The sequence below is a fragment of the Patella vulgata genome, chromosome 4 (genome assembly GCF_932274485.2).
Source record: "Patella vulgata chromosome 4, xgPatVulg1.2, whole genome shotgun sequence".
Classification (NCBI taxonomy): Eukaryota; Metazoa; Mollusca; class Gastropoda; family Patellidae; genus Patella; species Patella vulgata.
This window is the reverse complement of record NC_065882.2, coordinates 74,023,006-74,095,094: the sequence shown is the minus strand read 5'-3', so window position 1 is coordinate 74,095,094 and position 72,089 is coordinate 74,023,006. Positions and strand designations below refer to the sequence as shown.

Sequence of the window (72,089 nt, the reverse complement as noted above, 5' to 3'; positions counted from 1 at the left end):
ACGCAGACGCACTCATAATGTTAATGTTTTGGGAAAGAAACGATGTCGAAATATGTGAAATTTCCAAGAGGAGAGTGGATCTTATCGAACTTTTAGGCTTTAGGGCTCGACGAAGTGAGCTACGGGATGACAATTTCAGGTATGTCACCAATTTTTGGCCGTTTAAAACTGAAGAAATGGCAAGGAATTTGAGAGTCAGAGTATCTCTTGGAACAGACAGTAGATGTGTTAGTGTCCTACCTGTTGTTTAAATTATCCATTACATCCTATTTTACTTGTCCAGAGGGTTCAAAATATTTTAAAATCCAAGTCACATTTGAAAAGGTTTACGTTAGGCTTTTCAAATCATTTAGTTGAATTTTTCCATTTTTTTAAATTAGGTGTGTAAAGATGAAATTATAGAATCAATTAATTGGAATATTGTAAAATAGTACAATTTGTTGACCAGAATAAAGATTGGGACATATTATTCAGTTACAACAAGAGTGGTATTGAGCCTTTAACATAGATATTTTGTGTTAGAATATTTTTATTCCTTCAGTGGGTTAACGAGACGTTGTTTTGTTTCTGAAAAAAAAAAAACAAATCAAAACCATGATAAAACATTGAGCAGAGAGAGAGCGCGAGCGACAGAGAAGGAGGGGGATAAAATGGGTTTAACGTCCACACGTCACAAACTAGGTCATTTCGAGACTAACATAGTTCATTTTTATTTCAATAATTCGCTTGCAAGTAACCAAATACATACCAGAGAGATTTTGAGCTTCACATGTTGGCAACAAGATGGTTGCAGCAATGACTAAAAAAGGAATAGCTACGGTAAAACGCATGGCTGTGTTGTGTTATTCTATCCGTTATTCAATATGGCACTAATTGTTTGTATTTAAAATCGTGGATTTCGGAACCAATAAATCTGCTTAATTTCCGAAGTATAAATTTGAAGCGAGAAATAATCACTGATCAAATTGTTGTTACTTTATCATTGTTTAAATCAAATTGTCCTATGTTATAAAAAGTTATAAAAATGCCAGTTTTATTTCTTTAATAATAGATAACTTATTAATATGACATTTATTAATTCAGGAATTACATTTTTTTTAATGAAATTAGAACTCGTTAAATGTACAACCGACACATTTATTTATTTATTATTACAGGAACAATTTTATCGGTGATTATTTATCACTTCAAATTTATCTTTCGGACATTAACCAGATTTATTGTTTCCGAAATTAACAGATTCGCCATTTTTAACATTTGGGGATATGTGTATAAATACAAACTAGTGTCGTATCCAGTAGAAATATTTTGTTGGTCAGACGGACGGAATAATAAAATACAACCATGCGTTTTACCGTAGCTTTAGTCGCTTTGGTCATTGCTGTAACCATCTTATTGACAACATGTGAAGCTAGAAGTCCTGAAGCTAGAAGTCCTGCCGGTATGTATTTAATTACGGTATTACTAGACGGTATAATTGTATTCCTTGACTCTGAAAATGTATTTTTAGACTAAGTGGCGAATAGGCTGAAATACACATACGTGTATTTGTATGGCTCAAATCTTGAAGATCCAAGATGGCTGTCATACTACATTTTAGAGGAACATGTGCCCTTCTTCGTTAGCCTGATAGGTGCAGAGAACTGGAACGTTAATCACAATTTCGTTTCATTTATGTGGCTGGCGACAAGTTCCCAAATTACACTGGATAGTCATGTCTACGTACTTACCAAACTTATAGTAGTAAGCCATCGTCACGATTATCACGCCAGTCAGAAATTTGATAAGAAATGAAATGAAATGCAGTGAAATGGGGTTTAACGTCCTACTGTTCTCCTATGCTGGGCTAATGAATTCGGGCATACGCCATACAGTGTGTTATGAGATAAATTTTGCCCGGGCAGCGGCACTATCGCCTACTCTTATATCTAATTCCAACTGCCAAGGGATCTTTTACGTGCATTCCAATGTATACACGGAACCTCGGTTTTTCGTCTCATCCGAAGGACTATACAGCTGTCCTTGCCTGGCCCTCTGCCCTGCATCACTAACAAGGGGGAACCACGCCGGAAAATCTGAATGAACTTTCTCGGCCAATGCAGGGATCGAACACCCTACCTCCAAGCTAGCGAGCCAGCGTCTTACCCACTTAGCCACGTGAACAACACAACAACATTAAACTTATCTAGCGATCATTCCAATGTTTGAGCTGAAACTTTTATGTAAGAATCTGAAATGTTTCTGTGGCACTTAAAGGACAATATTGGTGTCAGTCAAAATCTTGCGTCACATATGTGATAAAACTGGTTAAACACGTTCGAAATATAATTTTAACAAAGAGATAAGTGCTACGATAAATGTGTTATGAAGATTTCAAGAAAGGGAAGCGGCGAAAGCAAAAGAAAAACAGAACTTATCCTCCTATATAACTGACTGAAGTTACGAGGGAAAACAGATATACGGGCGAATTTCTACTCACTAATAATTCCTTCGAAAGTTGTTATGTGAGGCTGTGAGAGAATGTCTGATAATTCAAAAAAGTAATTGAATGTCACTAGATAAGTGAAAAATAGAAATAGTCCGTACATTCCCTTGTTTTTATTCATTCTATACTTAATAGAAACATGGTAATGCACGGACTTTTTCTATTTTTCTCATTTTTTCTTATCTAGTGAGAGTCAATTATTTATTTTATTTATTTTTTAATTGTCAGATATCATCCCACAGTCACATATAATAATTCGCCCGTGTATCTGTTATCCCTCGTCACTTCAGTCAGTTATATAGAAGGATAAGTCTTGTTTCCTTTTGCGTTCGTCACTTCCCTTTTTGAAATCTTTATAACGCATCTATCGTAGCAATGATCTCTGTGTTAAAATTATATCTGGAACGTGTTACACCAGTTCTATCACATAATGACTGACACCAATATTATCCTTTAATGCGTATATTGTTTTAGCTCCAGTTCCAAAATTTTGTCAGTTGCCAAAAGTGACTGGTTACTGCAGGGCTTTCATGCCTAGCTATTATTATAACCCAACAACTAACAGTTGTATTTGGTTTGTCTACGGTGGTTGTGGTGGAAATGAGAACAGATTTGAGACCGAAGATGAATGCCGACAGGCTTGTCAAAGGTCAGTTATAATTGGTTATGTTTCTGGTGTATTATTATGAAATATAGTTTTTAGCTATTATAGCAGGACCGCACACCTCTTTATCTAAATCATACATAATGTATCTTTCAACACATTCCATACACAGATCTTTTGCTACGGTTGATCCGAAAAAAAAATATTTTAGGATTCACACCACTCATAACAATCTGATTAAAATACAGATCTATATTTCGTTTCGTTATTTTATACTTTCGATGACCTGGACTACATAAAGATCTGACCGGTTGTAGTCGAAGGTCGTGTCCGAGATCATACGGGTGGGCTTTTGACACTATGACATTTAATTAACCAATCACCCGTAACAAAACGTTTCATTGGCTAATCCCACACATCATCCAGAACGCGGGTTATATAACAACTCTTCCAGATCCCAGTGTAAAAAGAAAAACAAGTAAAACGAAATTTTGAACTATAAAAAACGAAACGAAATAGGATCTGTGTTTTCATCAGATTGATAACCATACACTTTCTATTCACAATATGTTTTTATTGTTTTGTTTGTTTCAGATAAAAACGACGGCATCCAGTGAACCCACTAACAGAATAAAAGTGTTAAACAGGTTTTAAATCTACATGACTATCTTTACTGTGTTTTATTTTTATCTCTCAAGAAGTGGTCTTGAAATGGGCCTTGACGTCCACTCAACACAAAGTAGGTCATTTCGGGACTAGCATAATATGGTTCAACTTTATTTCAAAAGTCCGCTAGCGCTTAGGGTTTTTAGTAGTGGGAGGAAACTGGAGGACCTTGGGAAATTCGACCCTACCTTTGTCACGTACAGGCATGGAATCGACACCAGGCTACTTGGCTCAATGACATATCTTGTGATTTAAAGCACACGCGTTGAACCATTCGTCCCGCCCCCAAATTACAAAAGCGGTACTGAAATGGGCCCCGTCCTTATTGTTTTATCTGAATGTGCCTTTTGCTGATTAGAAATTCCTCTGTTTACGCACTTCTGTGTTTCCATAGCTGTCTGGGGCCATGATGGCTCAGTGTGTAGAACGTTGGCTCGCTAACCCTACCCTACGGTCCCGTGTTCGTTTACGGTGTTAGCCGAGAAAGTTCATCGGATTTGTCCGCCGTGGTTCTACCTTGTCAGTGGTGCAGGACGGGCCTGGCAAGGGACGTAATAGCAGTCTGGCGAGGACCTCAGTACGCGCACGTTATTCAGTATCATATCTTTCCTGGATCTTATAACCTTCGGGGATTTTTCCAGTTTCGTGCTGTAACCATATTCTTTGCTGGAACGTGGTGGGTGGTATATACATATTTTTGTAACGTGGTGGGTGGGGTCTATATATTCTTGTAACGTGGTGGGTAGTCAACTGGGCGTTACTATACATTCATCTAGAATATCAGGGGTTCAGATCTCTGGATACGGATATCATACATGGTTCCATGGAAGGAAATTGTTTTTGTCCTACACACAGAGGAAACATCATTTGTTGGTCTCAAACAATATGCCTAGAATGGCTGCCTTGGCAAGTTCGTCTCTAAATGACATATTCGTCTTAATAATTTTACTTCATATAACTCTTCACCCGATGGGTTTTATCCAACGTTGTCCGGGCTTGCAAATGAGTGAATGCGATCATAGATTTAAAAAAAAAAACAAGCAGCCGCAGCAGATGGTTCCGCCCAGTTTTTCGAGAGCACACATGGCATGTGACACGAGGTCTTTCCCATTCGTACATTAGTCGATTGGAATAGACCTTGGAGGGAACAGCAAATGAGAATGGTCGTTGCCTTTACATTTCTACGGTTAGATCTAAATATTAAGGCCACCTGCATATTTCGTCATGGCCAAGAGATGTAAATTGTAACCCTAAGTCTATCCCTAACCCACAATCCTCGGCAACAATAACGTACCCTAGCCCTGTTTACAACTCGTGATCTAGATGAAGTCTGCAGATGGCCTTAATATTTAGATCTGACCACATTTCTACTTCCATCCGTCGCAATTTTGACACAGTCACGTGATATATCAGGTGACGTATAACGAATCCTGTACATAAAATAAATCACTTGAAACATGCAAAATCAGTAGCAGGAAGTGGTAACAGAACCTGTCGGTTTCCGTTTGCCCATGTTCTACAGTCGTGTCCCGTTACTTCGGGCTCGTAAAACATGGCGACGGGGAATAGGTGGACAGGCACAGTTGCTGCCAAAGAATGTTTGGTAGAAATGTGAAGGGAAATACCATCAGTAGCACGATGGGACGGTCGCAGCAAGTGATGCAAGATTTTGTAACAGCACACCTCTGGAGTTTAGTAGATAACCCTAACCAAACGACCATAGTTGTGAACATTGCGACAAAGCTGTTCTAGAGACTAACATGGTTTTATTTTGTAAAATTAAATGAATTGAAATGAGGTTTAACGGTTTTACTTGTATGCACCGACTGGTAGACATGGCAACGTTTGGGGGCGTTTGGAAAAGTGGACAATTAAATATTTATGAAACATTTTATTTTTATTTCGCTGGAACAATAATAGTTTATCCTATCATCTTGTAAGTTGTTGGGAAAATATATTCTACAAAATATTATACTGTGGTGTTTTTCACCACAAGAGTTCCACAAAATATTGAACTTAGAAAAATATCTTCTTTTTTTTTCAAAAAATTTCTTCTCAGACCTCCCTATATGCCTGTGTGGTACCACATTCCACAAGATTTTCGACTTAGATAAAAAAAATTATTTTTTTCAAAAATTTCTTTTCAGACCTCCCTTTATGGCTGTGTGGTACCACATTCCACAACATATCTCGTGGAACTCTTGTGGTGAAAAACACCACAGACCCAAAACACCCTATCAAAATTATTCCAAGTCAAAAATCTTGTGGAATGTGGTACCACACAGGGATATAGGGACGTCTGAGAAGAAATTTTTGAAACAATTGATAGTTTTACTATGTCCAATATCTTGTGGTGAAAAACACCACACACTAAAAACATTGTATCAAAAATGTAATTTTGTTTATCTAAGTCCAATATCTTGTGGAACTCCGGAAAATGGTATAAGGGACCAGTTAACGCCACTGGGTATATTTTCACATGAACTAATTTTCCAAAAAAGATTAATTTAGAAACCAAAATTGTCATTTTATCATAAAATAGTGCAGGGTTATAAAACCTTCATAAATTTGGGTTCAGGGCCGAATCTTTTTAGGGTAATAATAGCCCTGAACGTGGTACAAGAGAGCATGCGACATCTATTAAAAACATTTTATATGAAAGATTGGCCCTGACAACATGTCAAAAGGCGTCTGCAGTTTCATTTGTTTCTCTTAAATATTGACGATTCTGTGCCTTGTGAAAGCGATATGGCTTTTAATGAATATATTTGTTAAATAACTGAAGATATTTAAAGTTTATACAGAATTTACATTGATGCGGTGTATACACCTCCTTATGCACAGCAACACCCCACCCCACACCCATCCCGATCCAACTCCATCCAACCATCACACATGCATATTCTATATCTACACCTGGCCTCTCGTAATATGACATTTATTAATTCACGAATTACATTTTTTAAAATGAAATTAGAACTCGTGAAATGTACAACCGACTCATTTATTTATTTATTATTACAGAAACAATTTTATCGGTGATTATTTATCACTTCAAATTTATCTTTAGGGCATTAACCAGATTTAATGTTTCCGAAATTAACAGATTCGCCATTTAACATTTGGGGATATGTGTATAATTACAAACTAGTGTCGTATCCAGCAGAAATATTTTGTTGGTCAGACGGACGGAATAATACAACAGAACCATGCGTTTTCCCGTAGCTGTAGTCGCTTTGGCCATTGCTGTAACCATCTTATTGACAACATGTGAAGCTAGAAATCCCCCCGGTATGTATTTGATTACAGTATTTCTAGATGGTATTGTATTCCTTGACTCTGAAAATGTATTTAAAGACTAAGTGGCGATGAGGCTGAGATAAATGTCTTTGTATAGCTGATATCTTGAAGAACCAAGATGGTCGCCATACAACATTTAGAGGAGTGGCTAAGTGGGTGAGAAGCTTACTCGCTAGTCTGGAAGTCGCGTGTTCGAACCCTGCTTTGGCCGAGAAAATTCATCGGAATTTTTTCCGAGGTGGATTCTCCTTGTCAGTGGTGCAGGATGGAGGGCCTGTGTACACAATGGCGTGCACGTGGAAGATCCCTTGGCAGTTGGTATTCGATTCGATATAAGAGTAGGCCAAAGAAGACATGAGTAGGTTGTATAGGCTTGTATTGTTAGGATTAAAGTCTCTGGGGGTCTAGAGTTCGATCCCTGCATTTTTTGACGTGGTTTCTCCTATTATATATAGTCAGTGATGTAGGACGCGGAGGACTTGGCAAGGGACTACGTGTAGAAAAACCAAGGCCGCGTGTACATATTGGCGTGCACGTATAAAAGCCCTTGACAGATGGAATTCGAAATAAGAATAGGCTGTAGCGGCGCTGCCCGGGCTAAATTTCCAATCCTAACGCACTGCATGGCGTATGCCTGTCTTCATTAGCCCAGTTCGGAGCAGAACAGTAGGACGTTAAACCCAATTTCATTTCATTTCTGATATAACATTGTTGTTTAATTGCTATTACTTGAAACTTTCAACATTTTCGCTAAGTGTAAAATCCAAACAATCTGAGAAGAAGTAACTGAAATAACATGAGGTCGGGTGTTCGATCCCTGCATTGGCCAAGAAAGTTCATTCAGATTTTCCTGGCGTGGTTCCCCCTTGTCAGTGATGCAGGACGGAGGGCCAGACAAGGAAAGCTGTCTAGTCGTTCGTATGTGACGAAAAACCGAGGTCCCGTGTACTCATTGGCGTGCACGTAAAAGATCCCTTGACAGTTGGAATTCAATACAAGAGTAGGCCGTAGTGCCGCTGTCCGGGCAAAAATTTCCCTCATAGCACACAGTATGACGTATGCCCGTCTTCATTAGCCCAATGGGGCAGAACAGTGGGACGTTAAACCCTATTTTATTTCATTTAAGCAGCTATTATCCTACACCGATCTATACGAAGTTGTGTAATTTGAAGAAATGCATCTCTTGAAAAACAAATTATAGCTTACAGCAAGGCCGGTGCAGCGAACTGGAACGTTAATCACAATTTCATTTCATGTAAGTGGTTGGCGATAAGTTCCCAAATTCCACACTGTTCCCTTCTGTCTGAAAATTTTAGATAATGGCGTTTAATTTGTATATTGTTTTAGCTCCGGTTCCAGCATTTTGTCAGTTAGATAACGACCCAGGTAACTGTAATGCTTACATGCCTAGCTATTATTTTAACACAACTACTAACAGTTGTATTGGGTTTATCTACGGTGGTTGTGGTGGAAACGAGAACAGATTTTGGACCGAAAAGGAATGTCGACAGACTTGTCAAAGGTAAGTTATATAGAGAATCACCTACGAGTCTTTTTTGATATCGATAATGTAAAAAAAACGAGGCTCTACCGAGTTTGTTTTGGGGTTTTTTATTTTTGTTTTGTTTTTTTTTTACTTTATCGACGAGTGTTGATATTTTTTTATATCAAAAAAGACGAGTATGCGATTTTTTTTTATCACCCAATCCTTTCTTACATGCACAAATAAATAAATATAATTCATTGCTTTAGAGTTCACTTTTACTGAAGCTGATTACATTACGGCGTAGTGATACATCATTTTTTGACAGCAATTCAACCATTGCAAAGTCCTTTATATTGACCAAGTGTTTCCATCAAGGTCAATTAAATAAAAATAGAATAGTTCATTTTTAATAAAAAAAAAAACAACAAAAGAAGTTGCTTTTAATACAAAATCAATTGTTCTTTGAAAATAAAAAAAAAGTAGTTCCTTTTTAACTGACCAATCAAAGTCATGTAAAGCGATATCTCCTAAGGAGATATAGCTCAGTAGAATATGAAATTTATTACTCAAGCGATATCTACTGTAGAAGGTATTATTGGGTGATAAAATTGGTTATGTTTCTGGTGTATTATCATAAAATATAGTTTTGAGCTATTATAGCAAGACCATACACCTCTTTAACTAAATTATACATAATGCATCTTTCAACACATTCCAAACACAGATCTTTTGCTACGCTTGATCCGAAAAAATATATTTTAGGATTCACACCACTCATAACAATCTGATTAAAATACAGATCTATATTTCGTTTCGTTATTTTATACTTTCGATGGCCTGGACTACATAAAGATCTGACCGGTTGTAGTCGAAGGTCGCGTCCGAGGTCATACGGGCGGTTTTTGACCATATGACATTTGATTAACCAATCAGCGTTGATGTTTCACGTGGATTACCCGCAGTTCCGTGCACCTCACGCCAAAAACTCGCCGTAACAAACCATTTCATTGACAAAGCTTTCACAAATCCAGAACGCGGGTTATATAACAACTCTTCCAGATCCCAGTGTAGAAAACACAAGTAAAACGAAATTTTGAACTATGAAAAACGTAACGAAATAGGGTCTGTGTTTTAATCAGATTGAAAACTATACATTTTTTATTCATTATATGTTTTTATTGTTTTGTTTGTTTCAGATAAAACCAACGGCATCCAGTGAACCTACTGACAGAATAAAACTGTTAAAATTGTTTTAAAGCAATATACCTATTTATTTTGTTTTATTTTTTCTCTCGCCGAGTTAAGGGGTGAGAAAAATGGAGTTTGACATCCACTCGACACAAACTAGGTCATTTCGGGATTAACATATCGTTCAGTTTTATTTCAATAATTCTCTAGCGCGTAGAAGAGTGGGAGGAAACTGAAGAACCCGGCAAAGGCCAGCTTAGGCAAGGGTCAAATAAGCCTAGGCCCAGGGACCCGCGGTTTAGGGGGTCTTCCAGTTAATGGCAAAATACTATTAAATTTTAGATGAAAGTTCCACTCATCGGCTTATCTGTGCGATAGGCGAAGTCTGGGTGAGTCAGCGATCCCTTAACCTTCTCTCTTATTGGTCGAAATCCGTGACGTAGGCGATCGCTCGTATGCGAATTATGGAATGCATTTCATAGGGCCTCGCCCATCACGTACAATACACGACAGTATGAATAATCCCAAGAAACGAGATTTGGGACATCTGGTCCACCCTCACCCAAGAGAACCTCTAATATGTATAGCCCTACTAGCCATTGAAAATGAACATTGGATGATTAGATGATAAACCAAGACGCAAATCGTCCTGAACCCTATAGTGAGTGAGACAGAGAGAAATGGGGTTTAACATCCACACGACACAAACTAGGTCATTTCGGGACTAACATATGGTTTAATTTTATTTCAATAATTCGCTTGCGCGTAGGGGTCTTTAGCAGTGGGAGGAAACCGGAGGACCCAGATAAACCCCACGAGGTTAGACAGGCGACGCTACCCCTTGTCACGTACAATCGGGGATTCGAAACCACGCAAGTTGACTCAATGAAGGTCTTATGATACAGCGCGCACGTGCCAAACATTCGGCCATCCAACCACTCAACAATAGGGTGATTTCACTTGTTATAATAGTTTCGCGCCATATTTCCGCGCCTATATGCCATTCGGAACTGAATAGATTTCCTGATTTGATCAGATGTAATTTATTCTTGTATTGCAGATCGTTTAATTGTGTGTCATTCGTAAGGATATAAATAACCCTTTTGTATAGCGGTAGCCCCCCCCCCCCCCCCGATTATAGCCTGGTCAAGGGCACGGCGATTTTAGTCTGGACCAGGGCCCCGCTCCGTTTAAGTAGGGCTTTGGAAGCCGGATAAATTCTATTTATTTTGACCCTACACCTTGTCAAGCGGAGATTCGACACCCCCAGTAGCGGCTCTAGAAGCTGTGAATACGGGCGGGGGCGGTTCCAAATCTAGGGCGCCATCCACAATCCCACTCCACAATGCATATGAATGTCAACAAAATACTGGCTATAACACTGTCTGAGCGCCCCGGTAGAACATAGATCGTAGTGCCTATATAGTTGTTCGGATGTTCGCCGACACAGACTAGGTAATTTTGGGACTTAACATATGGTTCAATTTTATTTCAATAATGTGCTTGCGCATAGGTGTCTTTAGCAGTGGGAGTAAAACAGAGGACCCGGAGAAAACCTACGAGGTTCGACAGGCGACCCTACTCCTTGTCATGTACAACCGGGGAATCGCAACCATGCCAGTTGACTCAACGACAGACCTTTTGATACATTCGGCCATCCAACCCATCTTCGCCGAAAAGCAGTTTTATTCAAGTTGACATAAAGTTCCTATCATATTATGATTGTTATTGATTTTTGTCAACCTTAGAAAAGTGACCATACCACTGAGCAACCTGAAGGTGAGGGATGGGGTCGGGGGGGGGGGGGGGGGGGGGTCTTTCTCACTATCCGGGCGTTTGAGGTCATTGCTGGAAGCAAATTTATGTGAACGAGGGGATCAGAAATGGGAGTCAATGGGACAGAATCTTGAGATAGTGATAAGGGAGATTTTTGTAAAATAAACCCCTTTGATCTTGTTGTTGCCCTGTATGGTTTCATGAATTGTTGTTATAGTTTTCTGTATATATTGATCTCATAATTCTTGCAATACTGTATTAGCTTGATAACGTTGAGAGACTACTCTTCGAAACGTCGCCCAAATAAATAAGTAGCTGTTTTTCACTAAGTATGTTATTTTGTGTATTGCTCTACCCAGTTACTAAATGCCTCTTAAAGATTATATAAAAACAGTGCACATTCATATTGAAACGGTGCCCCAGCCTATTACTCCTTCCCACCTTCTATCATATCGGAACGGTGCCCTGCCAATTTCTCCCGCCAACCTTCTATCATATCAATGTCCATCGTGATGTTTATCTAAACCTTCCCTTCAATCCCTCGGCCGATTTATCTCACCCGTCATTATGTCGGCGTGCTATTCTCAGTCAGTGACGCTGGACGGGATCACGGTGGCTAAATGAGTAAGACGCTGGCCCGCTAGCCTGGAGGTCGGGTGTTCGATCCCTGCATTGGCCGAGAAAGTTCATCCCGATTTTCAGGCGTGGTTCCCCTTGTCAGTGATGCAGGACGAAGGACCTGACAAGGACAGCTGTCTAGTCGTTCAGATGGGACAAAAAACCGAGGCGCCTGTGTACACATTGGCGTGCACGTAAAAGATCCCTTTACAGTTGGAATTCGATATAAGAGTAGGCCATGGTGCCGCTGTCTGGGCAAAATTTCCCTCATAGCACACTGTATGGCGTATACCCCTCATCGTTAGCCCAGTTCGGAGCAGAACAGTAGGACGTTAAACCCCATTTCATTTCATTTCGTTTAATGAACTTTATATGGTTATGTAGTGATGGTGAATGGGTGAAACCTGGGTAAGAGCATGTTCCTGAAGCAACGACCGCGAGTTGTACAACATCTAGTTGTTGCTAGATTAGTCAGAAATTCCCGAACTTATAGGCCTTTACCGAAGACAAGCGAACTGCAGCGTCCAATCAGAGGTTGTTACACAAACACACTCAAATCAAACATAGCGCCCTCCGCGGAAACCTTGACAATGAACGAACCTTGAACTTTGCAACTCGATTATCACAGGTAGACATTTAGCTGGAAAAGGGAGGCGTGGTATTCGCGATGATTGGGGAATCTGATAGGCTCTCAAATAACTGAAATGGAATGAAATGGGGTTTAACATCCTACTGTTCTGCTATGAGGGAAATTTTGCCCGGAGAGCGGCTTTACGGCCTACTCTTATATCAAATTCCAACTGTCAAGGGATCTTTTACGTGCACGCCAATATGTACACGGGACCTCGGTTTTCCGTCCCATCCGAACGACTAGACAGCTGTCCTTGTCAGGCCCTCTGTCCTGCATCACTGGCCACGCCGGAAATTCTGAACGAACTTTGTCGGCCAATGCAGTGATCGAACACCCGATCTCAAGGCTAGCGAGCCAGCATTTTACCTACTTAGCCACCGTGACTCCCCCCCCCCCCCAGATTCACAAATAACAAGTTACTGTATACATATTTGCATAGTAACTCTGTGGTTTTAATGTTCTATAGTTACAATTGTCTATGGTTGCATAGTATATAGGTATATAACAGAGAACATATTATAAACACGGATGTAATCCTGACAGAAAGGTTCGTATATAAGTGGAACAGTATCAGTGTCCATTGGCAATGGTGGCTGATTGGTATAATGTCGTGACGTTGTAGTGTCGCCCTTCATAAGGTGACAACCCGACATCACGACATTTTAACTCGATACCACGACAACCCGGCATCACGTTTTTTTTAACCCGACAATACGACATTTTAACCCGACACCACGACATTAAAAATGTCGTAATGTTGCGCAAAAAAAGTCGTCGGGTTAAAATGTCGTGATGTCTGGTTATCGGCCATATTCCTCTCAATACTATATGATAATGTACACTGATCCTGGTGTTGGTCAAGGAAGTTTCCCGGGATTTTGCTGCGTGGTTTTTCCCCTGTCGTTAGTTGTGTAGATGGGACAAAAAAAACAACAAAAATCCAAACTCCTGTGTACACATTGGTGTGCACATAAAATAATCCTTCACAGTTGAAATTCTGTAAAGAAATGTCACTGTTCTTTGCCAGGCTCTATGTCATGCATTGCCGACAGGGAGAAACCACGCCTTATGAAGGGCTACACCACGACATCACGACATGCATGTTCCTGAAGCAACGACTGCGAGTTTTACAACATTTGGCCATTGCTTGTTTTCTTCACAATTCCCGAACTTATAGATATAGAACTCAGAGGTGTGACATCGTGACCTCCACTGAAACCTTGACATTGAATGAACCTTGAACTTTGCAACTCGATTATCACAGGTAGACATTTTAGCTTGAAAGCGCGAGACTTGGTATTCGCGACGATCGGGGAATCTAATAGGCTCACAAGTTGGGCTTGTACCCAATCGAAATTAATGCCGAAATATGCAGGGTATTACGTGAAGGCCTTGATAAGATGTACGTAGTTAAAGCGAGATTAAGCCTTCTATTGAAGACGACGACATGATACCAAACAGCCACCATAATAGGCTGGGAGAAAACTTGTTTACAGTTACAGAACAAAAAGTTTCCTTTTTTTTCGAAAATTCCAATAAACGATTTATTGTTAGTTCACCCGCAGATGTTTTCATTCAACCTCGAAATTCTAATAAACAAATTATTGTTAGCGAGAAGCGATATGATGTTAATACGTGTTACACATTTCCGCATTACTTGAAAGATAAACGGAAAATATAAATTAGACTTTATATATATATATATAAATTAGACTTTATATATATATATATATATATATATTTGATGCTTAAAATGGCCTGACGATTCGTTTGATAACGATGAAAGTACTAGCCAAAGATTTAATTTTTAGTGTTTTTTCTCTAATATTTGAATTCTACTTATATGTTTAACTGAGAGTTAGATCGTTTTCTTATATATATATACTGAGCGCCATGGAAAACGCATCACTTAGTTTTTCGTATAACAAAATGATCCTGTAAACATATCTTATTTATTTTGCTTCTTATTGTGAACAATATTCAAATGGGAACACATCAATAACAACACATTTGTACACTTATGGGTGTTTAATCTGTAATCAACGGTACAAAGTCAGAGGGGTCAAAACCAAAGTACGACACAGATGTCAGTAGCGCGTGTGTCCTCCACGGGCTCTTACGCACGCTGTGCAGCGACGTCGCATGGAATTTACCAATGTTTGAAAGAAGGCCTGGGGCAAATTGTTCCATTCTTGGACAAGAGCAGCTTCTAAAGCAGCAATGGTGTGCATCTGTGGTCTCCGATACAGACGGCGTCCAATCTCATCCCAGACATCTTTTATCGGTGCCATGTCCAGAGATATGGCTGGCCAGTCCAAGACATTGATGTTGTTAGCAGCCAGGTAGCCCATACTAAAACGGGCGGTATGCGGACGTGCATTATCCTGTTGGAAGTGCTGAAGTTGTGGGTGCGCTCGAAACATCGGAACAACAATTGGTTGCAAGACATCATCACGGTAGGCTACAGCATTAACGCGACCCCTGCAAATGTGTAGGGCGGTCCGGTGATGAAATGTGAAGCCTCCCCACATCATTACACTTCCCCAACCCCATCGATTCATTTCGAAGACGCAGCAGTCTGCAAGACGTTCCCCAAGACGTCTCCACACACGTTGACGGCCATCAGCGTGATAAAGATGAAAGCGACTCTCATCACTGAAGAGCACACTTTGCCAGTCTACTCTTCTCCATGTCTGGTGTCCATGAGCCCATATCAAACGCCGCTGACGGTGATGATCCCTGAGGATAGCTCCAACATAAGGTCGTCGTGCACGGAGTCCTACTTCTCTTAGACGACGTCTTACAGTGTTGGCACTTACTGGTCCTTGTCTTCCGACGACTGCTGCACCTGTTCGAGTCGCTGGGCGGAATCTGTCACACAGATGAGTGACCCGGGTGTAGCGGTCTTGAGCCTGGGTTGTAACGCGTTGTGGACCAGGACGTTGACGGTCACGTGTTGATCCAGTAACTCGAACACGTTCCACCAACCTTACAATAGTGGACTGATGACAATTGAAGTGTCTGGCAATAACGCGCGTAGACATGCCAGCCCTGGACATTCCCATGGCTTCATTCCGTTGATTTTCAGTAAGTCTCGGCATCTCTAGCTCGATTCCTTCACACGTCCAACAACAAATTACGACAGATTGACGTTTCACAGTTCATGTACTACACATTAAGTTGAAAACATGCTTTTAAAGGGCTCACACGGCATATATCAGTGAGGAAATCTTGGATGTCGGGGGCGGATCCAGGAATTTTTGCAGGAGGGGGTTCCTGAGACAATGTATCTCCCCCCCCCCTCCCACATGGTCTCTATCGTCATTTTGGCGTATCTACATACACATTGAGCTTTTTAAACAGAGACATTCAACACCTCGTTTGACGTCAATTTTTATTATGAATTAATACAATGACATTGTGATTCAATTTGATGGATGCAAAGCATTAATTGTGATATCACATAATGTCTATATCATTATATCATTATATCGTGCTTTGAGTGCCCATCCTGTCCCACATCTGACGATAAAGGATAAAGCATACGACCGAGAAACATTTCTCATCAAAAGTGTTGATTTACGAATTTATTTTATGTAGCTGAGCAGGGGGAGGGGGGGGGCTGGATCCGCCCCTGGATGTTGAGCAAATTTGATGACTCCAGAACGGAAAGTGTGCCTGAAGAAGCTTAATAAAGCGGAAAGTACTAGCAAAAACTTAGTTTTCTTTCCTAAAACAACTTTATTTCTAATATATATATTAGCTTACCACCAAATTTTAAAGAAATCCGTTATTATAGTGAGAATTGCTACCTCTTTATCTAATCTCCCATAATGTATCTTTAAGTATAGAATAAGAATTATTGGGTTCAAAAGTCTCGACATAATCAACTTGATTTTAACACAAAATTCTCATCATCAAAACAACTGGAACGTTAAACCCCATTCCATTTTGTGTCGTTTGCTAATTCTCATTTGAATAAATTTTATGTTTCTTCTGAACGCGGTTGTCAATCTCTGTGTCAAGACGTATTCCAACATCTTTAAACCTAGCGGGTGGCGCAGCGTGGAAGGCGTTGGTTCGCTAATTTGGAGGTCCAGTTTTCGATCCCTGTGTTGGGCGAGAATGTTCATCGATATTTTCCGACGAGGTTCTCGCGTGTAAGTGATACTAGTGATACAGAACAGAGGGCCTGGCAAGGGACAAGGTATAGTCGTTCAGATAGGAAGAAAAACCAACGTCCCATATACACATTGGCAGTTGGAATACGATAGAAGAGTAGGCCTTAGCGCCGCCGTCCGGACAAAATTTCCCTCATTACCAGAACAGTATATAGGAAGTTAAACTTCATTAATTCATTTTATTTCTTAAAAGGGACAATAACACTCTTGCTGGCTTGAAAGCTCCAGAAAATAAATAATATCTCTATCTAAGTACTAGATGTTTAAAGTAGCTAAGTCTCTAACTCAATATCATCCAAAATCTTCAACATTGAAAACACAAATTATTTGTCAAATTAAATCAACATTCATGTTGTGATCATACCGGTAAAAGATGGGCTTTTGATATCCAATATTTAAGACAAAATAAACATTTTACCATTGGTACACGAATCGTGTACCATAAGGCGCATTAGCCCCAGTTACTTGTCCAGAGGGTTCGAAAATATTTTTAAATCGAAGTTTCATTTGAAAAGGTTTACGTTAGACGTTTCAAACCATTATGTTGAATTTTTCAAATTTTTTAAATAAGGTGTGTTAAGTTGAAATTTGTATCAACAATTAATTGAAATATTCTACAATAGTACAATTTGTTGACCAGAATAAAGATTGGGACATATTATTCGGTTACAACAAGAGTGGTATTGAGCATTTAAGCTTAGGCCTTAGCGTATACCAGCTAATCTGATATATATTATATAGCTAATATTAAATACATGTAGTGCGTATGTTTAAATTCGAGTTAATACAGAATTTTAAATAAATATGTCAAGCTGTCGTATAGATTTAAAAGATTTGATTTTTAATTGACAAATAAATTGATGATAACAACCTAATAGCATGGTTATCAATATTGTTACGCTGATGGGTATTCCACGAGCTGCACACACCTGCAGTCTTCCGGTGCGGTTACATCCTGTCCTCGCCTCTCGTAATATGAGCATTATGACATTTAGTATCCATAGGCGAACAAGCCACGGGGCGGGGGCAGGCGGCAGCGCCCCCCCCCTCCCCCTAGCTTTCGGGCAATCTGACTTTTCGGGAAGACGGGTAAAGTTAAAACAAAATTTATTATTTAATCTAGTTGGCAAATTAATGTGCCAAAATCTAATAACATACTAATTTTACTTTACTTTTAATTGAATACCACGAATTTGTACTGAATTGACTATTGATAGAAACATTTTGTTTGAGGCCACTCTACTTTGGGCGACATTTTTCGGGGATCAATTAATTATGAATGCAGCTCCAACAGTCTGGTTGGATGGTTGGAATTCAAGACAGCATAGAGTGGGATTTCGGTTACAAAATCATCGGACAACTTTCTAGTTGCTTAACTCACGAGCTAGTATAGCAGAAAAATGCATTTGCTGCGGTTAGACTTTCACAAATTTACTCCGGGAGGACGAGGCCCCCATACCCCACGACGATTGATTGGTTGTTTGGGATTCAGGTTAGCCACTGATAAGGTAGGTATATTGGACAACACTGAAATTGCTGGAATAGCAGAAAAATACGTTTGCGGCAGCTAAATTTTCAAAATTTTCTCTCCGTGGACTGTAAACGAATGATAGGTTGATTGGAATTCAAATCCGCCATCTTAATTAGGCTATATTAGACTACTTTGAAGTTGCTGTATTTACGGGCTAGGATAACAGGAAATGCGCTTGCGGTCGTCAAATTTTCTAAAATTTCTTTGTGGAGGAGGGGGGGGGGATCTCTACACGGTAAGCTCCGCTCTCACAGAAGAGCGGCACCGCCGCCTGTAACCCGAATTTTTTCGGGCATTTCCTGTTCTGCCCCCATCCCACCCCTATATAATTACTACACGAATAAACTTCACAATTAAATTTATCATTTGTTTAAATAAATTTGGAACTGGTGATTAAAATACAACCGGTAATTTACTGCAGGAATAAAACTGACATTTATATAACTTTATAACAGCGTCTGTGATTATTTGTCGCTACAAATTTATCTTTCGGAAATAAACCAATTTTAACATTTCTGACATTAAGAAATAATTATTTTTAATTTTCGGTTAGGTGGTATAAATACAAACGACAAGTGCCTTATGCATATTAGACGGACGGAATAACACAACACAGCCATGCGGTTTGCCGTCGTCCTGGTCGTTTTGCTCATTGCAGCAACCATCTTGTTGACAACATGTGAAGCTGGCAGAGTAGCTAGAAGACGAACACTTGCTAGAAGAAGATCAATATTTAGAAGACGCAACCGTTACGGTATTTACAGCGAACGCGAGTTTACGATTTGAAAATGGCGACCATAATTAGTTCATATTTTCTGCTTACTAACACCAGTGTAAAAATAACTGTTGAGTTTGTTATAGTAGAAAATATGATTTGTAGCGTCTTTATAGTTTCATTTTCAAGCCGGAAACGCTGCGCCGCCTATCTTTTTTTTTTTTTTTTATCTTTTTTCCAAATAATATTTAATCAGATTATAGTTCATATTACGGTAAAGCCTAGGATATATTTTTTTTTCATTGAATTGTTTTGCCTAATTCCTTCTTTCGTGATGATCTACTAAGAGGATGGCAATCTGTTGCAAGTTTGTGATGCTGCGATTTTTCCTCGCCAGTGATGGCGTATGATACAAACTTTTGAACAATTCATAGGATTGTAGAAAACTACGCCGTTAAACCCAATTTCTTTTCATTTATGTGGTTTGCGACAAGTGCCACAATTCCACACTGTTCCCGTGTGTCTGGATATATATATATATATATATATATATATATATATATATATATATATATATATATATATATATATCTAAATACTTTCCAAATCATATGTAAATACTGTTCTGCTCCAATTGGGCTAATGGAGACGAGAATACGCCATAGGCCTACATTGTGCTATGAGGGAAATTTTGCCAGGTCAGTGGCCTACTCTTATATCGAATTACAAATGTCAAGGGATCTTTTACGTGCACGCCAATGTGTACACGAGGTAAAGCAGTCATCTTTTACAGAGTTATTAGTCTTCGCAATATCTCTGTAATACCACTGTGAAACAGATTGAGTAACTGCAGGGTACGTGATCGTCACGATTATCACGTCAGTCATATAATTTTAAAGAATAACGTAGCCCCGTTAAGCAAATCTTGCGGTGGTATCATAAATGCCGCTTCAATATTCTGAGTTGGAACTTTCCGATAATCTATATTTAGTCACATAATTTTAGAGAAAAGCATAGACCCGTTAAAGGGACAATAACACTCTTGCTGACTTGACAGCTCCAAAAAATAAAAAATAGCCTTATTCTAAGTACTAGATGTGTTGGTGTCCTACCTGTTGTGTAATTTATCCATTAAATCCTATTTTACTTGTCCAGAGGGTTCAAAAATATTTTTAAATCCAAGTCACATTTGAAAAGCTTTTCAAATCATTTAGCTGAATTTTTCCATTTTTTTAAATTAGGTGTGTTAAGATGAAATTTGTATCATCAATTAATTGGAATATTGTAAAATAGTGCAATTTGTTGACCAGAATAAAGATTGGGACATATTATTCAGTTGCAACATATGTGGTATTGAGCCTTTAAGAAAATCTTGAGGTGATTTCCGAATGCCGCATGAATATTCTAAGTTGGAACCTCTAGATAATCCATTTCTTTGGCTTTATATTTGTATATTTCTTCTTTTTTTTAGTTCCAGCTATGTGTCGGTTGCCAAAAGTAAAGGGTACGTGTGAAGCCAAATTGAAACGCTACTATTATAACAAAGTAACTAAGTTGTGTACTAGATTTGTCTACAGTGGTTGTGGTGGAAACGAGAATAACTTTCTGACCATCCCTGAATGTCATAGGAAATGTTGATGGTAGGTTTGGTTTTGCTTAGTTATGTTGTTTTATCGTAAAATATATCATAGGTTTAACTGCTTAAAATGTATCGTGTAAGATTTAGATAAAGCGCCGGCAGTTCTCGGTAGTTGTTAAAATAGATAATGAAAAATGAATATATCTGTTTCAAGATGTGGCGGAGATTGTTAATTATCGTAGCAACTGTCCTTGACAACCGAGACTAAATAATAATTTATTTAAAATTTGAAACCAGGAAATAGAGCTGAAGCTACCTTTTACATAATGTTTCTTTGATTTTGTTGTTTTATCGTGACTATCATAAATTTTATCCATGTTATTTTAGACTTAAAGGAGCTAAATCGATTATATTTGGGACCTAGAAATTGACACAAATGGGTCGCAACGCATATAATAATGTAATGTGAATGTATATATACTGATTTACAATCAACCGTTTCTGTTTTTACTGTAATTTCTAATCAGTTATGTACGGCGAAATACACCAGAAGTCTCAAACGAAAGGCAATCTCTAGCGCCTGGTTATTCCAGTCTACAATGATAGTATTTATTACGCATGCTCTATCTCCAGATAAGAATATGACGTCACGATTTGACATGACTTGTGGAATATATCTAGCCGCGTTCTTTGAGTCCCTTGTTCCAAATTGCACTGAAACGCATTATGGTACACGAATCGTGTACCAATGGTAAAATGTTTATTTGGTCTTGAATATTGGATATCAGAAGCCCATCTTTTCCCTGTAAGATTACAAGACCAATGTTGATTTGAATTGACAAATAATTCGTGTTTTCAATGTCGAAGATTTTTGATGATATTGAGTTAGAGACTTAGCTACTTTAAATATATGTATTTCAGTTAACCCAGTACCCACACAGCTTTTCATTTAATTTATGATATAACGTATTCCGGATACAAGTCATTGTTCGGGATGCTTGTTAGACTTTTTAAGTATTTAAGGTGACTCGCTCTCCGCACTTTCTTCTGCTTGTTTTTAACATTTCGTGTGCTTTATGAAATGCGAAAGGATATTTTACATGTACGTACTGCCCATGTACGTCTTCTAAAAAACGAATTTAGCGAATTTTACACACCAACGACCAGAGACTATTTTAACGTGCATTTGATGAGCGAAACTGCGCGCCAGGTATCACTGAAGAGAGGCCCATCATTGTACAAAATTCGTTACGTCGCGTCGAGCGTGTGACCAATCTCCCCAAGTATTCCATAAAAGTCGAACTTGCTAGAAGTTGCCTTTTCTGTGTCGCGTAATCAAGATCATCAAGGAGATCGAATCAGAATCACGTTTATTTCTAATTCTTCTTGATTCAACGGATTTTATTGTTTCTGGATATACGCTAGAGATTCTACTCTTGAGGGGGTATTAGATTTCAAAAAAATTCTAATTTCTGCCGGATCATACTTAGGCCTACACTTCGAGCTTATTATTCTTCAGATTTGCATCAGTCGTTGATATGAATTAATATATAGGTATGGACCATAGGTTCCCGCATAGGCTAGTTTGTTAGTTTATGTTTCATTATCGAGCTTCCACAGATATACATGTATGCCAACTTGACTCTAGGGACCATGTATTGTTCAATAATTTCAAAGGCCGGCACCCCCCCCCCCCCCCCTAGAATTCGCGTTGCCAGAGGGGCGTACTCCGAGAAAATAACCTTAAAATGGGCCCTGTCAACAACTGTAACCAGACAATCCTGTTTACAGTTGTAATACGACAGACTTCTTTTAACTCTGTGCACGATGACTGAACTTATAAACTTATAAGTTCACGTGCAGTATAGGTCTACGTCATGTTCCTGAAGCAAGACTGCGAGTTTCACCGTTGCTTGTTTATTTCACAATTCCCGAACTTATAGCTATGTTATCTACAGACACGTGGGCAGTAGCATCCAATCAGAGTTTGTGACATCGCGACCTCCACGGAAACCTTGACATTGAATGAACCTTGAACTTTGCAACTCGATTATCACAGGTAAAATTTAGCTTGAAAGCGCCAGACTTGGTATTTGCGACGATCGAGGAATCTGATAGGCTCACAAGTTGGGCTTGTACCCATTCGAAATTAGTGCCGCAATATGCAGGGTATTACGTGAAGGCCTTGATAAGATGTACGTAGTTAAAGCGAGATTAAGCCTTCTATTGAAGATGCGTCTACGTGTGATGTCACACCATACGAGTCGATAACACATGCATTGTTTACATGGGACTAGTAACACAAACTGGTCCGTGAAGAATTGGTGCCTAAGTGTACAATTTGATGTTCCCATTTACACTAAATGGGAAATATTTTTTTATCCAATACCTTTATTTTTTCTTCACTTCAGAAAATGTCCTGGAATTTAATTTGCAAAAGTAAAAGAAAAAAGTAACTATCGAGAGCTAGTTAACTGATGTCATCCCTCTCAGTGATTGTAGTGCCAAGCAAATATTTACTGCTGATTAGTTTGACACTTTCTATTCACAACATTTTGGGCAAAGTCTAAAAGTTAAAGCCAACTGCAGATTCGTCATGGTCGTGAGATGTAAATAGGGTTAGGCCACGCAATTGTTGACAAGATTAGGGGTTAGTGTTAGGGTTAGCGCTAGTCCTGTTTACCAAATCTGCAGAGGGCCTTAAATTTTAGAATTAACCAACATTTTGTCATTGTTTTGTTTTGATTTTTTTTTCAGAAAATAACATAGCACCCAGTTAACACATTGGCAGAATAAAAGTATTAAAAATGTTTTTAACAGTGTTTACTTGTGGAATTGAAATGTGTTCCGTGGGTCAGTCCAAATCTATACTAATATTTGTGACTGTCGTTTGTCTGTCTGTTTGGGGTTGGCGGCTACACTAGGTCTGCCCCGAGTCTGAAATTTGGGGTATAGGGGTAGCTCGCACCAGGGAGTAACATAGGCCAGGTGGCGTTAGTCTACCACTTCCGGTTTCGGGGTTATGACCCCCGAGCGAAGCCAGGCATTCTTCTAGTAAAATATAAATGATAAAATGTTTTATATAAGCACCCCTTTGTATTGAAACAGGGATGCCATTCACAAATTATCTCGTCAGCAAATTAATCAGTTTTATTAACATGGATCTTTGGGCTCAAAATAGTAGGCGACATCGTCCCCAAAACCATCGATGAATTATCCTCACCAAAGCCCAGGTCGATATTTGATGTCACCATCACATGGCTGTTCACTTATGCAGGTGCAAAGTTATCCTCAGCTGAGTGGAATAGCCAGCCATTTCTAGGTGAAGAAACACATGCCAGGCTGGAAGAGGGAAGGAGAGAGAGAGAGACATGGGGTTTAAGGTCCACTCCAGACAAACTAGGTCATTTCGGGATAAACACATGGTTCAATTTTATTTCAATAATTCACTTGCTCGTAGGGGTCTTTAGCAGTTGGAGGACCCGGAGAAAACCCATGAGGTTGGACAGGCGACCCTACTCCTTGTCATGCACAACCAGTGAATCTAAACCACGCGAGCTGACTCAATGACAGGCCTAACATTGCAACACGCACGCGGTAACCATTCGGCCACACAACTCCCCCTTTTTCTAAACAAGTTTATCACTTAGCATAGAGGAAATGGCTGCCATTTCTATTTGTTTTTGTACATTATTTTTTTAAATCAAATAACTCCTGATCAGGCCACATCAATTTATAAACTATAGTTCTCCAGGATCAATTATCAAAGTTTTACTTCGTATTTATTATGACAAAGACAGCTGTCTAGTCATTCGGATGGGACAAAAACCGAGGTCGCATGTACACATTGCAGGGTATGTGATTTTAATAAAGTCACCCCCTGTAAGCTGTCAGTCAGGAAAATCCCTTGAGTAGCTGTTTAATACAGATTCTACTGTATATAAGTTTTATTTCCTATTTATTGGGTGGCCGAATGGTCTAACGTATGCTTTAGATCATAAGGTCTACCATTGAGTCAATTTTCGTAGTTTTGATTCCTAGCTTGCACGTGAAAAGGACTAGTGTCACCTGTTCAACCTTAATGGTTTTCTCTGGGTCCCCCGGTTTCCTCCCACTGCTTAAGACACCAACACGCTCAATGAAACATACACACACAGCAGCTAAATCGTCTGAGCAGTCGACAAGGGTTGTCATATATTTATTCTTTTGAACGTAATGGGACCATTTACAAGACATGCTTATCAATTTAATACAGATCAGATGATATCTTTTGTCACAGAGTGTTCACAAGGTTCTACAAAATGAAACAAGGGCCATAACTTTAAAAGTAATTAACGGAAACTGTTGAAATGTGGACATCAAACAAACAGGGGCGACGACAATATTCAAACACATTTCCATGTGGGTGCATAAAAAAACAAATGTCACTAACAGCCCATCACAAGGATAGTTATTAATTTCTTGAAAAAACATTAATCAATTTGGCTTGGACTTACCCTTTTCTTTTTTTTTTTTAAAACAAAAACTCCTTCAGACTTTTTAAAATTTTGGGGGTACTAAAAACTGATCAACACAGGGATTATTGAAATTTAGCATCAAAGCAGGTATTTTCACCCTTTTCTTTATCCAAAACGCATACAACACAATTACACACAATACATGTTATTTCTGATAAAATGGATTTAATTCTAGTCCTGATATAATTCAGAACCATTTACATTCCAATAATGTCATTTGAAGTTTATACTTTCCAATAATGTCATTAGTTTTACTGCTGTGGCATTTTTCTACATACTATCACTTGTTATATTAGCTTCGGACGATATTTCATTTTTAATGTCCATTACAGTTTCTGCGTTATTAGAGCTGTTGGGAACTTCTTCAATCTTAAGCTTTTTATTTGCTTGGAGTTCGTCCGTTTTCGATGTGTCCAAATCTTCAGCGGAACGTTTTGTATTGTATACAGTCGGTTCTTTATCCGGGTTTAAAATAATTATAATGCAAGTCATATTATCACAACCGGTTCCATCACCAAATGTATTCGGCGCCAAACAATAATCAAACATCTGAAATATAATAATGATAAAATACTAATAAAGTAACCTGGGATTTGGGTGGCCGACTGGCCTACCCTTTAGATCATATGGTCTGTCATTTAGTCAAGTGTCGTGACAAGGAGTAAGGTCACCTGTCCAACCTTGTGGGTTTTTCCCGAATCCCACATATGACTGTATTTGTGTCAAGTGGATGTTAAAACCCCAAAGCTCTTTAGTCTGGTTTCCACAAGAGGGGAAAGGTGCTTGGGCAGACAGGGGTACGGAGTATTTACAAGACACTAAGAACTGATCAAGAGGAACATTCCATAATTATCGGCATTTAAAATTTGGTAATTTAACCTATGATCAGAAAAAAGTTGAAAATCAAAAAGATTAAACAATATGTAAAAATTTAAAATCACTCGGTCAATAACTTTTAAGTCTTTCAAGCTCCCATAAGATTTTTCAAATTGATTAAGGTTAATGACACTAACAGCATTAACCAAAAATCTAGAAAAAAAAAATTAGACCTTATAATGTCTCATAAACATGTATATAAATTTCAAGTCTATTAAATGATAACTTAAGCCCCTAGTAGGGTATCGACAACGTATGGGCGGAATGTTTAAACATCCATCAGGGCCAGTAACTATTACATCACAAATGTTTTCTACTTTTTTTTCCCTCTAACTTTAGAATTTGATACAGCTGTGAGAATTAGTAACACAATGTATAGAATTTGATATATCTGCGAGAATTAATAAAACTATTTTTACCTCTTCACATATAATTGAGGGTTTCTTTCTCTTCTCTTCTGATTGGATTCTCTCGTGAACAAATTCAACGACCTCCTGACTAGACAAATAATTCCTAGAAAAATAATAAATACAACTGAAATTAAGCCAATTTTTAACTTCAACAACAGGGCCCTTGTTTCTCGAAATCTTAACTAAAGATAAAATCCAAATTTTAGTAGATACTTCAATTTTGATTGGCTAAAACCTAAAATCAATCTAATATTATCCAATCAAATTACTAAAATTTGGATTGTATCTTAGTTAAAATTTTGTGAAACAGGCCTCTGATCGATCAACTACATCAAACACTGACTGTATGGTGGCTATTCTGAATTACCCTGTGACACGCCAACCGAGTGGTCACTGCTGTTCAGGCTCTGTGTTGGTCAAGAGAGTTCCTTAGTGGTGCAATATGCAGAGCCTCGTAAATTAAAGTGTGATTCAGATGGAGTGTACTATCGGGGTTATGTGTATATGTACTCAATGACATGCCTCTAACCCTTGACACAGGCATGTATTGACTATATATTGTCTGCAATGGATGCTGAATGTTGTCCTACTCTACTGCATAGACTTGGCTAATAGAGACGGACATATGTTATACAGTGTGCTATGAGGAAAAATATTCCTGGACAGCATTAAATTCCAACTGTCAAGGATTCTTTTACATGCATGCAGCAGTGTTCACAGCAATGCATTGGGTTTTTCATCCCATCCGAACAACTAGACACTTTTCCTTGCTATAAAGATTGGTAATGGTTGATAAAATGATAGAATATAAATGAGCTTACCATATGCCATCACAAGCTATAACAATAAAATCATCATCATCTCCTAACAATACAGATTGTATATCTGGTGATGCTGATATCATCTGTTCTTCTGCTGGTAAATCTGTATTACGTTTATACCAATGATCACCTACAAATAAACACATTATAAATATACACAACATATAATCAATTCAACAATCATTAATAGCCAATGAAATGCAATGAAATGAGTGAAGAAAAATGATTACAGATTAAAATATTGTGTGATCGCAATTGACAGGAGTACAGAGCTAATCTATGGGAATTAAATAAGACGTAAACATAAATAACACCTGCCGAGGATGAGCGATTACATTTACATTAGGCAATTTCTGATGTTTCGCTATAGAAATAAAATATGCAGTTGGGGAGAGCGATTACGCCATTACGGAGAGCAATAAAATAAGCAACTAGATTAGGATTTAGGTGAGCAATGGAGCGCAAGAGTGACAGTGCACCTCAAACGCCTACAATTGTCCAAAGAACAAGCATGCTAAGTGTCATTTGAACCGCCCTCAAATTGTAGGAGCCTTGGGCTTTTTTACGTATAGCAACACCACCAAAAAAAAGAGACAGAAAAATGGGGTTTAACATCCACTTGACACAAACTAGGTCATTTTGGGACTAAAATATGGTTCAATTTTATTACAATGATTTGCTTGAGCGTAGGGGTCTTTAGCAGTGGGAGGAAACCGGATGACAAGGAGGAAACTCACAAGGTTGGACAGGTGACCCTACACCTTGTCACACTACTCAACCAAGAACAACAACTACAAAATGAGGAGTGCTTGGCACCCAGTTTCTGGTCCATAAATATTTTTACCTATTGCTCGGGAGAGATTCAGTCCACCATTTACACGACCGTCTGCCGTTACTTTCCCCCCTGCTTTTTCTATTCTTTTTCTCTCCAAATCATCTTCTGGTTTATGATCGAAGGACAATTCTACAGCCACACCAGCCCTTGATATGACACAGCGGGAATCTCCAGCATTGGCTACCAGTAATTGTTTACCTCGTAATAAAGCTAAACAAGCAGTACATCCACTGTCTGACCCTGGCTACAATACATAAATATTTAAAATAAAGAATTCATACTTTTCGATGTGAACTAAGGCCATAAATTAGTTTAAACAATATTTTATTCATTTGAAAAGAACTGAACAGCACAGGCCTGTAGAAGTAATTACCAGAATTTGTTCTAATTAAATAGTCTCAACAAATTTCAAGGAGATCGTGAAAATAAAATGAAACAGGAGTTATTATTAGAAAACAGTGCTTACCTCCTCATTTGCCATATCCATATAAGGCTGTTCCACTTCACCATCCGTTTCTTCTTCCTCTTCTTCTTCTTCCTCATCTTCTTCACTGAAACATTTCAAGATTTTGACTATGAATCTTTGATAATAATCCACATTGTATATATTAAAACAACCCAAAACTACAGTACATTACTAACTTTCATAGTAATCAAGTCCCCCCCCCCCCAACCACCTCCCACAAAAACAAAAATAGAATACATTAACTTTGCATTTGATTGGAAATTATGGAAAATTGTTTCCTTGTTAAGACAGCCACATTCTTTCAGTAAATGCTTTCTAATTTCATATTTTGAAGAAATTTGATTGTGCTATAATTATTTAATCAGCATACCTCTCCATATCTTCATATTCTTCATCTTCATCATCTTCGTCATCTTCATCATCTTCAATACCAAATATAGGACCTTTGTTTCTGCTGCTTGAAGACCCTGATGATGAACCTGCTTCAGATGAACCACCTGCTTCAGATGAACCACCTGCTTCAGATGAACTAGCTGCTGAATTTCCAATTTCTGAAGAACTGCCTGCTGATGAGGAATTTGATGTTGATACACCAAGGACTGATGAACTGGATGCTGACTCTTTTGACTCTGTGGGGCCAGAGCTACTGCTGCACCCAGAGCCACCAGCAGGCTGACTGGAACTGGATGAGGATGTGGCCACTCCTGAGTCACTGCTGCTACACGACCCAGAGACACCCACTTTTGATACACTCTCACTAGAACTACTTGCTACAGACGAAGATGATGATGATAAATTTGATAACGATGAAAGTCCACTAACTTTGGATTTTGGATGATCCTGTAAAACAGATGTTGATTATTAATTTTATGAAACATTTATAAAAGATATAAAAGATGTTGCTTTAGAGCATAATCAGGTTATTTAATCAAACAAATTTTTAATGAAAGAAACCATAAGCATTTTCAAAAGATGACTTATCCCCACCTGGCTAACTCAAATTTGTACCATGAACATTCATGGTAGTCAAATGAATTTGTGATAAAGTGTCCAAAGGATGGACTGTCAACCAGTGAAGACAAATGTTATAAAAGGTAAAATGCATAAATTCCTGATCAGTTTTGTTATTCTCTCGACATCTAGTCAATTGGTTCCCAATTCATTTTACATTTGGGATTTTTACAAGGCCTTCACGTAAAAGGAGCGTGATCGCTCTCGCTCTCCTGGATGCCCCTGGATGTCGATCAAGGTGCACTTTTTATTGCCACCTAAATAGCCTAAATTGACTTGAAAAATGAACCAGTTACAAAAAATAATGTCAATATCGACAAACAACTTGCTTGTAGGCTACAATAACAATGATACCTTAGTGAGAACCGGTCATCTGGTTCATAATCCGAGTAATTAGCACATTTAAGAGTAATTTTGATATTGCGTTAAAAAAAAACAAGAGTGCTGGTTATTCATAACAGGTCCAGTAAGTTTCCTTTGAGAAAATAAGCCATGAGGCAAAAGAGAGAGAGTGACAGAAATGGGGTTTAACATCCACTCGACACAAACTAAGTCAATTAGGGACTAACATATGGTTCAATTTTATTTCAATAATTCGCTTGTGCATAGGGAGGAAACCAGAGGACCTAGAGAAAACCAAGGAGGTTGGACAGGCGACCTTACTTCTTGTCACGTACAACCGGGCAATCGAAACCACCCCAGTTGACCCAATGACAGACCATCCAACCCCCTACCATGAGGCGAATGAAGACATCTCGGCATGGATTGTGAATCTCGGGATTCACGCGGTCTTCAACGCTCGATCCGTACGAATTCCAGGTAGATATTAAAGTAATAATTAGATCATAAATTTGATGATTTCACCGACCAATTGTTCGCTAAACTAATTAATAATATATTTTTCCATCAGGATCTCCAATGCTTGCCGATTCCCGGTGACATGTATCGGTTGGAATTAGGTCAATAAACCAGCATTGTTACATTTAGTTTTAAATATCGTTTAACGTTATGATTCTTAATTTTGTAATTTTAATTATTGTTGTCACCTAACCATTGTGCCGCTTGTCTATCATCCACGAATGGACAAAAACAATAATTTGTGTTAAATATGAAGAAATGCCGCATGTCATATCAGTTTCTTTTGGCCACGGCATGGGTAGTAATGATATTTTTAAGGGATGTCAACAGATCCACTCAGTGGCAGTCCAGAGAAAACACAAGGTTGGACAGACAGCCAAACTCCTTGTCACATAAAAGCTAGGAATCGTAACCACACCACGTGACTCAATGAAGGACATTATGTCCTTAATGCTAGGTTCACGATTCGTGCTGTACGATTGAAATCGTGGTTTTAATTGTGGAGTAATCGTGGTGATCCTAGAAGGTCTTGTCACATATTAAGGACGGTCGTGGCAATCATGTTGACCTTATCATGTATCTACATGTGACACATACCAGATTGTAGACTCAATAGCGACAATCCTATCGTAACGCAATGCACAACAGTGGGAACCTGGCATTAGTGCACACATAAACCATTTGGCCACCCAATCAACTCCCTCAACAACAAATTCAACATATAATTAGACCTACCTCAGAATTTCCTACAGTTGAACTACATTCTGGTTCTGATGTAATCTGTTTAATGGGTGATTTAATTCTATCTGTGCTAGAACTTGGTTCTGCGTCATTTGATATACTCCGCATTTCCTCGCGTTTGAGTAATGAACTTTCACTAGCATCACTTAACGAGTCTGCGTAGTTATTGTTTTCATTTTTAGAATTTAAACTATCCTGTATTTCTTTTTCCTTATTCAAATTATTTTCATTGTCCGCGTGTCCATTTGTTAATAATTTTTCGTCCAGGGATAGAACGATAGATGAGTTATTATTACACGAGTCACTACTCGAAACTCCATCTTGAACACTGCTGCTGCTGCCACCTGGTCCATCTTCATTGTTTTCAAAAACTATTTTCTTAGAACGGATCATAGGTGAGCAAAACTGTTCGTTTTTTCTTAAGCTGCGAGTGGCCGCTCCTGGCGGTAAATGTTCGTAATTCGATAATAGCTGATCTAACGGCATGTTAGCCTCGGCTCTCAACATATCTGCTTCACTCTGTACACATGGTGCTGCAGAGGCTGAAATGAATTAACAGTTTAATTGAGAAATATAAAACAAACAGAATTGCAGGAACCCCAATCTGATTAAAATACAGATCTATATTTCGTTTAGTTTTTTATACTGTCAATGGCCTTCACATCACGAAGATCTAACTGGTTGCAGTGGAAGATTGCCTCAGGGGTCATACGAGCAGCTTTTGACCCTATGACGTTAAACATTTAATTAACAAATCAACATTGATGTTTCTAGCGGTTTACCCACAGTTCCGCGCACCGCACACCAATAATTCACCATAACACACAGTTTTATTGGCTAATCCAATACATCAACCAGATCAGGGGTTATAAAACAACTCTTTCAGATCCTAGTGTAGTAAAGATAAGTTAAACAAGCCAACAGTGAGGCTGATGTCCCCCGCTGAAATCCCGAAATAAATAGATGACATATATTAATTAATTGCATGTTTATCTTTTTCAAAAGTATCCAGCAATCAAACTGATTATTAAGTATACATTAAGTTTCATCACTCTCTATCAGATAGAATCAAAATAAACAAGGCATTGACCTAATAAACACATACACCAAGTTTGAACATTCTAGCTCAATTAAAAGTTATCGTGTCCCAAAGCATCAACCAATCAAATTGCTTATCTCTGCTTACCCTAAGCGGAAAATGCTCATCTTCGAACTCCATCAAGGCATTGACCTAATCAACACATACACCAAGTTTGAACATTCTAGCCCAATTAGGAAGAGAGTTATCGTGTCCCAAAGCATCAACCAATCAAATTGCTTATCTCTGCTTACCCTAAGCGGAAAATGCTCATCTTCGAACTCCATCAAGGCATTGACCTAATAAACACATACACCAAGTTTGAACATTCTAGCTCAATTAGGAAGAGAGTTATTGTGTCCCAAAAAGTGTGACGGACAGACAGACGGACAGACAGACGGACAGACAGACAGACAGACGGACGAACCCATTTTAATAGTCCCCTGCTTTCTTCGAAAGGCGGGGGACAACAAAATTTTGAACTATAAAAAACGAAAAAGGATCTGTGTTTTAATCAGACTGCAGGAACCCCACCCAGACAGATGACAATGAATAAAATTGATTAAAGATACATTATGGGAGATTCGATAACGAGTTGGCAGTTCTCACTATAATAGTTAAAAACTAGATAACGTAAAGGCAATTTGCTGAAAATTTCATTCAAATTGATCCGCTATGAACCCAGAACTTCGCGAGTGAAATTTCCGCCTAGCCTCGTTCATCATTACTAAAGTCAGTACGATAAACAGCAGTCTCGATTATCCATTTAATCGTTAAATTGAGAAAGAAAGTTATGTAGTAAATCGGCTCACAATCCACTTAAGATCGCAGGCTAGCGATGCTATCTAGAGTTGACTATGGTCTGGATAAGTTAATTAATGTCTAATTAACAATTTATATAACATTTCAGGCCTAAAGAAAGACCTGCAATAGACTCTTGCATAATGTATGTTTAATTTTAGTTACAAACATCTATTTGGAGATGTGTGATGCATTTTCAAAAAAAAATACCATCTGTTCGCTTAAGTTTTAAGACTTCATGACTTACAATCTCTTTGTGCTTGGATAAACATGTCTATATATGTAGCTTGGGTTGGTGCACTGTGACAACCTCTTGCTATACATGTACATGTACTTTTGTTTATTGTAAACTGTATTGAATAGTCACATTTGTCAGGTCACTCATTAAAAAATTATAGGTGTGCACTTTGAAAGAGAGAGAGAGAAATGTGGTAAATTTGGGACAAACATATAGTTCAATATTATTTCAATAATTTGCTTGTGCGCATGGGTCTTTAGGTGTTAGGATCGTCCCAAATATCATATTTCAATTCAAAGTTCTATATTTAGTTTATCATCTGTTTAGTCATACTTTTACAAGAATTCACTTATTCTTGTATTACTTTTCTAAACTTTACTGATTATACTGCCGTTTATCAAATTTTTAAATGAAAACATTAAATGGAGTTGCCTCCCATTAATGTGGATAACATGACAGTATTTTGTTTATTTTTGTTATACGAGAGCCATAATTTTTTTTTTTTGTACTCAACTGTAATTTTATGTATTAGAATTCAGGATCAGGGGCCCTATAGGCTATAGATGAAAACTTTAGCAAAAATTATTTTTAGAGTGCAGCCTTTTCATTAGCGAAGAATTAAAATCTGTACTATGATTTTAGAGAAAATCTGTGCTATGATTTTAGAGAAAATCTGTGCTATGATTTTAGGGCCCAGCCATCAACCATACGGATTTCTTAAAATATTTAGTTTTAAGTTTTTATGAATAAGGCCCCATTTTTTTTTTTCATACCTTCATCCTCATCTCCACCATCATCATCACCAGCCAGTATCTTCAACTCTTTAATAACAGCTTCATCTGTTAGTGTAGCATCAAACTGTAGAAAAGCTGTCTGTGAACAGTTTCCTAAATCACCAGATTTATATTCAGGAAGACTCTTGATAAAATCTGGTAGATGCTGGGCACAATATTGGGCAACTTCAGAACCTGAAGTAAAGAGAAAGGGAGAGAAGGCGTTTAACATTAACTGGACCCAAACCAGTTAATTTCGGGACCTGGTGAAAAACACACAAGATTGGAGAGAGCAAGAAATGGGGTTTAACGTCCACTCAGCAGAAACCAGTTAATTTCAGGACTAACATGGTACATTTTTATTTCAATAATCCACTTGTGCTTAGGGTTCTTTAGCAGTGGGTGGGGGGGCCAAAGGACCAGGAGAAAACCCATGAGATTGGACGGGCATCCTACTCCTTATAATCTAAACACAACTCAACTCCATACAGTGCTTACACCACACAGTGTGCTACGAGGGAAATTTGACCTGGTCAGAGGAACTACAGCCCACTCTTATATATAAATCCAACTGTTCATCTAGATGCACGCCAACATGTAAACAGGACCTCAGAGTGTACAACTGAAAAGGGGAAACAACGCTGGAAAATCCTGGGGAACTTTCTTGTAATAGAAAGTCCTTCTGGCCCCTGTCTCTTATATTTTAGCATTTCAAATTTTAGAAGTGAAATCCCTTTTACCAAGCATCATATTCAAAGGGAAATAGTTGTTGTTATAAATCTTAATTAATGTTATGTTTTGATTGTTATATTGTTTTTACTCATGGATGTACTATAAATGTAGGTTATTATTCATTATTGATCATTGCTTGATAAAGATACCTGTAAGAGTATTGAAACGTTGCATGTAATAAACTAAGAAGTAGTAAATCCATAAAGTTGTGTTATTATGAATATTGTACCTCTACTTCTAAATGTCATTCAAGGAACATTAATTAAGATGTCTAATTGAAATTTGAATAATAATAAAAATGTGATTAAAAATTACGTATGTACCTCCATGGCCATCATATACAGCAAACAATGATGTATCAGTTTCTTCATCAAAATCTGTGATACAATTATGTGCATCCTAAAAATAAAAGTAATTATATTTCAAATTTATCAAAGTATTTGCAATTTTATTTAAACACTAGCTTAAATTTGATGGCCTAAAACACTTGCAGGGGCATGCTGGTTATCTAATTCCAACTGTCAAGGATCTTTTACGTGCACGCCAATTGTACATGGGACCTCTGTTTTTCGTCCAATCTGAACGACTAGACAGCTGTCCTGCATCACTGTCAAGGGGGGGGGGGGCACGCCGGAAAATCTGGATGAACTTTCTTGGCCAATGCAGGGATCGAACACCGGACCTCTAGGCTAGCGAGCCAGTGTCTTACCCACTTAGCCACTGTGACCCCCCAATAATAGGTTAAACCTTTCAGATACACTGTCAGGCATAAACATCACCAGTCATTTTGGTGAATACAAATTTGACTTTTTTTCCCCAGTGTTTTATTGATACATGTACGTCTAATACATGTTGGGCACAAAATTCAAAATCCTGGTATAAAATTCAAAATATCGAACCAGTACATTAGCGTCAGATCAGTTTTAAATCTTAACATAGACTACTCCACTACTAGTAGTCAGGGATCTCAATAACCGGATTTGCATCGCACTTCGCGAATCAAGATTTGCCCGTTGCTAATCAATTTGCTACAAAGTAGCGAACTTGATTTACACAAATGTTAATCAAAGATTTTGCTACTTTTATTTCCCACAGACAATTTTAGGTCGCTTATTAACTGTAAAAAGTTGTTGACAGTTTTTACTTCCAGTCCGTTGCAGTTGCTTATCACCAAGAGATAGCTCTTCAAGTTTGATTTGTAATTAATAACACTGCAAAATGGCCAATTTAATTACATCGGAAGCTGAATAATGATCAAATAAAGTCTTGTTGACAACATAAACGATGGGAAGTGTTAGTACGAGTGAGTATTGATAGCTAATAGTAAACAAAGTGTCGTCAACAAGTCAAAACAATTTGACGGCTGATACTCCTTGTTCTTAATGTAATATATAGTCAAGCAGCAGTAAGAAGTTTTATTTTAATCCCTTCAAGTGCCTGTGCAATAAACACTTTGAATCAAAACCACAAATTTATATCTTTAATTTTCAGATCAATTTTCAGGATTTAACTGAACAAACTGAACAAAAGAAAAAAGACTATTGCAAAAATTATCTTTGTTCTTTACTACAAGGGGAAAAAAAATGGAAATTATTGGATTGATGGTGGAAATTTTCTAAGTCTTGACTTTATTCCATATAAACTCAATAGTTATAATCTTTGAATTTCATTTAGAGATTGTAATCCATAGCACTGTATGGGCTACAGTGTATAACCCCATGCTTTGTAATACACAGCATTAAATACACATAAACTATATTAGACTACTGTGTATAGATTTAATCACATGAAATACACAGGTAATTAATATTAGGCTATTGTGTAGTTAATGGCATAATTAACAACATGCTTTGTAATGCATGGCATTAAATACACAGATGAACTATAATATATTAGACTACTGTGTAATATACATGAGAGTGTATTTCCTAATAACTCACAGTAAATATATAATGTCCATACATGAACATGGTATAACTCACACTATGTAACACACAATGTTAAATCCACAGGATAAGTATTATTATACACAATGTTTCTAGTGTCCATATTGAAGGCTCATACCTACGTAGCTACGAGAACGTAGCTCAAAACATTGAGATATACTGATGTGTTTGTTTTTAGCTACGATTGGATGTTTTTAGCTACGATTGGATGCATTTACTTCCAAGTGGCAAATTCAATTTCTTTATTAATGCATGTAACGTCTTTAAAATAAGATAAGTTTATGCTATTATGATTAATTAAACTTACAGAGGCCAATGTAGTGGCACAACTGTCGCCTAACTCCAAATATTCGCTTTTAAATTAATGAAGCGTTGTTTTTGTCTGACATTAACCGCCATCGAAATCCATTCATTGCCCTATTGATTGGCTGTTATAAAAGCCTTATATTTAGCCCTGCCTTCATGATGACAGCGTATCGTTTAAAAAGATGGCGGTCTTAGTAACGGTTTAACGCCTCGATTTTAAAAACAACGATTTGAACCCGTTTCAGGTAGGATTATATGCTAATTGTAGTTGGGTCTGGCAGAAATATTATAAATAACAATAATCAATCGTTTTTATTAAAAATATTGTCAATTTTGTTTACAAATGCTGGGTGCGAATCGTTCCCGCATGTGCTACGTTGAAGGTAATGGCCTCATGTCTTATCTCGAAACACGGAGGGTTGCGAGATTAAGGTTTGAATTAAGGCAAGTCTTTATTTGCTACCCAGTGCAGTAGCAAATATCCTATAACACTGTACACTGCTACATTACGTTCATGATAGCATCATGAAAAGTCTCTGCAAGTGATAAATGCAATTGGCAAATTACTCATTGCTAACCAGGTGGAGAATTGACGATTATGATCTGAAACTGCCATCGCCCAACAGCTGGCTTTGCCAGACATTTTAAAAGGCATTAGGTTTACATGTACGTCATGAAGGTGAGGCTAAATATATGTCACGTACAACAGCAAATCAAGATACAGGAAATAAAACTACAAGTAGGGGGTTGCGCATGACTAATGTAATGCAGCGTAATCATGAATGGCTTTAAAAAATTTGATAAAAACACTGCTTGACAACTTGATTAACCTTAACTGACAATATTTGCAAATAAAAAATGTTGTTCCACTCTACATAATACATTGCATTGGGCTGGTTATGTTCTAATACTATAGTATAAAATCAACATAGTTTTAATGTTACATGTACATGCATTAGTACATTTACATAAAGAAATTAAGTTTGCCAGGGGAAACTAAAGGAATCCAAGCGATCGTAGCTAAAAAAAGAGTACACATCACCACTGTAGGCCTATAGTATATCACAACAATTTAACTACTTTATCGTAGCTCACAAAAAAAAAAAATGATGCCTGATCATGAATATGTAAAAAAAAAATCTGTTACATCATCCTCGACAAATATTCATTTAAACACTACCCCGAATAAAAAACACTGCAAGTTGAAATTTCCGGTGTCCTCTCAGATGTAAATGCAAAAATGACAAATTTCTGGTTACAGGCAAATTTTGAATGAAGTTAGACAATGAGTAATGACGACAATGACAATGTAGTAATAAAATGGCGTACTTCTTGAGTTATTCTCCATCCTTGCATAGACGATGCTCCGTATGTCATTCCCTTGAAAGCTTTGTCCTCGGAAACCTTTTCAGTAATAGGCTGGGTTAAATAAGCACCCATTGTTAATAATATTGTCACAATTAATTTGGAAAGATTGTCATTTTATGAATAATATAAACACAGTTCCCACGTGTGTTTTCTTTCGCGGGTGCATTAATATATCACGTGACTCCTCTGCGTAAACGCAGACAAAAATGTCTATCATCCGAAGTTTGATTGGTCAAAAATAGTTACTAATCCAGATAATTATCTTTCAATTCCTAATCAATCAAATGTTTCGATAATAAAACTAACCCTCATATGTTAATTCACAATCAAAACATTTCTTATAATATCACAGACTTATAAGTTTGCGTATTTATCCAAATATTATCCAATCAGGACGATCAGACATCTAAGTGTACGGTTATTGATTGACAGTTGTAGCACAGTCATTTTGCCATGCTAGACGTCTGGACTCTTGTTCTTCGAGTAAACCTCTGCTGAAGCATTTTGACGTGACCGAATTTTTGTTTTGGAAGCTAACACAGACATCCAAAGGCTCTAATTGCCTTACATAATGACGGAGGCAGACCAAGAAAGCCATCCTCCTAAAACAGACAGTGGCGACGAGTCTGACGAAGAAAGTGAAGTTCTTGAAGAAAGCCCTTGTGGAAGGTGGCAGAAGCGACGTGAAGAGGTGGGTTAACATTTACAACTAGTCATGTTTTAGTGAACTTGACACACGCATGTCATTTGTCAATGACTTCTTCGTGCGTTCTCAAGCAACCTTTTAATGCACATCTTATTGTTTTTGATAACACAGAGACATGACCTGAGCCATGTAGACAGCTTAAAGTTTCGAATCACATCAGCAGCAAAATAATAATTATCATGATACAACCTGGTATTCACCATACGGTCCATTATTTATGACCTAAAGGTTAAACAACGAAACACCACAGCATGCCACCGTTATCCGAGTAAAAATAGTAATTACCTACCAACCTGTTTGCCTTTCTTGGATAGGTTTTGTTGACAGAACATGACCATTTAATTTAAAGGAGCTAAATCGCTAATATTTCATATTTGGGACCTAGGAATTGACACCACAAATGGGTCGCAACACATAATAATATGAATACATATAGACTGATCACATTCAATCATTTCTGTTTTTACTGTAATTTCTAATCAGTTATGTTTGGCGAAATACCGTAGGTCAGAAGTCTCAAGTGAATGGAAATCTCTAGCGTCTAGTTATTTCAGTCTACACCAATAATATTTATTGCGCAGGCTCTCCAGATAAGAATATGGTGGCACCGTTTGGCATGATTTGTAGTTGTGGAATATGTTTAGCCTCGTTCTTCAAGTCCCTTGTTACAAATGGCGCTGAAATGCATTATGGTATGTAGGATTCTGGTACCAATGGTAAAATGTTTATTTTGTCTTATATATTGGATATCAGAAGCCCATCTTTTCCCAGTAAGATCAAAACATCAATGTTGATTTAAATTGACAAATAATTTGTGTTTTCAACATTGAAGACTTTGGATGATTTTGAGTTAGAGACTTACATGTAGCTACTTTTAAAGAGTGAATAGCGTGCAGGTTATTTGACATTGACAATAGATCAACATGTCCATATGTCCCTGACTCTGTTTGGGAGTTGTTGACAGAACATGTAGGCATTTAAAGTGCTCATATTTTTATTACCCACACATATACATGTATGCAGTTTGTAGGCTTACATGACATCAGATCAACCAATCCATCCGTCCCCTGGATGTGATTTAGGTGTGTCAAAAGAAAATTATTCCCCATGGATTACAGAGCCTTGTTAACACACTAGCCGACAGTAGTCATTGGATGGAGGTTAAATATGCTTTTGTTATTCAGGATGATCAAAGAGCAGTGAAATCATAATAATTTTTCTTGATGACCTAATAACTAGCAATCTGCAAATAAGTTTGTCATGCTATTTTCAGCCTTAGATTTTGTCCTATAAACTACCGGTACCTTTTTTCTAAAGACTTGATCCAAGTACCAACGTGAAAAGCAAACAAAACTAAGTACGCCAGTACGGTACTGTAAAAAAAGTAATTATAATGTGAACAAAAACAAAAACAAGCATTTAAAATTATAATTCAAATGGCATTCTGTTTTTAAACAAAATAAAGTACTGGTACAATGTTTTGTCACACCTGATATTATCCAAATAATAATTTAATCAACGGTAATTAATTGGATTGTAATCAACATCATAATACATGTACTTATACAATTTACAGTAACTACAGTTGTGAGTTGTTACTGTTAGAATAATGTGAAACTGCTTACTGTACCTGACATGTTTGTTTAAAATAGGGTTAGGCTTATACACAATCTCGGGTAGACTATATGTGTTTATTTTAAGCTCCTTTTTGGGTGTCACATTATTAGGAGCAGAACAGTAGGATGTTAAACCCCATTTCATTTCATTTCATTTCCTACTGTTCTGCTCCTATACTGGGCTAATGAAGACGGGCATACGCCATACAGTGTGCTATGAGGGAAATTTTACCCGGGCAGCGGCACTATCGCCTACTCTTATATCGAATTCCAACTGCCAAAGGATCTTTTACGTGCATTCCAATGTATACACGTGACCTCGGTTTTTCGTCTCATCCGAAGGACTAGACAGCTGTCCTTGTCAGGCCCTCCGTTCTGCACCACAAAACAACTGGTCAGATATTTATGTAGTGTAGACCATCGAAAGTATAATAAACGAAATAAAGATCTGTATTTTAATCGGATTGAGATAACTACAGAGCGCAAATTTCAAACAAAGTTTTCTCAATACTTAAAGGTGGGTTGGATGGCTGAATGGTTAGCGTGTGCGCACCATATCATAAAGTCTGTCATCGAGTCAACTCGCTTGGTTTCGATTCCCCAGTTGTACGTGACAAGGAGCAGGGTCGCCTGTCCAACCTCGTGGGTTTTCTCCGGGTCCTCCGGTTTCCTCCCACTGCTAAATACGCCTACACGCAAGAGAATTATTGAAATAAAATTAAACCATATGTAAGTCCCGAAATGACCTAGTTTGTGTGAGTGGGCGTTAAGACCCATTTCTCTCTCTCTCAATACTTAAAAATATCAGATTCAGTTAGCCAGAAAAGTTACAACTTGTTCCCAGTACTTGATTATAGAAAAATTTATTGAACCATTAACCAGAATCAATGTCAATAATGGATTGGATTGACAAATGAACCATATATTTTGTAGATAATCGATGTTAAAAGTTCTATGAATTACACCAAAATTGACAAAATTATTTGTCTGCAGATTGGTGGTGATCCATTATGATCCCAAAGTAATATTGTTTCAGTCTTTTAAATTAATTTGCCATAGTAGTTTCTTGATATTATTGAACCACTACCCATCATCCGTATAATAAAATGATCAAGTTTAGTTTATTTTGGAAACAATTCTGTTGATTTAACCAGATGCAATGAATAGTGTGTGTCATAAATAAATTACTTGCCTTGTTTACATAGTGATGGAGAATTAGGTTAATTCAATTACCTTCTTGGTTATTTAGAGTTTGAAAAATATGTGGGTCAAAATTTGATACATTTGCATATAAATAATACAAATGTAACTGTCTAGATTGACAAGTCACATGCATTTACTATACAAACATGCTTTCTTTATCTTGTCACATGTGTTTATGACATGAAAGAATACCTCATAAATGGTAAAACAGAGAGAGAGAAATGGTATTTAACTTCAGTCCTTATGATCTAATTTAAAGTGCACACGTTTAAATCCCCCCCCCCCAAAAAAAAAGGTAAACAACACTACATGTATCTTTCAGTTAAACATACATAACTTTCCTTCTTGATTTAACGATTAAATGGATAATCGAGACTATGTTGTTTATTGTACTGACTTTAGTAATGATGACCGAGGCTAGGGGAAAATTTCAGTCACTTAGTTCTCGGTTCATAGTGGATCAATTTGAATGAAATTTTCATCAAATTGCCTTTACATTATCTAGTGTTTAACTATTATAGTGAGAACTGCCAACTCGTTACCGAATCTCCCATAATGTATCTTTAATTGACATAGTAAAGTCTGATGTAAAAGATTTTGATTTCTTGGTGAAGAAATGAAATGGAATGCATTCAAATGGAGTGTAACTTTCTAATTTTTTGAAGTGACTGGGTGCTATTAGGATAATTTTGCTTAGGCAGCAGCGATACATCCTACCCTTATTTTGAATTTAGACTGTTAAGGGTTCTTTTATCTTTACGTTGTTCATGACAAGGAGTAGGGTCGTCTGTCCAACCTCATGGGTTTTCTGTAGGTCCTTCAGTTTCCTCCAACTTCTAAAGATCCTACGCGCAAGCAAACTTTTGAATAAATTTGAACCATACGTTAGTCTCAAAACGACCTAGTTTGTGTCGGGTGGACGTTAAACTCCATTTCTCTCTCTTTTGTCTTTACACAGGACCTCATGTTTTTAGTCTTGTGTGCTTGCCTGTTTCTTTTACCCCAGTTGGTGCAGAAAAGTGGGAGGTTAAACCAGATTTCATATGTTTTCTGAACATGATGATGGTAGTGTAAACATGCTTTAATTTTAAAACATTACTGTTTTTCTTTGGGAACTGTACATTTATTTAAAAAGTACTATTTAAGTTTTAAAATTTTAAGGCAAAAAAGTAGGAGACTAATTATTTAGCTAGATAGACTCTGAAGAACTAAAAGTCAATTTGGTTTGGCCTAGCCAATATGGTAAATATTAGCCTACTTGTTGTGCAATATGTTATAGTATATTCCATTCCATTTACACAGTTTCAGATTTAAAGAGCTGTTTTCTCTCTCACCCAGAAAATAAATATACTTAATTTTGAAAAATTCCTACCCTAGTACCAGTATTTTATGTAAATTTACACTGTGTTAGCCCTGACCAACATTAAGTTTTAGTACCTGGCAAGGTATTCTCACATGTTTGCTTCTTCAAAACTAGGACAAGACTAAATAATTTGTCCAGCCTTATACATATAATTCTACAGTGAGCGTGAGTTCAAGAACAACTTCAGTAATTACTCGCAAACCACTAAATATGCAAATGCTAACTAATTATTGTCATTTCCATTGGGGGTTTTGTTAACAACATTGTGTCTATCACAGTGACACTCATACCTTAAACACATCACTCATACACAATCTGTATATCATTTTTTTTTTTACAATTTCCATAATTTAGTAATTTACCAGGAAAATGCAACTAGCTTCAAAGAAATTATGTCAGAATAATCAGAAGGAGTTGAAAGTTATAGCTGAGTGAGTAAATCAGGCGCTCATCAGAAAGTACCTTTGGTTTTTCTAGTATGGTTCCCCCCTTGTGACAGAGGGCCTTACAGGGAATTGTATCCTTTCATTCAAGGTCCTGTGTACATGTCGGAAATGAAAATAAAGAGTAGGCTGGGCTTTGACTGCAAAGTTTCCCTTGTAGACTGCATGCATGCTATATACCAGTCTTTATTAGCTTAGTTGATACAGAAAATTAGGACGTTAAACATGTCTGTTTCATTTTAAGCTTAATGTTACAATGAAACTGCTATGGATTGTCAGATTTCAACAATCTTAATGTATTTATATAGTCAGATCAATATCACATCCAATGGAAAATTAATTTGTTATAACTGTTGAATGCCCTTTAAACTTTACAGAAGGAACATATTGGTATATTTACATAACTTGGTTGTATTCTCCTTGGCTTAAACCAATATGATCTACATGTATTATGAGCACATATAGCTATTCATCTTAGAAAGCAGTCTTTGCAGAAATGACAAATTATGTAAATAGGTTAAATCCTAAATGGCATGAATTTAGTCAATATGTATTTTGAAAATATCAATCATTTGAATTACCATATCATAATGATCAAAATAAATGGTCTTTATTTATCAGGTCGAGGTGATCTACTCGCTCAAAATTGAAAAGATTCGGTTCTAAAAATGAAAGTTGTAGAGAGTTGTTTCAGAGGCATTTATTGAACGTTGTTTTACCCATATCCACCTTGATCACTTTCATAATATCGTTACTTTAATTAAGTAAGGTTTCCTTCAATGGTAGTTAGACTGAAATATACAGGTCACAATTCAATTGAATACAATTACTGCTTATTACTGAGCGATGTTATTTAGTGCTGATCAATTACCCTTAACAACCTTGATCACTTTCATAATATCATTACTTTAATTAAACATACATTATGCAAGAGCTAAATCTGCCTATTGCAGGTCTTTCTTTAGCCTGAAATGTTATATAAACTATTAATTAGACATTTATTAACAAAACAAGACCATAATCAACTCTCGATGGCATTGGATACTCAAGATTTTAACTAGATTAAAACGGTTTGCCATTTAAAAATTTAATTTAAAAATGTGAAAGCGAGGCGAAGTCCCGATTATACCAGTGCCCTGGTTACCACTGTGCACACATCTTGTCAAAACTACAAACAATGAAGTAATTTGAATGAAATTTTCAATAAATTCTTTTTTTATCATCTATTTTTGAATTATTATAGCAAGAATGACCAACTCTTTATTAAACTCTTAACTAATGTATCTTTAAGTTAGGTTTCATTCAAGGTTATTAGAAGGGTAACCCTTGTTGGCCAGCATTAACCAAGTGTTGTTTTTTACATATATACATGTATGATGCCTCGTTATATTTTATCATTAATTGATAATGACTAGTGAAGCATAGTCAAAACGTCGCTAAGTAATATGCTGTAATTTTATTCCACAGAATTGTGACTTGTATGTAGAGAGTTCTCCAATCCAAAAATGCAATTTTGAAAGCCAAAGTGTCCAATGGAGTACAGGCTTCATGTTCAAATATTTGTGCTTTTTGACAGGAAATAATGGTATTGGTACATTTGTACGATCGCATAATATAGTGCATCAGTGCTATTGCTAATAAGAGCTTCCACATGTATATCAGCTTCATAAGAGAATCAAGAATCAAACACCTCAAATTCAAAATACATATAGATACATCCATCTTCATTAGTCCAGTTGGAGTAGAAGAGAAGGACGTTTAAAGCCATTTCATTTCATATAGATTCATTATACATGTATATAAACTTTGTTTTGATGGTTTTTGTTTCAAAATGTGATCTCTGTATACATGTACATGAACATGAGCATATTTTTATTTGTATATTTTTGTACGTGTTTTTGACTTTTTGTGCAATCCTAAATATAAGCCACCTGTCAGCTGCTATTCTTCTGATGGTTTGCCATTTTGTCAGTCATACATATTTTTATTGATATTTTTTAATGTATCTTGACACAGAGTTCAACTTCATTAATGTCTGACATTTTCATTATATTCAGGCCAGATTTGTGTGTATCAATATATGTTTTTACATGTATTATTCTTGTTCATGATTTACACTAGATTGTAATAATTTTTCTACAGGTCCTCCCATTTCTTCACTCTGCTAAAGGCACCTACATGATTAGTGAAATAAAAATAGAATCACATATTAATCCCGAAATGGGGTTGGTCAGCCGAATGATTAACATGTGAATCTTGCATTATAAGGTCTGTCATTCGATTCCCCCTCTTTTACTTGACAAGGAGTAGGGTCGCCTGTCCAACCTTGTGGGTTTTCTCCCACTGCTAAAGACCCCTACACACAAGCGATTGATTGAAATAAAATTGAACCTTATGTTGGTTCCGAAATGACCTAGTTAAGTGGATGTTAAACACTCACTCTCTCTCTCCTCTCTCTCTCTCTCTCTCTCTCTCTCTCTCAATGACACTGTTGAGTTGACATTAAACCACTGGTTCATGATTTACATAAGATTGTAATGATTTGTGGTTGTTTATATTTTCAGGTTGAACAAAGAGATGTACCAGGTATTGACAATGCCTTTTTGGCTATGGATACGGAAGAGGGAGTGGAGGTTGTGTGGAATGAGGTTCAATTTTCAGAGAAAAGAGATTTTAAAGCTCAACAGGTATGGGTCTTTCAAATTTATTGTTTAAATTATTGTATGTATATATATAATTACTGGAAGTCATAATAGGAGAATTCCGTCAATAGTTATCAGAACTAGGTGACAGCTTCAGTTTAGAATTTTAACGTAATTCCAGCATTGAACAGCAGGAAAGTAAATTATTTATTTATCAATAAACTAAATTCAATGTTTTTGGGTGGGGGTGGTGGGGTACGAAAATAAAACCTCAGCAATAAGTGATATTTTATTATCACATTTCTGTTTCAATTTGTAAATTCTGTTTTAAATGTCATATTCCACATTCCCCCCAACAAACCAACAAGTCCTTGCATGTCATTTCATCATTATTACTTGTCTTGACGTCGCGGAAACGGCATGTTGCCAGGAAAAAAAGACATTTTTTCTGCTAGTGCAATAATGCAGGATTTTCTTTTTATCCATACATGTACTTAAATATGATTGAACATGTAGGTCAGAATTCTTGAGTTTTATTTTCTTCAACGGATGGAAAGATAACAATTAAATATGATATTTGTTCAAATAAGACAAAGACTTGATACTCACTGGACTAGAATATCTGAGAACAACCACTAACACTAAAGTGGGACTTTTGTCGACTTTGCCACTCAAAGCAACTAGTTGCAGTCAGTTGAAAGTGTGCTTACGTCAATCATATCAACAACTGAGAGCAACCGAATTCGGCAAACTCACCTCAACTCAGAACTGATAGCGATTACACTTAAGACATGACTGTTATTTATTCGTCGCAGTGTTCAATAAAATGGCGAATAACTTAAGAAAGCACCCCAAAGGCATGGTCAGTCTTGCCACAATTCTGTTAATATATTATTGTCGACATCATCAACGTTTGAAAAGTGGGTATCGTCGTTGCTTCCATTTGCTTATTTATAAAGTCACATGACACATGTCCCTTATCACATGTCCCTTATCACATGATGTTATTTCCATAGAAACAAGTTGTAAGAATGCTTATGTCGACTTCAACTAGTTGCCGCGAGTTGCAAAAAGTTGAACATGTGCCACTGACTGCAACGTGTTGCTTTGACCTTTTCAGTTGCTCCCAGGTGCCAAAATGGCATCTGCTTACAGTTGCAAGTAGGGCTGGCGAAAAATATCGATATAGCCGATAATCACCGGCGACTACGGGAAAATATCAATATTCAGTTCTTGATATCGATACTCATATAAAAAATAAAGGAGCTTCAATAAAATGAAATTAACGCAATATTTTGTGTCAAATAATCACCGCCATATCATTCAAAATATCAAAACATCTTAAAACTAAAAACACACACACTAAGATATCACCGCGCCGGTAATTTTGCGATTGTTTACAACAATGACAAAGAATAATTAATTAATTGTTCAGGGGAAATAACTTGATTTTAATAGAAAATTATTTATTGTTATAAGCAGCCGAGGAAAAATGTCAACAGCAATTGATGGCGAGCGCAAGGCTGCGAATACCATTAGATAAGTTGTGAAAAAAACAAACATTAAGAAATCATAGTTTAAGGATCATAGGTTTTTTTTTATTTAATCAACAACACATTTAAATGCATTATTAGCATACAAACAGTTATTTCTTTCAACTTCAAATTTTCCGATATATCGATATCAATATTTAAAATTGGTATCAATTGCCAGCCCTAGTTTTCGATATATCGATATCAATATTTAAAATTGGTATCAATTGCCAGCCCTAGTTGCAAGGTTGACACAAGCCGCCCTTAAGACATTCAAAAACTAAAAAAGGGTCTTTTCTTTTAACACGCGAGCCAATCTTTCAGTATTTTGTTTTTATTTTACACTTGCCAATTGCACATATTTCACAACAATACCAAGTTGTTAAAATGTTGAATTTACTGGTAAATTTAATAATAAAAACAAAATATGACAACTCTTGTCACATTCTTGCGTTTTATCATAAAATATTTTATTCAGTGAGAGCATAAATTACCATATGTTACGCGTTTGACAATAAGTAACCACAATAAGAAATAAATTTGTGGTGCATAAAAATTGTTTTGTGTTTGAAATTCATGCTTTATTAGGTACATGTACCAGGTATTAATGATATAATGGAAACACATGTGTCGTGTTAATCAATGGCTGTTTTCTATTCAAATGTTTGGTTTTCTTATTTAATAAAGATGTTTGATTTAGTTTTCATCATTGATAAAAACTCGTTTTAACATGGTTAAATTTTACTTCCCAAATGTTGACTGTTAACTGGATGGCTGAATGGTTAGCGTGCGCGCTGTATCATAAAGTCTGTCATTGAGTCGACTGGCGTGGTTTCGAATCCCCGGTTGTACGTGACAAGGAGTAGGGTCGCCTGTCCAACCTCGTGGGTTTTCTCCGGGTCCTTCCACTGCTAAAGACCCCTACGCGCAAGCGAATTATTGAAATAAAATTAAACCATATGTTAGTCCCGAAATGATCTAGTTTGTGTCGAGTGGACGTTAAACCCCATTTCTCTCTCTCTCTCTTTTATTGTCCCCCGCCTTTCGAAGAAAGCAGGGGACTATTAAAATGGGTTCGTCCGTCTGTCTGTCCGTCTGTCTGTCCGTCCGTCTGTCCGTCACACTTTTTGGGACACAATAACTCTCTTCCTAATTGAGCTAGAATGTTCAAACTTGGTGTATGTGTTTATTAGGTCAATGCCTTGATGGAGTTCGAAGATGAGCATTTTCCGCTTAGGGTAAGCAGAGATAAGCAATTTGATTGGTTGATGCTTTGGGACACGATAACTCTCTTCCTAATTGGGCTAGAATGTTCAAACTTGGTGTATGTGTTGATAAGGTCAATGCCTTGATGGAGTTCGAAGATGAGCATTTTCCGCTTAGGGTAAGCAGAGATAAGCAATTTGATTGGTTGATGCTTTGGGACACGATAACTTTTAATTGAGCTAGAATGTTCAAACTTGGTGTATGTGTTTATTAGGTCAATGCCTTGATGGAGTTCGAAGATGAGCATTTTCCGCTTAGGGTAAGCAGAGATAAGCAATTTGATTGGTTGATACTTTGGGGCACGATAACTCTCTTCCTAATTGAGCTAGAATGTTCAAACTTGGTGTATGTGTTGATTAGGTCAATGCCTTGATGGAGTTCGAAGATGAGCATTTTCCGCTTAGGGTAAGCAGAGATAAGCAATTTGATTGGTTGATGCTTTGGGACACGATAACTTTAGTTCTAATTAAGTGAGATTGATGAAACTTGGTGTATAGTTTCATTACAGTAATACCTTGACTAAGTTTGATAATGAGCATTTTCTGCTCAGGGTAAGCAGAGCGATACGCAATTTGATTGGTCGAGACTTTGGAAAACAATAACTCTCCTACTTTGATTGTCCCCCGCCTTTCGAAGAAAGCAGGGAACTATTAAAATGGGTTCGTCCGTCTGTCTGTTTGTCTGTCTGTCCGTTCCGCTTATTTGTGATAAATTTATATGTGTCCTCTAATTATTTTCCTATTTCGGCGGGGGACATCAGCCTCACTGTTGGCTTGTTTTAACACATGTACATGTATGTTTAACACACACACACACACACACCCTTGCTCCGATGTCCTGGGCTTAACATCATGAAAAATGAAACAGAATGAAATTGACATCCGATTTTAGTCAAATATTTTCTTGTATTTTTAGGATAAAATTCGAAGAGTATTTGACAACTTGATTCAGTTGGATCATCCAAACATTATCAAGTTCCATAAATATTGGACAGATTCGAAGAGTGAAAAACCAAGAGTAAGTTTGATTTTGTTAGAATAATATTAGTAGTTTAGCATACAATTATATATTTTATTATCTTAGGCAGTTGGGTGGTTAAGGCAGTTGGGTGGTTAAGTTGTCTGTGTGATAAGGGTGGGGGAGCCGCAGTGGCGAAGTCAGTAAGATTCTGTCTCTCTAATCAGGAGCTCTAGGGTTTGCTCTAAGTGTGGGCCAAGAAGTTCCTTCAGTTTCCCTATGGCAGTGGTGCAGGATGAAGGGGCTGTCTAGGACAGTGGCTAGTCGTTTGGATGGTATGAAAACAGAGAGATCCCATGTACATATTGTCTTGCATGTAACATACACCTTTACAGTTGGAATTCGATATTAGAGCTAAAGAATTAAGAATTGATTGTTTTTCCACAGGTAATCTTTATTACTGAATACATGTCATCTGGATCTTTAAAACAGTTCCTGAAAAAGACCAAAAAGAACAACAAACCATTCCTGCTCAAGGTAAGAGTAACCTCCCCTTCAATGCGATTCCATATGTATTAGGGCATAGCATTTCTTGGAATATGGGTAGTTCTAAGAAATGCCTAGCTAATTAATTGCGTCCTAATTCTACTTTTGTATGTTTTAGGCATGGAAACGTTGGTGTACACAAATTTTATCTGCTTTGAGGTAAGTTGTCAAAGCTATGCAGGTAAACGATTTGTGGTCATACATGTAGGTAATAGCATGTCACCTCCGGGTTCTCTAGTGTAAAAGGGGCACCTGTTAGTAAGTAACAGTAAATGCTCAGAATACACTCACAATGTTTTTGTATTGTTTTTTGGGCGTGTTATCTTTTTCTCATCTATGAATCCAATCTTGACTTTACACCCATGTGGATTTACCTGTCAAAAGGAATTAACAAGTTTAATCCATGTGTAATATTGTAGGTAAAGTATATTTGTTGAAGGTGAGTATGTTTTGACGTTGTTAGCAGTTTGAAGTTTTATCTCCGACTGTGCATGTACAACCATATTGTAGGTATATAAGATTTGATGAAATCAGTTGTTAATCTGTTTTTATTTGTATTTTTTGCAGCTATTTACATTCCTGTGATCCACCTATCATTCATGGCAATTTGACCTGTGATACAATCTTTATTCAGCACAATGGACTTATTAAAATTGGATCTGGTGAGTTCAATAACTTGAATCTTTGTTTGGTTCTACTGTATAAGAGGGGGGCTTGTGCTCTAACATGCACATGTGTACGCTTTAGATCATAAGGTCTGTCACTAAGTGAAGCTGCATGTACATGACAAGGAGTAAGATTGCCTCCTTACCTCGTGGGTTTTGGACATATCCCCAGTTTCCACCCACCACTAAAGACCCCAACGCTCCTGCGCGAATTACCCCAAGGAATAAAGGTATAAAATTTTATCATATGTTACTATACCCCCCCGGTGCCGGTGTTTATCAGCATTTTCTGCTTGGGCTTAGTTTTATTGTTTGTACTTGATGCTTTTTGGATGGTATTGGGGCAGGGGACATCAGCATTACAGTTGGCATGTACTTTTTGTAGGCTTTTGCATTCTCGTGTTGCTATTGTTTATACTTGATTTTATATGCCCACATTTTCATGTGGAAGTATTATGCCGTCGCCCCTGTCCGTCCGTCCGTCCATCTGGACGTCTGTCCGTCCACAATTGATTGTGGACTCTCTATAGGTCACAATTCTTATCCGATTTTGACAAAACTTGAAATATAGGTTTATCCCCAAAAGATCTTGGCTGCTTTTGATATTGGCATGTATCGGATCGAAACTTCATGGATTATGGCCCCTGACCCTATAGAGGTCACAATTTTTATCTGATTTTGTTGAAACTTGAAATGTAAGTTTATAACCCAAAGATCTTGGTTCCTTTCGATATTCGCGCATATCGGACATTATTGTACGAAAAATCGCGTCTTTAGCTTGTGGACCCTATAGAGGTCATAATTTTTATCCGATTTAAAAAAACATATTATTATATCACCGTTACACCCTAAGGACGGCTGAGTTCGAATTTCGTGAAAATTGGCCCAAAATTGACAGACAAAATGGCCACTGTTCGTTCTCAAATAGCGTAAAAATATGGTATATCAAGGTTGTGGACCCTATAGAGGTCACAATTTTTATCCGATTTTGTTGAAACTTGAAATGTAATTTTATAACACAAAGATCTCGGTTCCTTTCGATATTTGCACATATCGAATTGTAATTTCCTGAATTATGGCCCTTGATTGTAGGAAAAATCACTTTCTTTTTAGCTTTTTCTCTATCCATCTCTCGAAAATGTGGGCGTATCCTGCCTGGCAGCCGCTGGTTATCCCACCCTAAAGAAGTTAAAAGGGTGGGGGTATGTTACTGAAATTGGCACGAAGGGGTGTTACTGAAATGGGCATGGCTAGGATTTTACTATCCAATTTTAAAAGTAATTGCCTTCTGTGATAAATGTAGGGTTTATTGATTGAAGGCTTGTACCTATTCATGTTGCTATTGTTTATATTTTAGTTGCGCCTGATGCTATACATACTCATGTCAAGACATATCGTGATGATCTGAAGAACATGCACTGTATCTCCCCAGAATATGGCAGTAAGTCAAAGCAGCATGGTTCACCAAGACCTCCTATTAACACCAACCACAAAGGTGGGCCACTCTGTCTGTGTGCCAGTGCCCACTTTAATAGTACTAGCAATTTTCTCTCTGCTTATTAACAGATATGTAGTTTAAAATTTAGAGCAAGATCTTGACTCTTCTTCCTTTTAAAAGTATTAATAGAAGAAATTCGATCCGATTGAAATAGGAAAAATGTGCATTATCTTGAATATTTATAAATGGTAAAATAATTTGGATATGATCTAAAGAATTGAAATTTGTTTTTAAACGTTCCAAGAAATTTTGTTGAAAATATGGTTAAAATTTCTTATAAATTAATGACAAGAAAATTGCTGTCACATACTTTTTGTTCAATCAGTGACGATGAGCGGAATCAGGAAAATTTAACACACATGGCTGTTCAATCTGACATGCTTGAAGCTTGCACTTCACACATTTAACAGTAAAAATATCAAACATATATATATATTAATATTAGTATAATATTACTGCTAAGCTAATAATGCTGATTAACCTCATGCAGATTGAGTAGCTACCTACCATGGCTGAATTAGTAAGTCAATCTCGGTTCACAGAGAGATGTTTACATGGCCGACGTGATTCCCAGAGAGAAACAAACAGTAAACTTCTCTCTGGGAGCCGAGATTGTTAGAAAGTAGCTGGGTCGCTAACCAGGAGGAAGTACTCTCCTGATGCCTAATCTCATTAATTTCATGCAGTTTTAAACAAATAACTTTAAATTTACCGGTTTCTGTGTAAATTTTAAGGGTGGGGGGCACCTGTCTCACCAACGTCACTGATTACACACTTTTTCTGTTTTGTTCTTTTCTTATTCTGCTTGGTTTAAAAGGTTTAATCATTTTATGAGCGACTTTCAGATATTGTCTGAGATAATTTAATGCTTTATTTGCTTGAAACGATGGTTTTAGGAACGCTTTGAATATGCTTTGAATACTTAGTACATGTACATGACGCTACGTATCCACTCCCTGTGTCCATCTGATAAAAAAAAAACAACCAAAAAACAATAAAATAGTATACGAAATGGTTACTCTACTTAGTTTAGCATATTACTAATATACCATAGGTGTGGTTCAGGGACATTATATCTATATACTACCCTTGCTGATTTGAGGCTGTGGAAATATTGTGGATTTGAAATATACTAGCAGCTCATTAGAGAAGCGTTTCCTCCCAAAGGCCAAATTTCGCTTTTAGTTCTTAGGGGTTTTAATAATTAAATAGCCACTTAATTCCCATCAACAATTTATTGTTGTCGAAATTTCAAAACTTAAACATGTAGAACTTAAAGCCTTTGAGAAGAGCGAATAAGTGCTTTTGGTTTTTAAGTTATTCCCTTAGCTTTTAAGTTATTTCCCCCACCCCACCCTAACCCCAACAATAAATAATAACAAAAGTTCAAATTGGTGTTATCTAAAATGAAAATTTCTATATCAATCTCAAAAGTATTTTAATTAAATTCCTTTCCTTAAAGTGTGTTTATGCTTGTTGATAGAAGTTTGTTTATTTCTATTCTGGTTTCTTTAGTTTCTTAGAACTTAGTGGAGAAAAAAAATCTGTTCTTAAATCCGAATATTTGTTGATTTTCAGGTGTTTTGTTGTTTGAGGTTAAATGCACAAATTCTGTTTTTGTTATTTCACAATGTTTACCAGAGTTTACTAAACAATAAGGGTTTATTTGTAAGCAAGAAATATAATGTAATAATGAATGCTTGAACACCACCTACGATGTTCTGATTAATATACCGGTAATTAGAATTAAAGATAATATTTTTACAAGCCTATGTGATATTATCATAGTAAGTTATATAGAAGTAAGTTAAAAATAAGCTTATATTGTCACAATCTGATAAAATTACTGATAGGTATTTCGTTTCGTTTTTTTATACTTTCGATGACCTACACTACATGAAGATCTGACAAGTTGCACTTGAAGGTCGCATCAGGGGTTGTATGAACGGCTTTTGACCCTATGACGTCAGACATTGATTGATCAGTCCACGTTGACATTTCTAGTGGTTTACCCACAGTTCCGTGCATGGCACGCCAAGAAATCACCGTAACAGATGGTTTCATTCGCTAATCGCTCACACCATCCAGAACGGCTGTTATATAACAACTCTTCCAGATCCTAGTGTAGTACAGACAAATAAAACGAAATTTTTAACTAAAAAACGAAACAAAATAGGGTCTGTGTTTTAATCAGATTGATATTATCAAATGCCCTAGTAAGTTAAATTATAAGCCTATGTGATATTATATATCATAGTAAGTTATATATAAGCCAATGTGATTTTATATATCATAGTAAGTTATATATAAGCCAGTGTGATATTTTATATCATAGTAAGTTATATAGAAGCGTATGTGATATTATCATATATCATAGTAAGTTAAATATAAGCCTATGTGATCTTATCATATATCATAGTAAGTTCTATATAAGCCTATGTGATATTATCATATATCATAGTAAGTTATATATAAGCCAGTGGGATATTATATATCATAGTAAGTTGTATATAAGCCTATGTGATATTATCATGTATCATAGTAAGTTATATATAAGCCAATGTGATATTATATATCATAGTAAGTTATATATAAGCCAATGTGATATTATATATCATAGTAAGTTATATATAAGCCTATGTGATATTATATATCATAGTTAGTTATATATAAGCCTATGTGATATTATATATCATAGTAAGTTATATATAAGCCAATGTAACATTATATATCATAGTAAGTTATGTATAGGCCTATGTGAAATTATATATCATAGTAAGTTATATATAAGCCAATGTGATATTATATATCATAGTCAGTTATATATAAGCCTATGTGATATATCATCATATATCATAGTAAGTTGAGTCAATATGGGATATTGTCATATATCACAGTATGTCATATCACAATAAGTAACAGCATCCAGTCATTGGATGGGCATTCATACTGAATACATAATGTACAGTTTGATATTTTATCTAACATATGACTGATAGTAGACCTATTTTAGAAAACATTGTATGATTTCAATCACTGTAGGGATCATATTATTATTATTGTTGTCTTGGTTACTTCAGGATCTGTTACAGTGTATGTTGATATTTATTCCTTTGGAATGTGTGCCTTGGAGGTAGGTGGTTTGTTTCTGTTACTGTTTAAAATACTCATGAACAAAACATATCAGGCTATATAAAGAAGATATTCTGGTTCTCGGATAATCTTGGGTCTCATTAAAGTGGGATTATGGAAGATTAGAGATAAAGAGCTGACAGTTCTCGCTATAATAGTTATAGATAAAAAAAAGAAGATAATGTAAAGGGAATATGCTGAAAATTTCAGTTAAATTACTTCATTCTGATCCTAGATATTTGCTAATTTCTAAATGATCTTACGACTTGGTATCATATATTTTCATGTAATTAAATTAAGACAAATTAAATTTCTGAACTTTTGCAGATGGCTGCCCTTGGTATTCAAGGTAGCGACAATGGTAATCATATAACACCAGAAGCCATACAGAAAACTTTAGAGAGCATAGAAAATCCACTACAGAAGGTCAGTAGGAGCTTGGAAATTAGCTTGAAAATTTGCTTTATTTCTTACTGTTTCTTTAAGTTGAGCCAGAAATTCACAAAGGTCCAGTTTGAAATTAGATTGACAGGATGGACAGTTGGTGTTTATTGCAGTAAAAGCTATTATTTATGCTAGATTGTTGAGAGAGCGGTGGGTAAGGTGCGACTCCCTCTCTTGTTGCCCCAGGATTTTCCAGTGCAGTTTCCACTTGTCTGTGGTGGAGAACATAGAGCCTGGCCAGGAACAACATGTTGTTGCTCTAATAGCACGAAAAACCGAGGTCCTGCGTGGATGTAAAGTATCCCATGACAATTGGAGAATACAAAATAGACCGTAGCTCATCTTTCCGGGCAAAATTTCCCTCAAAGTCTACTGTCCACCGTGGAATATTCATTTCTTTATTAGACCATTTGATACACAACATTAGGACGTTAAATCCCATTTCATATCAGCCAGAATGTTATAAATTTAATGTATAAAATCAATATTATTTTTCTTTTCTTGTAGGATTTCCTGTCTAAGTGTATTCAGACTGATCATTTGAAACGTCCTTCAGCGAGACAACTTCTCTTCCATCCTGTCTTGTTTGAGGTGCATACCTTAAAACTACTTGCTGCTCATGCCTTTGTCAGAAATTCCTGTAAGTATCATAAAGCTGTTGATGGTCATTTTAGGGATTTTTTATTCCTTGCAAATGACAATATTGTTAAAGATTAAAGATACATTATGTAAGATTTAGATAAAGAGCTAGCCATTCTTGCTATAATATTTCGAAAATAGATAATGTAAAATGAATAATTAGCAAATTTCATTCGATTTACTCTATTGCGAGCGAAGATATGAGCTTTTGAAGGTTTGAAAGACGTGTGCAATAATTTCTACCACCGTACTGGTTGAAAGAAGCTAAGTCTCGCTCCTCTATTTTTAGCTTAAATCAAAATATGGCTGAAATGTTCTAATCTATTTAATATCGGAGAAATCTGATGCCATTGAGAGTTGATTATGGCCTGGATCAGTTAATTAATGTCTAATTGATAATTTAGAAAACATTTCAGGCCTAAAGAAAGACTTGCAATATGCTGATTTAGCTCTCACATAATGTATGTTTAATCTCTGTCCATAAATGGTTCAATTCCACTCATTATTTACAAATGTATTATGATGAATTGAGAAATATCCAACATTCAGCCTTCTCTCCACCCAAATGATATAAACAAACCAGTGCCACCTATAATTTCTGAAAGATTGATATTTCGCAACATTTGGTATTCTCTGCTGATACTATAAACATGTTTTCTGTAATTCTGTTGATGGACCTCTTTTAAATATACAATGAAATGGGTTTAACGTCCTATTGGTCTGAACCGACTGGTCTAAAGAGGATGAGCATAAACCATACAGTGTGCTATGTGGGAAATTTTGCCTGGACATTGGCGCTATGGCCTATTATTATTTCAAATTCCAAATATCAAGGGTTCTTAAACGTGTATACTAACATGTAGACGGGCCCTCAGATTATCGTGCCATCCGAATCAGTTTAATCAATTTGTAGACATACTTCAAGAACAATTAGCAGTTGCAACTCATTTATCTAAAATGGGGCCAAACAGTGTTCTTTGTAGGAAAATTTTGCCTGGACATTGGCGCTATGAGCTATTCGTATTTCAAATTCCAAATATCAATGGTTCTTTTACGTGCTTACCAATATTCTTTTTAATAGATTTGATATTTCTTTGTAGCTATACTTCCAGAAAACTTAGCAGATGAAACTCATTTATCTAAAATGGGTCCTAATCAAGTTATGTTAGAAATCATTCATAAGGATGGCAGAGACCCTGTACAAACAAAGTAAGTACTTAGACCGGAGGCTCGGGGGGGGGGGGGGGGTCCATCAAATGGGGACAAAACCAGACCAAACTTTTCTAGAGTGAAATTTTGCGTAGAATACGATGCCGAGTGGTAATCAGTCCGCCATTGGGGCGTTTTCGAGATATTTGGGGTCAAAGGTCAAATGAGTTCATTTGCACTGAAAGTGAATGCGCAGTCATTCTTGTATTATGAAAAGACGCTGAAAATGATCGAAAGTAATCACACTTTCAATAAAAATGTAAACTTGCTAAATTCAACTTTGGTCTTAGTGACCCTGGAGGTCAAAAGGTGAAATTTACCGTTTTTGCACTAGGAAGATTTAAAGCAATAAAATGTCAATGTAAAATATAAGAACTAAAGCGAAACCTGTTCTAATTAATTATAAGAACATATAAAATTTATCTTTAGGTGGTCTTAGCACCGAACTTTTACTTTGGAAGGTCGAAAATGATCTTGCATAACAGAACCAACACACTTTGAAATCTGTTTCAAAAATACGTAAAAACTGTCAAATCGAAATCTCTCCGATTTATTTTCACAACGATTGTTATACATAATGATACTAGTTATCTGAAAAACAATTGAATAGTTTCAGTGTTGGACTCCAGCCTGCAGGCCACTTGGATTTCTGAGAATCCCAGTCTAGGAAACCCAACCTTAATCTGTGACGGGAAAACACGTATCTGACGACGAAATTAAAAGTTTGCAAATCTTTTATGAGATTTTATGAATTTCGCCGGATTAGGGACGCAGATAAAACCGACGAATGCATTGTACATAGTAGTTCACAGGATATATATGTCGTATTGGTAAATGTTAGCGAGGAAAATTTGGGCAGGATTTGTGACGCGGCCTGCAGGCTGAAGTCAAGCCATGGAAGTGTTCAATTGTTTTTTTTTTCAGACAACTAGTATCATTATGTAAAGCATTCGTTGTAAAACTAATTCGGAGAGATTTTGATTTAACAGTTTTTGTGTATATTTGAAACAGGCTCCGAAGCGTTTTGGTTCTGTTATGCAAGATCATTTTCGACGTTCCAAAGTAAAAGTTCGGTGCTAAGACCACCTAAAGATAAATTTTAAATGTTCCTATTATTAATTAGAACAGGTTTCGCTTTAGTTTTTATATTTTACGCTGATATTTGTTACTTTAAATCTTCCTAGTGCTAAAACGGAAAATGTGACCTTTTGACCTCTGGGGTCACAAAGAACAAAAGTGAATTTAGCAAGTTTACATTTTTATTGAAAGTGTGATTACTTTCGATCATTTTCAGCTTATTTTCATGATACAGGAATGACCGCGCATTCACTTTCAGTGCAAATGAACCCTTTTGACCTTTGACCCTGAATATCTCGAAAACGCCCCAACGGTGGACTGATTACCACTCGGCATCGTATTCTACGCAAAATTTTACTCTAGAAAAGTTGGGTCTGGTTTTGTGCCCATTTGATGGACACCCCCCCGCACTGAGCCTCCAGACTAAATGGGATTTATTGTTTCAATGAAATTTAGTAATTGAACTGGAAATACACAGAACACAATATAATGGAATACAATTACTGTTTATAACTGAGCTGGGGGATCACGGTGGCTAAGTGAGTAAGACACTGGCTCGCTAGCCTGGAGGTCGGGTGTTCGATCCCTGCATTGGCCGAGGCCTGGTTAAAACAATATTTCATTCATTCATTCCATAGTTTTGTATCCTCTGTATATTAATCTGATTAAGTTTTAAATGCCCACGTATTAAACTTGGATTTCACTTCAAAGTCTATTTTTGATGTATTTGTTTCTCCAAACGATATGACAATTTTTATAGTCCCACAGAAAACATTCATAATATACATCACGGAGTAGGACAGTTGTTTCCAAATTTAATGTTTGGCTTCTTGTTATAAAGGAGCTACGCTGGCTCACTTAACTCTTCAACCGTCAAATGTTCCATATGGAACGTTTATACCACCAAATAGAGGAATTCAAGATCTTTCCAGAAATAAAGACATTTGTATGATTTATTCTTAAATTTAAAGAGTGACAGGATATATTCTTAACTATGTGCTTTTCCTAGTAGAAACCCCAAAACAATCCGACCTTTAACAGGAGGTCCCAGGTTCCTCAGTTTTTCCACCATAGGTTTCCCCTACTTAATGGCAAGGAACACTGTCCAGTCGTTTAGACGAGACAGAAAACCCAAGGTCCTGTGAGTCTGTCTGGGAAAACATTGGGATAACCTTTCCCTTATAGCACACTGGTGTAGGACGTTAAACCACATTTTGTTTGCAGAAATGACAAATTTAATAAAGATACATTATGTAAGATTTAGATGAAGAGCTGGCAGTTCTTGCTATAATAGTTCAAAAATAGAAAATGCAAAATCAATATATTGAAAATTTCATTAAAATTACTTTATTCTTAGCCAAGTTATCACTGTTGATAGTTTTGACAAGATGTTTGCATTGATTGTTTGTTATCATAACCACAGTACTGATGCATTCGAGTCTTAGCCTCCCTTTACTATTTTTGAATTGAATCATTAAATAGCAGAATCGTTCTAATCTAGTTAAAATCTGGAGTATCCGGTGGCATCGAGAGTTGATTATGGTCTTGTCATGGTTATAGACGTCAAATTAATAATATATATAACATTTAAATCCTAAAGAAATAGGCCGATTTAGTTCTTGAATAATGTATCTTTAAATCCAATATGTGATTGGTTTTGTTTGTTATTTTTTTAAAGATATTCTGAGGCTCCTGCTTTAGACATAGAGAAATTTTTAGAAGATGTAAAGTAAGTAACCAGTGTTTTTCTCTCTTAATTGTATGTCGCTAATTCTTCGATGGGTTAAAGCTTATGAATGCTATACAGGACAGACTTCTCAATGGAAGAGTTCAGAATTTGGTTGGCTTGTTCATTAGGTCATAATAAAGATCCTATATATCAGAAACAAAATTAGTGTGCATGAGTTAATGGGTGTGGAGGGGGCTATAGTGTATGATTGTATATCCTGGGCTGCACGTTAAAGACCCCCAGATAGATGGGTAATCAAAATAGGAGTTGATCTTAATACCGCTGAATGCCTGTCTTTATTAGCCAAGTTACCAGTTTGTGCAAAATAGTAGGATGTAACCCCAATTCCACTTCAATGTCGTCGATTTTGTACGGTATATCAGCTCATGGATAGTGAATCATGACATTGGGAGTTAATATAAAGTGCCAAAAAATCTCCCTGAGTAATTCACCGAGTTATTGAACTGAGCTAGGTAGTATACAGTTTTTGCTTAGACCAGCTGACTTGGTAATTTGACAGGTGGACAATGACCATAACCTACCTAATTAAATTGGCAAATTCTTCTTTGTGATAAAGAAAGTGAATTATTCCTTTCAGAAATGGTATTCATCCTTTAACAGCCTTTGCTATGCCCCGTCCCCCTCCATCACGTCCAAGGGCCATAACTCCAGAACTGGCCGAATCGGTTAAATCCGAGACACCAGAACCAATTGACATCGAAACTCGTATGGTGACCAGTATGTCGTGTTCAGTACGTAAAGGTGAAGACAGTCCCAGTGTACAGTTGACCTTGACCTTCCGTATGGACGACAAAATGAACAGACAACTCCAATGTGATATATCGTATGAAGATAATTCTAATACACTAGCTGAAGAATTGGTGCATTATGGCTTTATTAATGAGGTAATATTTAATGTAATGCTCAAAATAGAACTACATGCAAAACTGGTCTTTTGTAAATCCATCCATATTAGAGTGGGTGGGCTAGTGGTTCAAAAAGTCTTGTCATTGACTAAGTGGTGTGGTTTTGATTCTATGCTTGTACGTGACAAAGAGTAGGGTTTTCTCTTCTGTTCCCCCCACACCACACCACCATGTGCAAGCGATTAAACCTTCTGTTAGTCCCAAAATGTTTGTGTCAAGTTACTGTTAAACCGGATTTTTCTCTCTCTCCATCTATATTAGTGTTAATGGTTCAGGCAAAATTTCCTTCATCCCACACTGTATGGCATATATTAATATTCATTAGCCCATCTGGTACAGCAAAATATGACTTGAAGCCCCCTTTAGTCTCAAAGGGGTCACGGTGGCCAAGTGGGTAAGGCGCTGGCTCGCTAGCGTGGAGGTCGGGTGTTCTATCCATTCATTGGCTGAGAAAGTACATCCAGATTTTCCGGCATTGTTCCCCCTTGTCAGTGATGCAGGACTGAGGGCCGGACAAGGACAGCTGTCTAGTTGTTAGGATGGAACGGAAAACTGAGGTCCTGTGTACACATTGCCGTTGACAGTTGGAATTCGATATAAGAGTAGGCCGTAGTGCAACTGTCCGGGCAAAATTTCCCTTATAGCACACTTTATGGTGTATGCCTGTCTTCATTAGCCCAGTTCGGAGCAGAACAGTAGGACGTTAAACCCCATTTCATTTCCTTTAGTCTCAAAATAACCCAAGTATCAAACTTTGGGTTGCTGATGCATTGTTTGTTTATTTTATCTTTCAGCTTGATAGAGATAAAGTTGCGGCAATGATAGAGGAACAAGTTCGGGGGAGTATGGTAAACGGTACAGGGGGTAATCCCCCAGTTGTGCAACCTGTAGCTTGAGATAGATTTCTTTCAGGCTCTTACTTGAACTATTTCTGCCAGTCAATGTCCAGTCAGTTTGTATGCCAGAATATTTAGATATTTGATTCCACTTTTATGACGTAAAAATGAGAATTATACAACCCGATTTGTCATATTGTTATGTTAGAAAGGGTGTTATTTATTTAAAACAAAAAGTAAACACAAAAAGAATCTTATTTCTATACTAAGATTTGAATGTCATTGAAATGTCTGACTGGCAAAATGTTTAATTAAGAGTCCTGCTTTCATGCTATTATTATTATTATAACTTGCGAGTTACTTAAAATTATACAGTGCAATATTTATAGGACTTTGTTCTGTTATCATATTTCATGATAAAAGAATTAATTGTGTATCAATAGCAAAGTTAGAAACAGATGGTAAATACCACTTATGCATCATTTTTAAATACTATATATGACAACATAAACAGCTAGTAAATACCAGATATGACAACATAACAGATGGTAAATACAGATATGACAACATAACAGATGGTAAATACCAGAAGTAGATGGTAAATACCACTCATTACAATGTCAATAACTGGTAAATACCACTCATTACAATGTCAATAACTGGTAAATACCAGATATTAAAACACATTCAGTTGGTATATACCAGGTATACATTGGGCTTTACAGAAGGTGCGAAATATTTTGCCTTATCATTAATTCAACCCTTTATAATGGTTAGGATAATGTAGATTTAAGCTTAATTCATTGATTCAAAGTTCTTAATCTTGTAGGAATGGCCATGTTCAGAAAACGTAGGATTGGTGAAATTTGTGAACCAAATATCCTTCCTCTCTTACGTCCCAAACCCCCCACAGGGAAGATTCACCAGAGAAGAAATGAACTTTAATCGTCGACTTAAATAATATTAATATATGTTTAGGATTAAAATCACATTTTCGTAAACTATGTCAAGATTTGGATTATGGATAAATTGAGGTTGTTTTTGTGGGGGATTTTGGTTGGGATTTTTTTTTTAGAAACCAGTCTTTGATTAACATCTCATCAAAAAAGATTTTAAAATCATCAATGTTATCATCTAGTCATTGCTGATATAAAAAGATCAAGTACTTCTAGTCTTTATGACTGGTCAGACATGAATGTGGGAAATATGGGCCTTTAATATTCAGCCTACTCTTAATTCCAATTTCCATGTGCACGCTGTACCATACGGCCTGTCATTGATTGAACTGGCGTGGTTTCGAATCCCTGGTTGTACGTGACAAGGAGTAGGGTTGCCTGTCCAGCCTCGTGGGTTTTCTCTGGGTCCTCCAGTTTCCTCTCACTGCTAAAGACCCCTACGCGCAATTATTGAAATAAAATTAAACCATGTGTTAGTCCCGAAATGACCTAGTTTGTGTCGAGTGGACGTTAAACCCCATTTCTCACTATCTCTAATTCCAATTTCAACCGTCAAGGGTTCTTTATGAGCATGCCAATATGTACAGTTTTCCGTAACATCCTAATGACTAGGACTAGACGCTGTTCCCTGCTTGACACTCTGTCCTCACTACTGAAAATCCTGGCCAACACAGTGATAGAACCTGGGACCTTGAGATTTGCGAAGCAGCACCTCACTTAGTGAGCCACGACTCATTCTTATAAATATTTGAGTTTATTTCTTGTTACGATAAAAAAACAAAAACATGGTCAAAGTTCGAGGATAATTTTTAAAACAAACCTAATTGAGAAATAATTATTACTACTTGCCACCAAATTATTTGAAAATAAATTCTTTTTTTTTTGTATGCATGACCGGGGTTTAAACTTGGAATTTAAAATAAAGAGATAAATGTGCCTTTTGAAAGAATGTTGTGAGTCCAGTGGACAAGAAAATCCTGTGCGCCTTTAAAGCCTAGCTGATCAGTTATTTTGATTTGTATTTTTCTGGAAGACAAATAGTTTTATTCCGATTGACACTTTGAAACAATAGTTTACACTAGTGTCAAACCAGTTGACTTACAGACACGTTTCTTCATTTGCTTGATTAAGCCATGAAAAACAAATGTTCTCGTTCTCAGAAACTTCAAATGTTCTATATATTTCCCCTGGTTGACAAAATAAAAAAAAACTTGCTTCTACATAAGATTCTTTAGAAGGATGGTCTGAGAACAAGAATATTTTTTTTGTTTGGCCTTGTCTTGAACAGTACCTCATGTCATTTGACAAATAAGCCAGTCTATATATTATATATATCGGCTGTCCAGTATTATTTTATCCTTATTTTCTCGTACAAATCCAACATTATTTTGCTTTTTACTTTATATTTTGTATATTGTGAGCTTTTGGGATTTAAGTTGCTAAATTTTGATATCATCTTCTAAGTACAAGAGTCGTCCTTTTTTTTTCTTTTTTTTTTTATTCCTTTGATGAGAAATAAAACAATGTGATTGTATGTGTTGTTTTACAAGCATTTTTGACACCATGGATTTGTTGCTGTATTCAGAATATTAATTCCAAATTCCGTTAATGAGTAATATTTCCGATTGTAGGTCTTGTGAACAGGAAATGTTTTGTTTTACGCCATAGATTCCAAATTGTTTATGCGATTGATTGTATGTGTTGATTTGCAACCATAAATTTTCTTTTATGGGAGTGCTACACTAAGAGGAAAATGTTTTGATTTACACCAGGGGTTTGTTGCTATATTTAGAATATTTAATTCCTCAAAAACACTGGCTATCTAATTTCAAAAGAATGGTGGAATCAAACTTTAACACCTTTGGTTTTCAATCTCAGAATATTGTATTATAAATATTAATAGAATAGATGTAAACTGTTTATACAAGAAATTCTTGAAAACATTATTAGTTTTATTAGTCCTGTAAAAAGTAATGAATAATAAAAATTCCAATTTGAGTTATCAAATGAATGTCGATCAATTATGTCACACACTTTTAACATTTATTTGAACAAATTGTTTTGAATGAGAGAAAGTTGTGGGAGAGTAGAAGAATTTTCTGAGACCAGACAATTTTTTGATTTGTTCAGATTTTAATAGGCCTTAACTGTGGCATGATTTATTCTTTCTCATTCAAGTATCAGACTTTTCTAAATCGGCAGAAATCATACAAAAGTTGTCCCATCTGTGCATGTACTTCGTCGTTACAAATTTGATATTTTGAAAACGGTGACATGAATTAATAAAATCTTACGAATCTAACCCCCAAAAAAAAAAAAAATTTCTGAACTACACTTCAGTAAATTTAATAATGTTGTCATCTCATTTCATCATAAATAATTTGATATTTTAAAATCACTGACATGAATTAATAAAATCTTTACAAATCTGACCATAAAAAAAAAAATTGTCTGAACTACACTTCAGTAAATTTAATAATGTTGTCATCTCATTTCATCATTAATAATTTGATATTTTGAAATCACTGACATGAATTAATAAAATCTTTACGAATCTGACCAAAAAAAAAAAATTGTCTGAACAACACTTCAGTAAATTTAATAATGTTGTCATGTCATTTCATCATTAATATTTAATTTTTTTTCTGACTCCAGCTTTATGTAGTTTACAGAAATTGGTGCTCCATATACTTTATTAATTCTTCTAGTCAAGTGTAGAGGGCATGAATTATTTAAAAGCATTAAATTTATATGTCCTGTAATTCAAAAATTAATATGACTTAAAGGATCTATGTAAATATACCAAACCCCATTAATTTCTGTTCCTGTGAGGTCTTAATAAATAAACAACTACTTTAGGAAAATTTTCTAAACTGAGGTTTCACTTCATAAAATCCCAATTTTTACATAACAAAAGATTCAGAGTTTATGAATTGATCCCTTTCGTGTTAATAAGTAAGAATATAGAGATTATTATGATGAATTTGACTGTAGTATTGTATATATGTAAATATAACTGAAAATATGTATTATATTTTTGTTATCTAATGGTGGTATAGTCGACATATTAAATTAAAGGGATACAGCTGCTTTGATTTGGGTGAAATAATGAAAGTGTCGATTTGATTAAGTTTGATGTGGTGATTTGTTTTGTAACGTGGATATCTTTAACATTTTACGTTGATAAATAGTGTCGCGATATTGTTTAGAAATGACACATTTAGGTTGACAGTTATAGAACCAAAGTTGAGATGTAACAGGTTTTATCTTAAATATGCATTATATAAGAGCTAAATCTACCTATGGCAGGTTTTATTTTTCTGTCTTAAGATGTCATATAATCAGTTAACACTACAATGGAAAATTGAGACTTACTTTATTATTGTAGCAGTGATAATCAGGACTACGCTATTCTTGTCAAAATTTCAAACAGTCATAACTTCACGCAGAATAAAATAATTTGACTGAAATTTTCAATATATTCTTTTTTCATTGTCCATTTTTGAACTATTATAGCAAGAATGGTCAGCTCTTTATATCTTACATGATGCATCTTTAAAAAGGAAAAATGTTATTGTATATTTGTGAACACAAACAACATCAGATTAACCTAATTCAACACTTTATTTTCACCTAAACCAAAGCGTTGTAGTCCTTATAAGGTATTAGATATTTTGGGGCATTTTTGGTCTTCCTCTCCATCAACATCAATATTAGATACCCTTGGTAAAGATTGGGGATATACCATATTTTAGGATTCCAGAAAAGGATGTATTGTACTGAGTCGAGTGGCCTGGTTTGGGATCCCAGGATTCTATGGGACAAGAAGTAGGGCCGTCTTCCTGCCTGCTTGACCGAATGGGATTCCTTGGGTGTCCTCTAGTCTTCTCCCACTGTTAAAAGAACCCTGCTTTGAAATTAAAAATAATACCATACATTAGTCCCAAAATGACCAAGTCCTTCCAGAATCAGTGAACCAAGACTACTCTGATTATACTTATAATTTAGTATACCGTAAGGGGAAGACCAAGATGATAAATTTGGGCATTTTTAAAAAGAAAAGTGAAAACAATCTATTTAGCTTTCTTTTTTTCTCTCCCTTCTCAAGTTTTAATTAAATTATTATTGAAAATTTTAAAAATTTAAATTTTACCCCTTTTCTTCTAAAAACTTTTAAATTGCTTAAAGATGCATTATGTAATAGCTAAATCTACCTAATGCAGATCTTTCGTTTGGGCTCAGATGTCATATAAATCGTTAGACATTTATTCACATGCCAAGACCATTGGATGCTTTTGATTGTCAACGGATTTAAACATGATTGCTAGTTAATAATTTAATTAAAAAATGGATAATCTTTACTTTGGTTATTATCGTAACAACAGTAGCAATGACAGTCAAGATTACAATGTTCTTCAAACTGGCAATAACCCAGCTCAGAATGAATTAATTTGACTGATATTTTCTACATATTCCCTTTTCATTATCTATTTTTAACTATTATAGCGAGAACTGTCAGCTCTTTATCTAAATCTTACATAATGCATCTTTAAAAATTATTTCAATTTTTTTATTCATGTTTTGGGTCAACTATTTTATTCAAGCATATATTTAGGCACAATTTACTACATTTGAACAAATTTCTGTTTGTGTATGTCCACATTGAAATGTGGTCATATATTGTCGTCACACCGGTCTGTCACCTACTGAAGTTGTGTGATGTCTATAAACTCTGAATAGCTAAGTTGTGTGATATCTAGTGCAAGTTTGTTTATGGTAGCACAGAGAAGAACTAGAACAAGGAGTATTGTCACCTGTCCAACTTCATGGATTTTTTTTTTCTGGGTCCTCCGGTTTCCTCCTGCTCTACGTGCAAGCAAATTATTGGAATAAAATTGAACCTTGAACCATATGTTAGTCCCAAAATGACCTAGTTTGTGTTGAGTGGATGTTTAACCCAATTTCTCTCTCTCTCATTACCCTGTGTCATGCAAAAAAAAGGTGAGATATTAAACCCCATTCAGTTTCATTTTGTTTAATTACTTTAATATGTAGTATATTGTAATTGCATCCAGACCTTTATGAACTGCTGGAACAACTTAGCTGCTGTGGCGTATGTTTCGTTACCTGGCAACCTGTCTATCAACTTTATCTCCATGAGATACCAGTATTTATTAAGTGCTTTTTGTTTTCTATTTTTAAATCCATATAATTTATGTATTGTTGATGACCTGTGAATTTATTGAATTAACTCCCCTTTCCTAAATCCTAGAAAAAAAATTCACGTTTTTCCAGTTTTTACTGGTTCCACATTGAGTGGTGAAATGTTGTGATCTTTTCTAAATAAAATATATTGTATAAATATTGTTGATGACCTTACCATTGGGTCAACATGATTCATATGTGTTGGTAGTGACAATTGCTTATCTTGAAATTTGAAAGTGGCATAAATGTAGATTGAAGAAAGGGGGTGGGGGCAGGGGTTGACGAGTTTTATGATCAGGGTTTAATACTTGAATATGACAAAATATAATTATGTACTGTTAATGACTGTAAGTTAACACTTTAGCATTGACACCGCCCCAATCACTCAAAACTAGCTTTAATTGTCCCCCGCCTTTCGAAGAAAGCAGGGGACTATTAAAATGGGTTCGTCCGTCTGTCTGTCTGTCTGTCTGTCTGTCTGTCCGTCTGTCTGTCCGTCTGTCTGTCCGTCACACTTTTTGGGACACAATAACTCTCTTCCTAATTGAGCTAGAATGTTCAAACTTGGTGTATGTGTTTATTAGGTCAATGCCTTGATGGAGTTCGAAGATGAGCATTTTCCGCTTAGGGTAAGCAGAGATAAGCAATTTGATTGGTTGATGCTTTGGGACACGATAACTCTCTTCCTAATTGGGCTAGAATATTCAAACTTGGTGTATGTGTTGATTAGGTCAATGCCTTGATGGAGTTCGAAGATGAGCATTTTCCGCTTAGGGTAAGCAGAGATAAGCAATTTGATTGGTTGATGCTTTGGGACACGATAACTTTTAATTGAGCTAGAATGTTCAAACTTGGTGTATGTGTTTATTAGGTCAATGCCTTGATGGAGTTCGAAGATGAGCATTTTCCGCTTAGGGTAAGCAGAGATAAGCAATTTGATTGGTTGATACTTTGGGGCACGATAACTCTCTTCCTAATTGAGCTAGAATGTTCAAACTTGGTGTATGTGTTGAGTAGGTCAATGCCTTGATGGAGTTCGAAGATGAGCATTTTCCGCTTAGGGTAAGCAGAGATAAGCAATTTGATTGGTTGATGCTTTGGGACACGATAACTTTAGTTCTAATTAAGTGAGATTGATGAAACTTGGTGTATAGATTTATTATATGAATACCTTAACTAAGTTCGATAATGAACATTTTTTGCTGAGGGTAAGCAGAGTGATAAGCAATTTGATTGGTAGAAACTTTGGAACACAATAACTCTCCTTCTAATTGAGGTAGAATGTTCAAACTTGGCATAGGTGTCTATTAGGTGAATGTTTAAACTTGATGTATATGTAGATATTCATTAGGTGAATGTCTTGACTGAGTTCAATAATTAACATTTCGAGCTGAAGCTAAGCAGAGCTAATCGATTTCATTTGTCGATGGTTTGGGACAAGATAATCTTGATTCTATCTGATAGAGAGTGATGAAACTTAGTGAAAAAAATAAATGTGCGATTAATTAATATGTGTCATCTATTTATTTTGCAATTTCGGCGGGGGACATCAGCCTCACTGTTGGCTTGTTATCCTAGTTTTGTCTCCGGGTAGTTTGAGGATGTGATGGGAGCAGTCGTTTTGGTCTATTCAAAAAAGAGCTACAAAACTTACCAATGTAAAACAAAAAAATATTACTTTTCAGGGAACAGGGGTTGTGAGTATTTACATGTACTAGTGCTAAAATGTTAAGTTAGCAAATTTATTGCCCCCAAAGGAAGAGAGTCATGGCTGACAGTATCTCATTGTTAGTCCATATGTCTGAAACACACAAATGTCACAACCAGCATATAAGAATCAAGTTAGCCAAATTATAGTGGAAAAGTGGGATATTATTAAAAATATGTCAAATAAATATGTTGATTGCTGAATGCCTGTGTGAGAGCTTTACTGCTGTGTAAATTGCAGAGTTATTTTCTGAATAAATGAATTTGACATTGTGTTCAAATGAGAAATGGTTTTGAAAGATTTGTTGGTGGGGAGGGGGGTGTACATAAATACTGTTCCAATACTTGCAGTGTTATATTAACATTTTGCTCAACATAATATTAAAAAATTCAATTTAAACAAAATGTGTTAATGTTTTTTTTAATTCAGCACCAAACAAATTTAAAGAGGAGAGTTTGAAATAGGCTCCGCCCTTCCGAAGGCCCAGTTTTGGTTCCAGGACATATCTAAAAGAATCTCTGTACACACATCAACCTATATTGTTGTTGCAACAGCACCAGGGCTTATTAGAAATTTTGGTGTAATAACTTTTGCGTTTCCACGGAAACAAATCTGGATTACTTTTCTTCTTTTTTTTAATTACCTGGGCACTGGCAGTGTCGGATTTAAGTATAACCTTGGCAGGCTGAAGCCTAGGACCTCCAGATGTAAGGGATACTCCAGCTAAGATGTATTAATATTTTAGACACTGTAACAAGCCTTTTTTTACACACACACTGTAGTCTTAAACATCTATCAAGTAGTTTTAAGCGTATTTTGCTCAGAAAATTGCTTGAATTGAATTTCCCATTGACAACTCATATTTTGCACTTCGGATGGACCTCACAAACCTTGGTAATGAAAAGAACCAAATATTTACGATTCGACAGTCAATAAGCTTTAAAATTAACTCCTAACCATCTGCCCCTTGCAAAGTTTCCTGAGGAACAAAATACTCATCACTAGCAGGATACCCGGCTTTGCCCAGGGCCCAAATATGACAAGAGCTCAATTCGCCAGGGGCCATAATTCACCCGCCCCCCAATTTGCTTGGGGTCCAAATTCTATGGCACAAAAGATTCACAGCAAACACAAATACATACACACTTTGATTTCATTTATATAGATTCTAGGGCCAATAAAAAAAATTGGTAGGCCACATCATTGGGACTCAAGGAAGAACTCTCTCGAATTTTAAATTTTTCAGATTGTAAA

At 36.5% G+C, this 72,089-nt stretch overlaps 3 protein-coding genes and 1 long non-coding RNA gene across 5 annotated transcripts in view; 3 read left to right on the top strand and 1 right to left on the bottom strand.

Annotated features, from left to right (window-relative positions):
* Positions 1-3,748, top strand: part of LOC126819793 (actinia tenebrosa protease inhibitors-like) — a 14,513-nt gene extending 10,765 nt beyond the window's left edge. The window contains exons 3-5 of the mRNA XM_056100300.1: positions 1,419-1,441; positions 2,960-3,134; positions 3,684-3,748. Coding sequence (XP_055956275.1) covers positions 1,419-1,441; positions 2,960-3,134; positions 3,684-3,687 — 202 coding nt within the window. The 3' untranslated portion in view covers positions 3,688-3,748. The remainder of the gene's footprint in view (positions 1-1,418; positions 1,442-2,959; positions 3,135-3,683) is intronic.
* Positions 3,749-19,038: 15,290 nt separating this feature from the next.
* Positions 19,039-20,821, top strand: LOC126819796 (uncharacterized). The gene is made up of 2 exons (XR_007679758.2): positions 19,039-19,220; positions 20,653-20,821. It is a non-coding gene; the product is annotated as an uncharacterized LOC126819796 (long non-coding RNA).
* Positions 20,822-25,260: 4,439 nt separating this feature from the next.
* LOC126819776 (probable protein phosphatase CG10417) lies at positions 25,261-38,821 on the bottom strand. Its single transcript, XM_050547998.2, has 10 exons — positions 38,499-38,821; positions 35,241-35,316; positions 34,186-34,380; positions 31,290-31,837; positions 29,056-29,525; positions 28,686-28,770; positions 28,229-28,463; positions 27,385-27,514; positions 26,573-26,666; positions 25,261-25,826 (listed from the first exon to the last, which is right to left on the bottom strand). The coding sequence occupies exons 1-10, from the start codon at positions 38,607-38,609 to the stop codon at positions 25,548-25,550; spliced, it is 2,223 nt and encodes a 740-aa protein (XP_050403955.2). The 5' UTR covers positions 38,610-38,821; the 3' UTR covers positions 25,261-25,547.
* Positions 38,822-38,956: 135 nt separating this feature from the next.
* On the top strand, positions 38,957-71,239 carry LOC126819780 (nuclear receptor-binding protein). 2 transcript variants are annotated; one of them, XM_050548014.2, is made up of 14 exons: positions 38,957-39,228; positions 46,433-46,555; positions 50,224-50,325; positions 50,713-50,802; positions 50,930-50,970; positions 51,379-51,473; positions 52,834-52,917; positions 56,055-56,107; positions 56,434-56,532; positions 57,058-57,190; positions 58,290-58,398; positions 61,154-61,204; positions 61,803-62,109; positions 62,925-71,239. In XM_050548014.2, the coding sequence occupies exons 1-14, from the start codon at positions 39,109-39,111 to the stop codon at positions 63,024-63,026; spliced, it is 1,509 nt and encodes a 502-aa protein (XP_050403971.1). In that variant the 5' UTR covers positions 38,957-39,108; the 3' UTR covers positions 63,027-71,239. The 2 variants fall into 2 exon arrangements, with proteins under 2 accessions (XP_050403971.1, XP_050403970.1); XM_050548013.2 differs by having other exon boundaries at positions 52,834-52,971.
* The last annotated feature ends 850 nt before the right edge of the window (positions 71,240-72,089 follow it).

Coding starts and splice junctions, on each gene's coding strand:
- LOC126819780 (XM_050548013.2), top strand. CDS start 39,109: ATGACGGAGGCAGACCAAGAAAGCCATCCTCCTAAAACAGACAGTGGC. Junction 50,803..50,929: donor ACAAACCATTCCTGCTCAAG/GTAAGAGTAACC, acceptor TGTATGTTTTAG/GCATGGAAACGTTGGTGTAC. Junction 50,971..51,378: donor CAAATTTTATCTGCTTTGAG/GTAAGTTGTCAA, acceptor TATTTTTTGCAG/CTATTTACATTCCTGTGATC.
- LOC126819776 (XM_050547998.2), bottom strand. CDS start 38,609: ATGGGTGCTTATTTAACCCAGCCTATTACTGAAAAGGTTTCCGAGGAC. Junction 31,838..34,185: donor TGGTGGAGATGAGGATGAAG/GTATGAAAAAAA, acceptor AATTCATTTCAG/CCTCTGCAGCACCATGTGTA. Junction 28,771..29,055: donor GAATATGAAGATATGGAGAG/GTATGCTGATTA, acceptor GAAATGTTTCAG/TGAAGAAGATGAGGAAGAAG.